The sequence below is a fragment of the Ochotona princeps genome, chromosome 22 (genome assembly GCF_030435755.1).
Source record: "Ochotona princeps isolate mOchPri1 chromosome 22, mOchPri1.hap1, whole genome shotgun sequence".
NCBI lineage: Eukaryota > Metazoa > Chordata > Mammalia > Lagomorpha > Ochotonidae > Ochotona > Ochotona princeps.
The window spans coordinates 13,510,055-13,581,682 of record NC_080853.1 but is presented as its reverse complement, the minus strand read 5'-3'; the positions used below and the strand labels follow the sequence as shown (position 1 = coordinate 13,581,682).

Sequence of the window (71,628 nt, the reverse complement as noted above, 5' to 3'; positions counted from 1 at the left end):
GCAGGGAGTGTAGCCTCCACCTCCACACAGAGGGGCAGCCCCACAGCTCTTCCTTTGACAAGAGAACCAACCACATTATTTGGCTTTAGGAGGGTAACTACACAACTGAAAGCATTTGGAGGTTTTCTGTTTGTTTTCATTTCTTTCTTTAGCTCACAGTGTTTTTTTTTTAATATTTGAACTTTGAGGAAAGTTTTAACTGACATAAAAATTATACCTATGTTTGGGTAGTATGTGGAGTTTCAACACATGTACATGTTGTATCATGTCCCCATAACACAAGTAAATACACCTATCTCTTCCAGACATCTGACATTTCTTTACGGTGAAAATTCTCTTTCTAATTCATATTTTAACTTGATCCCCACACTCATGAAATACAGTAATCTTTATTTTTTTTGAAATGGAGAAAATTAGAGCAAGAATATTGGAGATAATTTTGAGATCAAAAACTTCCCCCCATCAATCCATTCTATCACACTAACCTAGTTAAATCTTTTTTAATCAACAAAATCATCACAGAACATAGACTGAGTTCAAACTTAAAGCTCACCATTTCCTAACTCTGTGACCCCAGGTAAATTATTCAAGTTCCACAATCTCAGTTTCATCATCTATAAAATGGGGAAAAGATAGAAACTCTATGCAGAGTCACAGTGGAGATGAAACAGGCTGATTCATTTTAAGCAATTAGCATGATCCCTGATTCAATCAGTACAAGCTGTGGCTTTTGCTTTGGCCCAGCGCTTTCCCCAAGCAGACACACTTTTTTGAGTGCCCACCTCTACAGGCTCTCTCTCGGTCTCCCTCATTATCAAGTGGGTCCTTAAAAATGTTAGGCTAAGCTTTGAACTTGAAGCAGCAAGTTGAATGTGTCCCTGCTCATTTCCTGAGAGGGCTTTGGGGGAGCTGTCAGGTGTAGGAGATGAGTCATTCATGAGGACAGAAAAAGAAAGAAGCTAAGACAAACTGTGTTAGTCAGGACTCTAAGTTTCAAGCAACAAAAGCCCAACTCAAACATATTTAAGAACAAACAGGCCATATTGGCTCCAACTCCCCATGGGAAATGGGAGTGAATGCCTCAAGCACCTCTGGACCCGGAAGCTCAAATAGTAGTGTCAAGTGTCTCAACTTTTCTCCCAGTTTTGTCTGCCTCTTGTGTATTTCCTCATTTTGTCCTCTAGCTTATCCCAATGCAGAAAACTCTTGACTGACTTCATTCCCATCCAGCAAAGCCAGAGCAAAGAGGGAAGATCCATTTGTCATAACTGCAGAAGGAACTTGTGTGGGCTTGGACCATGTGGCCAGCGATGGTGGGATTCTGTCTTTGGCAACTCCACCAGAATTAGAAGAGGACAGGGAGAGAATCCCAAGGGAAGAGGCAAAAGGATGAAAAACAGAAAAATAGAGGCCACTTCACAAGGGTTAGTAAAGACAGGGTCAACTACTGGGTCTTCATCCACAATTTCCATCTCAAGGTGCATGTTGCAATTATGGGATATGGGCTTCTGAGACGTCTCAGACCATGGGAGTCTCCCACTCAGCCTTCACAGCAAGCTGCCACCTGCTTCTTCCCTTGGGGCAGCCTGGCTCAGGGGCTGGTCTTTGGCTGGGCCACCGAGTCAGGCACTGGGCGTTCTGGAGTTGGACAGATTGCTGAGTCAAAGGGCCTCAGGCCAAGGCTCAGGCTGCTCAGGCCTGCTCCTCCCATGGGCGGTGCTGAAAGGTCTCCAGGCAGTGCGTGGAAGCTGTGCGTGTCCACTAATTGGAGATGAGGATGATGAAACATTCAGAGGAAATTCAGGTGCCAAATGCCTCTCCTAGAGGTGCATTAAAGTCTCTAGTGATTGCACAACCCAGAAGCAGGCATCTCTGGGGAGTTTCCCAGCAGAGGCCTCACTGGATCAACTTCCCTGACCCAGTCAGGGACAGTCCCTCTCCCCAGACAGGGCTGCCTTTGCCCCTTCTACTTGCAGACTCTAGGGCAGCTGGCTTCACTGTCTTGAGCCTCCAAGTGCCTATTAATAAAATAAAAACTTAATTTTGGGGGGATTAAAAAAATTATGGCCATAAGTCTATATGGGTTTTTTAACTTTAAGTCAATTTTAGTAAGGCTTGTTTTTCTGAAGAATGTCCCCTTCAAAAATGTTTTTAGTATTTGGGTATAAAAATATTTATATTCTTTTCTTATGTATAATGTCTGACTGCTGTTATGGAGAATCTGATTTTGGTTTCTTGTTCATCTCTAACATATTTTATGTTTATATTATTAACTTTGGCTCTCATTTTGTTACTCCCTTCCCGTGTTACTAAACCTTTTAAAGGTTAAATTTGTTATTCTTTTCCTATCTTCTTAAGCTCATTATAAACATTTAAGGCTATAAATATCACCCCAAGTACCGTTTGGGGTTTTATATTCTGTAAGTTTTGATATTCAGAATTTTCATTACTATTCAGGTATAAAGCCCTCTTGTAAAATACACTTGATGATCTTCTCATTTGAACCATGAGTGATCTAGAAGTAGGTTTGTAAATTTCAACACTGTATATTTCTTAAAGCTGTTTTGTCCATCTTTATGTTCCCATTGTTGTGTAACAGAAAACTTGACTCATAGTAAGCAATCAAAGATTCTTGGAAGATAAAGTCGAAAGAGAGAAAAGACAGGAGAGAAAGACACTAGGGAGGTCACTAGGGAGACGCTAATTTGGTTTGAGCCAAAATTTAACAAGAAAAGTTCTGCTTCCAGGAAAAACGTGAAGATGGTCAGAGGGTGAGGGGAGGGCTAGCCCATGTCCCCAGTCCCAATCCCAGACGTCTCAGAAAACTCTAGCTGAAGCAGACTGGCAATCAGAAGCTGCAGACAGCTCCCTGGGCACTCCCTTGGAGTAACTCAGAGTGGAGGAATAACCTGAAGGATTGGGGCAGAGTTGGAGAAGATGACTACAACTCAGGTGGACAAATCCCTGCTGTCTTCAGAAGGCGCTTCCTTCCATCTATGCCTGTTTCCATCAGCTTGCTCATACTCTAAGAAGCCTCATCAGATAGGCAACCAAACACACTCCCTTCAGCTTCCATTTCCCAGCAATAGAATGATAGCAGTGGCCAACAATTAACCAGTCTGGCCACACTCAACATGCCTCACCTTATGCCATCTTCTTCCCATGTGATCCTCGGTGCTCCCAACAAACCTTAACTCAGAACTGGCCGACCTGCTGCTTGGTCTCAGGTCCATTCTGCACCCTTCCCCTGATCTATCTAGAGTCTATACTCCCCAAAGCCTCTTGTCCTCTAGTCTCAACCAGTTGTCCCTTGGACAAACCTTTGTTCAATAGTTTCAACCAATGGGAAGCACTAAAGGAATATTGGAGAGGGTACGTCAGGTAGTTCTCCCCTTTCCCTCCTGATTTCCATGGTATCCCTGGCAATGATTAAATCTTTTCCGTGGGGCCTTTCTCCTGCTCTGGAGAAGCCACTGTGATTTGGCTTCTGGGAACTGTACGAACTTCTGGGATCTGGCAACAATTCCCGCTCCCATTGTTTCTCCATCCCTAAGGGTTAGTGCAGCACCTTGCTCTTTTTAAGTCTGATTCCCTTTCGGTCTTTCTTCATTTGTACAACTAATTGCCTGTATTAAATTTCCTCCACTTGAGAGACCTGGAGAAATTCCTGTTTCATGATTAGAAATTGACAAATATAAACTCATTGTATAGAGGGACCCTGAAACAGAGCATAGCAAAGTTAAAGGGTGCAGAAACAGCAATGCAGAACACACCCCCACAGAGCCCTAGTTCTAACTCTAATACTTTTTTCAAAGATTTATTTTATTTGTATTGGAAAGGCAAATGTACAGAGAGGAGGAAAGAGAAAAGAAGATCTTTCATCTGCTGATTCACTCCCAAAGTCACCACAATGGCCAGAGCTGAGCCGATCCAAAGCCAGGAGCCAGGAGATTTTTCTGGGTCTCCCATGCAGGTACAGGGTCCCAAGGCTTTGGCCCATCCTCAACTATTTTCTCAGTCCACAAGCATGCAGCTGAGTGGGAAGCAGGGCCATTGGGATATCAACCAGCTCTCATATGGGATCCTGGTGTGTGCAAGGCGAGGGCTTTAGCCACTAGGCTACCGTGCCAGGCCCACTTGGTACCTGTGAGACCTTCTGCGTCACAATTTCCCCACTGGTAACTGTATATGGTGGCAATCCCTATGGTATAGAACTGTTGCAAAGATTAAATCAGCCAGTATTGTTAATTATCTCAACTAAGCAGAAAGCCTGACACAGGGTCATGTATCTAAGAGTTAGCAGAGCTGAGATGTGAATGTCCCCTTCATTCATCTGAGGGACTTAAGTTGCTCCTGAGTTGGGATTTCCATTTCCAACTTTACACACTGAATGCTCTCCTCAAGAAATGTTCTCTCAGAATTCCCTTTCTCCCCGACTTTTCCCTGCTTCTCCAGAGCAAACTGATCTAGTCACTGGTCTCAAAGTGTGCTTCCCAGACCAGCAGCATCAGCCTCACGTAGGAAACTTTTAGAAATACTCATTTGAGGCTCAGTTCTAGATTACTAAATCAGAATCTAAAAGTGGGTCACCTCTGTGTTAGCAAACCCTACCTGTAATTCTGACGCACTTACAAGGTTGAGAACCACTTCCCTGTGGCATTCACAGCCCACAAGATCATGTGCACCGGTTTGCCCTTCACAAACAATTGCAGCATTTGCAACTGGGTGCCAGCTTCTTTGTAGAAAGTATTTCCTCAGTTCGTGAGAACTCAAAGAAATTTCCAGATAGGCAATGTATGTTAGCAAGTATGTTAGCAATCTACTAGTCAATTTCTCCTTTGGATCACTCTTTTTCTCTCTTTCAGGATGTATTGAGTTCACAGTCACAGTCAGCCAGCAAAAGCATGTCCTTGCCTAACATGCAGAAAAAGGACAGGCAAATTTTCCCTGAATAGCCTGGATGTTGGATGGGATTCTTCCTCAGGTGCAAATAAATTTGTTGCAATTGGTAAGTTCTGTCTACAGAAGACCAATCAATCACCTGGAGGTATAAGCACAGGTATGACACTCATGCACGGAGAAAGTCTGGAGGATGCAAGAAGAGGGAAAAAAACAGCTTAAATCCTGGTCCCCCTTCATCCACACAGTGTGTGCCTCAAATCCATGGGAACAAAAATGCCCACCTAGAGAATATTGGGTCCTAACTGTATTTGTTGCCTCCTCAAGGAATGTATGTCAGTCTTATATCAATGCTGTCAGGGCTACAAATCATCCACTTCCTGCAACTGCCTCCTCCTCCAGCTTCCCTAGCTATAGGATTTGATGAGCTGTGTGACAAAAGTCACACTCATCTTATAAGTGTGGGACTGGGAGGGGATGAGAGGCTGATGCAGTATTCCAGTTCAGCTCTGGTTTGTGCTTGCACTCCAATTTGTGTCTCTTTCCTTGCTAACAAATCAGTGTCCCAGGACTGCTTTACCAGCTCCCACAGTTCATACAATCAAACCCACCCAGCAAAGCCCAGAACTGATGTCACTCTGATTGAAATTTGGCTGAGACACAGTACCCACCGTCTTCCCTCCCCTTCCATTTTGCCCTCTTTAGGACTGGCCAGAGTTTCCTAGTGAGTTAATGACCCTATTTTTTTTTTTACAAGGAATCAATAGGAGAAGGAAAAATACTTCATTGGACAGATTCTAAACTTAATCCAAAGCCCAGGAAAAACTCCCTCTGTGATGCCCTGCTTATGTGGAAAGACGCATATTGACAGGAACAAAGGGACAGGTTCCCACAGAAGAGGGAGAGAAAAATAAAAAGACAAAATGGTACAAAGAAACAAGACATAGAAATTAAAGAGGTGAGGATGGGAGAGGTAGGAGAGAGAGAGAGATGTCCATGAGATTCCTACTTAACATTTCTCCTCCTGATCCCCCATTCTTTAGGGGCAGCTAGAGTAGGATGCCAAACAGCAATGAGAAGGGAGGTGAGTTGGGCACTGGCCCTGGCAAGCTGGCCACTGGCCACACTGGACACACCACCAAGATGACTGGTAGCCTGAGTCGGCTCCTTTCTCTGCAGCCCCACCTGTCGCACCTCCCAGTTGATGTTGCAGTGATAATTACAGAAAGCCTGCCGAACTGGGGATTTATGAGTCTAGAGAGAGCCTGAGTCTGGAGAAAGAGGCAGGAATGAGGGCTAGGTGGGCACTGGAAGTTTACTTCATCTGGGAGAGGCCACCAAAGCCGTGTCAAGGACAGCTGAGGCCACAAAGATAAAGGGAAGCTTGTCAGGGCTTCATGACCAGGCCACAAACCAAACTCCTCTTTTATTCACACAGCCTCTCTGTTCTTCTCTCAACCCCTTCATCTCTCTACAAATATTTTACTCATCTGCTATGTCTTCCATTCCTCTGCCAACTGCTTTCCCAATCTGCCAATACCTGCTCCTGTCTGCTATCTCCTCCATTTATCCACCGTTTTATATTTACCCTCTTCCACTCACTCATCAAACCCATCATGTGAAGTTCCATGAACCATCCCACTCCTCATCCATTCAGATTTTCTGCTCAGCTCCCAATCCTCCTTCCATTCACCTACCTTCCAGAATAGGCCAAATTTTTCACCCTACCAATGTTGTGAACCTCCATGAAACCTTCAGTCACCACCATTTCCTCTATTCACCTGCCAACCCCTCCATCCATGGACGAGTTTCTGATTGGGTCACCATGTGTTCTTCTGGTGGTCTCTGTCCATGTACCACTTTCCACTTATCTTCCAGACTCTTCTGCCCATCCACCAATCCCTCCAGCTACCTGCCAACATCTCCATATGCTAGTTAGTCTCTCCCATTTTCTCCAATTTATCTCCCACCAGCCCTCTCTCCTTTTCTAAATCCATCTATCCACCCACTAAAATCTCCAACAACTCTGTATAGTCTCCCTCCCTTCAATCCCTAAACTCACAGAACAACCTTCCATTCAATGGACCATGCATCCCCCCTTAATGGCAATTCCATGTCTAATTCATCACTACCTCCTCCAAGCCACCATCTCATCCTGCCATTCAGCAACATTTCCAATGAAGTATCAACCTCTTCCTACACTGCTAATCCCTCCCACCATCTTGGCATCTACCAAGTCCTCAACACTGCAACTACCTCTTAACGTAGCCATTGATTTCACAAGAGCCCCAGCCCAGCCCTCAGGGGAGTTCAGTAAAAAAGGAGATGGATTTGCATAACTGGAACTTGGAGTATAATCTTAGTTTGGAACACATTGATAAAGCAAGCTCAGTCTAGGGCTCGCCAGCCCTAGTCACAGCTTTGGGAGGGTTCTCCAGTCCATTAAGGAAGCTGGATAGAGTAGAAAGGGAAGTAGGGGAAAGGTCTTCTCACCTCTGTTAAGGACGCTAGTAAAGTAAATTACAACCAGCTCTGCATGCTCCCAGCTAACTAACTGGACAGTCCAGAGGAGGTCTCACCCCGTTGGTTTCTGCCCTGGCCTGTCGTGCTTGCCCTAATGGGCATAATCTCCTCCTCTACCTGAACCCTGAATTGTGAACTGACTCCAAAGACCCTGAATAGGCAAAACCATGCCGGACCAAGGCCTGGGAAGATTTCTCAGGCTGGGCTTATATGAGGCTCCAACACTAGAATGACCAATTCAGTTCTATATTTTCCCATTCCCTTAAGCACCAACAAATCTCCTGACTACTTTTGGGAAGCTTAGATCTAGGCCAGACACAATGCAGGTAACAGAGAGAAATTAGAAGCCCAGATACAGGTTGTAACATTAACTCTCTTGTTGTATTTCCTATTTGGGTCGTTTAACATCTCTGAACTGCAGTGTCCTTATGTCCTAGCACTGAATGGCACTGTGATTCTAACATATGCACACATTAGGGTATGGCCTAACCCTCAGGAGGGTCCCATAAAGAGATGGCTACTCTTATTTGGGCTGGCATTGGTGGATAACGCATGGTCAAGGTAGACTAGGGAAAACAGGACATACATACATCCCTAGTCCAAGCTGCCCAGGCTACAAAGCTAAGAATACTCACCTCCAAAGCTCTTCATATCAACACTTCTACTGAAAGATCTCTGTTGTCAGGGAATTGTAAATGCCTGGGAAATTTTGCAATAGGATAAAATCAGCTAGAGCAAGAAACTATTTGTTCTGCAAATCTCCTCCCTCCCTTTCACACACATGGGCCCCTGGTCACAAATGCAAGCTGACGAGTGGATGCAGGAGTTTCTGTGACTTGAGTTTCCCGAGTGGCGTTCAGCAAGTGATCTAATTGCTTTTGATATCTAGAAAGGCTAATTAAGGTAATAATACTTGGCACTTGTATAATAATAATAAAAATAATGACCCTTTATATGTAAGGAGCGTCTTTCATCCAAGGATCACAAAGCCTTTACAAACATTAATTAATCCTCACAACTCACCTGCCAGGTGGGTGTAATTAGCCCCATTTTATGGCTGGATGAATTGAGGCACAGATGGAGGAAGGGATGCTGTGTAGATCACACACTGCCTCTACTGCCAAGATGGTTCTGAGATACCAGAAGCCAACTCAGATCCCTGCTTGGATCCTTCTTGTGTCTGCCTCTGGATCATCTCAGGGAACTTGCCAAAGAGTCATACTCACCCTTTACCAGCAAGAGAACAAATCAGAAGTTGGCCCAGACTTGGCTGTGTGCCCTACAGCCTCTCCCCTCCCTTCACTGGGTCTTCATTTTCTTCCCCATAAGCCAAGAGGAGTGGACTCTGTGATGTCTCCCATGCCAGCACCCAGCCCCACAGCTTGTCATCCTGTTTCTAGCTTCAGTGGCAAGTTTGGGGGTCACAAAACCAACAACAAAGATCCAGGCTCAGCTAATATCCCTCGGCAGTTGGGTTATCAGATCTACCAATAAAAATGCAACTCACCGAGTTAGAAATGAATGTTGGAAAAATGACCAATCATTTTTAAGGCTAGGTATGTCCCAGGCAGTCCTAGGAACATGTTTGTACTGAAACACAATTTATTTGACTGAAATTCAAATTTAACCAGCTGTCCTGCACTTGATTGGGAAACCCTGCTTACTAGTGATTCTGGCACACAATGGATGTAGTCACAGCCCCGAACTCATGCAGTCCTCAGCCCAGCCCTGAGAGACAGGCGCTGTGCTTCCCGTTTTAGAATGAAGCCTTCAATCTAGAGAAGGCAGTGCCAGCATAGGACCCCACATGCTTCAATGGCTTGGGCCTCCCCAAAGCCTCTGCTGATTCCTCCGTGACTTCCCAGAGAACAAAGGCCAAGCTCCTCAATAGCATCATTGTGGGCCCCGCAAATCTGACCCCAAAACCTCCGAGAATCCCATCACAGGCACACGGAGGTTCAGTGTCAATTGCAGCGCCCAGCGCCCAATCATCCTTCCTCAGGCTTCCAGGCCCCTACCCTCAGTAGTCCCCCCACTAGAAAGCTATTTCTCCATCCTGTGCTAGAAAAGGCTGCACCTCTACAGCACTCAGTCCAATTTCGCCTCTTCATGGAAGCCTTATCCAACCAAGCACTCTCTCTGCTGGTTAGCATCTGGGCCACCACAGCCCCCAGCGTGTGTGCATTTGCACATGTGGTAAGGTGTGGTTTGGTGTGGTGAGGTGTGGTGTGGTGTGATGTTAGGTGTGTAAGTGTCGTGTTTGTGTGGTATATATTTAGTGTAGTGTGTATGTGTTGTGGTATGTGTATAGTGTGATATGTGTGTGTTTGCAGGTGTGCTGTGGCATGGTATGGTGTGTGTGATATGTGTAATATGTGTGGTGTAGTGTGCTATGTGTGTTGTGTGTGATGCATATGTGGTATGTGTGTGTGGTATGTCTTTGCAATGCATATATTTGATGTGTGTATGTGGTATGGTATATGTTTATGGTGTGTATGTCTAATGTGAGTGTGGTATGATGTATATGCATGTATATATCATGTATGTGATGTCTGTACAGTGTGTATGATATATATATATATGTAGTGCTTGTGTGATATGTGTGGTGTGTGTATGTGTGTGATATGTGTTTGGTTTGTGTGATGTCTGTGTAGTGTGAGTGTAGTGTGGTGCATGTGATGTGCGTGTGGTTTATGTGATGTCATATGACGTGTGTGGTGTGGTATCTGTGCAGTGTGGAGTATATTTGGGAGAGTATGTGTGTGGGGGGGTGTGTTTGTGTTCTCTGGCTTTGTCCTTTATCACCAGCATACCTAGTGCTGGTTATTGGCCCCAAGTCTGGAAATGATTTATTCCCTCTTCCTGGAATTCCAACAAAATCATCCTCCAAAGCTTACCTAGTCATTCATTCATTCCCCTAACAAGTACTAAGTACCTGCTATGTGCTAAGCTTATCATGTCTGCCCTTAGGGAGCTAGCAACCTAGCACAGGGATCAGCAGGTGGTTTTCCATAAAGACAGACAGTAAATTTTTAGGCCTTGGAAACCACTGGGTCTATCTCACAACTATTTAACTCTGTCCTTGTAGCATGTCATTGAAAATATATAAACAAATGGGCCTGACTGTTCCAATAAAGCTTTATTTACAAAAAATAGGCAACAGGCCCCATGTGGACCATAGGCCATTATTTGTCAATTTCTGGATTAGTGTTAGAAGTAGACGTTAAATAAGTATCACACAAATGTCAAATAACTACAAATCACAAACATTCCTAAATGCTAGGAAGGGAAGATTATACTCAAACTGCTATTCCCCCAAGGGGCCTTCCATCAGCAGCCCCTTTCTCCGGACCCCTTTGAGTTCATCCAAAGCAGCGACCAGCTTTCTCACCAGAGCCCGCAAGCCTCACTGGGAATGCCGCACCTGATCCTGCCTGAGGCGGCCCCAGCCCAGTGAAACCAGCTGGACTGCCAAGGCCTAGGCCCCTTCGCTGGTAGAGGACAGGCCCCATTTGCCCCTCATCCATGATGAAAATCCTGTTGTCTTTGCTTCCCCTAGCCCCTTTGGTGAATAAGGCAGGCTGTGCTGGAGTGGGAGTCTGTTTTGATGGAGCGTGCCTGTCCTCACAAATCTATGGGAGAATCACTTTTTCCTGTTTTGGCATGGAGGAAGCACAAAACCCTCTAGTGACCCCAGGACCATATGATGAGCTAGCTCTCTCCAGGACCATGGGCTTGATCCCCACTTTCAGTAACTATCCTGCTGAGTGCTATGATCAATTGTAAGGGTAATTCATGCTTCATTCCCATCTATGCACACACATACATTATATACTAGATGTATGCATACACACAATACACATGGGGGTACATATGCATAAAACCTCATGCTATGCACATGTATGTGTACATGCATGAATGAATGTACCCACATTACAGATGTATACAATTACCCTATGGATCCAGGTTCTACCACATGCTGTGAAAATCACATCTTTGGCATTTCTGGACTACCAGTTCTGTCTGTGTTCCTCCTGCCAGGCTCAGGTCTGAGGAGGGACACAGGAAGTCCCAATCTCCATGTCTGCCAAATTTCAGTCACCTCTGACCCTAGCAAGACAGAAACTGCTGCAGTTTCCTGCAAGCCAGCCAAGCCCCGCATGCCACAGGGGTGTGTGGTGTGCAGAGATAAACAAGGCTTGGTGTTCAGCCATTCTACAGTCAAGGCAGCTTCCTTGGCCTCCCCTGGCAGAGGGACCGGGTGTGGGGGGCGTGGGGTGGGGAAGCGGGTGGTGTCAACACCTGGCACACCAGGGACCTCCAGCGAAGGGCCTTGAGGCTGGGTTCGAGGTCGAATGTCCTCTTATCTAAAGGATGCTGACAACTTTGCTGCCGTTCTTTCCTCTGCCTCCAGCACTTTCAACGCTTCTAGCAGCCTCGAAAGATCCACTGCCCCACCCTCAGCAGCAGCCAATGCCCACCACTGCTTTAAACCTTGCTGAGCCATCTGGTTTTTGAAGAGGACTGTGAAATTTTTTGCGCATTTTTTTGACTTTGGTTTGGGATTTTTTTTTTAATCTTGGTTTGTAGCTCTCTTCCCTTTTTTTTTTTCATCCAATAGGTTCTTTTTTATTATTATTATTTTATTGTATTGTATTGTTGTTGACAATCTTTACATAGTCAATTGTGGTTAAAAAAAAAGGTTCAGGGGGTATAGGGAAGTGGGTAATACTATTATGTCCATATTGTTTCCATCATGTATCTGAGGTAAAGGGGGATATTGAGGGAGAAGCCCCACCCGGTTTTCCGCCCATCCCAAGTCCCGGATGTGGGGCATGCTCTGAGACATTTGCTCAAGTGGTTTTAATAGTTCTCCAGTTATGAATCGCTGCCAGTTTCATTCGATGAGGTAGTCCACTGATTGATATGGTCCATCATAAAGTCACCGTTTGCCCCATATTTCGCTGCCAACATATAGCTGAGATGAATGATTGGCCTGTTCTGTCTTCTGTCTTTTCTTGGTTAGAGTTCTGAGTCCAGCAGTTCGATTGGGGAGATCTCCAAAGAAACCTTGAGGTATTCCCAGACCAGATTCTTGTATGTTCTAGCAAGCACAGGGCCCGGCACAGTCCATCACCCCGATCAGCTGGTGGTTGCAATTGCTGGGTTGGTTCTGTTTTCAGTCCCGACTTCCACTGGAACCAATGGGTGTTGCAGTCCAGTCTGGTTCTGCCCAGCACATACTCGGCCCTTACATCAACCAGTGGGAGCTGCAGCCTAGTCGGGGTGACCCACAATAACCCCCACCAGGCCCACCACCTACCCTGGTTTGCCAGTATGTGTAGCAGTAGACCAGTCTGTCCCCCATCCCATTTGGCTCTTGTACTTGTCAATGGGTATTAAAGCTTAGTTCCACCTAACCAACTCAACCATCCAGCCCTCACGGATGTTGCTGAGTGCCTCTCTGTCTAGCCACCTCAGCCCCTGTCCTAGTTTTCATGCCCTCCCATGGGAGTAGTGACCCGGGAAGGGGGAACCCACTTTTTCCCTCCCAGGTCTCTCTCAGTCCCGGTTTATACACTCTCTAGGTGGTTCTGTGATTTGACTTGACAGAATTAGTCCCCAGTGCCAGCTTCTACCAGCTGATGCTGTGGCCAAGCCCAAACATCCCTCACCCGCTCTAATTTATGCTTGCACCCACAGAAATAATCAGCCCAGCCTGGCTTTTCCCTGATCTAGTCCACATGCAGCGCACAGGTGTTGCAGCCTTGCTTAGTCTGGTCTGTCCCCATCCCAGCACACGCTCTCCAGTGGGAATAGCTGTCCAGCGAGGGGACCAGCCCCTTATTCCCCCTGCCAGCTCTGTCCCTCCCTTCCTGGATCTCACATGTGCTGGTTGGGTGCTGCAGTCAAATCCAGTACAGGCAACCTCACCCTGGCATTCCATAATGTGTACTGGTTTTGTCGCAACCAAACCCGGCTCAACCCACACTCTGTTCTGGTGTTCGGATTTGCCAGTGGATGACATGAACTGATTCAGCCTGGTCTGCCCCTGACCCATGCCGAATGTGTGCCAGTGGGAAACTTTCCATGGCCTATTCTGGGCTGTTTCCTATCATGCTTCTTGCGCTTACCTGCAGGGACTGTGTCCTGCCAGAGGAGTTGCCCAGGCTCCTCCATCAGAACCCCTCCCAATGCCAGATTTTGCGCATACCAGGGGGTCCATGAGCCAGACCTACTCAGTCCACCTCCTGTCCTAGCAGGAACAGTGGCTTTTCTTGACTGGCCTTCAACCCAAACTGGCTCTTGCTGTTGGATGTTTCCGCCCAGCCATGCCTTGTCCATACCCACATATAGCTCACACATGGCTCAGTAGGGGGTTGAGACCCAGCCTAGTCAGTCCCACATCTACCCTGGTTCTCCATGACACCAGATGGTGTTGGGGTCTGAACTGGCCTGGTGCATCCAATCCCAGCCCACACTAGTGCCTTGGGTGACTGCAACTGTTTCCTATATAGAACGCAGCCCCCATTCCAGCACACGCACCCCTTGGTGGGAACCTCAACCCTGTTAGGGTGTCCAACTAGGGGAATTTGTATTTCCACAGGGTTGGGCCCACACAACCCCATAGAGTCTACCCCTAGACCAAGTTCTCTCGTGTGCTGGATACAGTCTTGACCCTGCCAAATGTGACCACTCCACCACTCCACCAAACAGTTGGGTAATGGTACCCATCACTGTCAAAGAGGCCCCCATCCATAGTATTGGTGTGGACTGGTGTGTGACGATCAGTGATGTTCTAGGCAAACAGGCCATTTCTGTATTCCGAATTGGGTTGGTGTATCTGACTAACCGTAATTGTCTCCTGGGTACTTCCCTCCAAACCACCAGGTCTCAGTCCCCACGCATGCCTAAACCTTCCATGACCCTGTCACTGGGAATCACCCAAGATTCACTACTCACCTACACTAAAATTGGACTTAGTCATGGGTGTCCCCAGGCAGCAAACATATCTTAAAAAACCCCAGAGCAGGCCGCCAGGCGGCCAGCAGGCAAAGCCTGGCACCACATGGTGCACTGGCCACCCTGGGTGAGGCCGAGGACTCGTTCACTGCCTTGCAGCAGTGTCTTTGGCGTGCGCCCCCAGCATTGGGTCCGACCCAGCAGGGGCACCCCCCCACAGCCGCCACACTGTGAGGAGCGGCACTTGCCCCCAAACCCAAGGCCCGAACCCCTCCCAAACTCACCTAGCCACAAGATATTAGCAGCTGGGCGGAGCTAGGAATTTTAACCCAGTTCCCAAGTTCCCTCATGGCACACTTACCCTGAGGAAAGAGCTCTCTTGGGTCCTGGGTGAGGCCGAGGACTCGTTCACTGCCTTGGCTCTCTTCCCTTTTTAATGGACAATTTTTTTACGGCAGGGTTGTATCACTGCTTGAGGGGACGGCAAAGCACTTTTTGCCAAGCGCTAGAGAAGGAAGGTGACTATAATGAGAGCAAACTATGGGAATACGTCACAGACAGTTTCAAAGAAACTCTGCGAGGCCTTAAGCTTAGTGTCAGTGCCTTGTGACCAGAGTAGATCTCTGATTTCTTTAATCATCCTTACTTTAGTGAGTTTTTGTCCTATGATAAATTTTACTTATGCCTCTGCAAAAATTTTTAAACTTGCCTCCGGATTTCTGGGGTCCCTCAGATTGTCCCTCGTGCCCTAGCACAGGGAGAGGGTCTGGGGATGAAATCAGTTATGCCCCTGCAAAATTCCTAAATTCTAAACTTACCTTCGTAGGTCCAGGGGGTCCCTCAGATTGTCCTTCGTGCTCTGCCCCACATTGGGTGCCAATTGTTCCGGCCAGCAGAGCCAGTAACGTGGACACGGCGAGGATCTGGGGATAAGGCACCGACAGGAGACCAGTGTTCATGGAAGTCTCTCCGAAGTCTCCCTTTATTGCCCTTTCACCTCTCCTTATATACTCTTTCCCCCACACCCTCATTAGCAGAATATTGGGTACAGATGAGTCCAATTAGACCAGGTGCTTTTAGCCCCAAGCCCATTCCCTGTAATGCTCAGCCTAACGAGTGCTAATCAACTCCTTAGCCCACAACAATCTGGTCCCACACCCTACTGCCTTCCTGGCTGGGGAGTCAATGGCACTAACAGAAGTGACAGGAACAGGAATTGTAAAAGGCAGAACCCCAACTTCCAGCCTCTCCATTGGGCTGGTGGGCAAAACCGGACCCCCTGTGGGTGTTCTCACACTGAGCAACTCATTCATTTAAAACACTGATGTCGAGCCTGGTGCCAGGGATTCAGTATGAATGGACAAGAGTCACCGCCTCCACTGTAGGCAGAAAACCCAAGGGAACCACATGCATGAGATTCTGTCGCTTAGAAAGTTCCACACAGGAAATGTCATGAGACTTGGTCTAGACAGCCAAAGAGAAACAAGTGTGGAAGAACAAACTGCACACAACCAACAGCAACAGCTGAGCAACAAAAATGTTTGTTGGCTGAATGAGTGAACAGGGATCTTCTGGAGATCTTTGGGAAGGAAAGTGACACAGGATTCGTTATAAATGACATCTCCCATGGGTTGCTGAGGACCCCAGGCCTCCAGCTCCTTTGGCCTGGACAGACGGATCTTCTCTCACCCTCCATTGCTGCACGGACCTCCATTCCCAGTGTCCACCACACACACGCACATGGACATAAGTGGATTTCAGAAGCAACTGCTGAGGTTGCAGTATACGCTCGCACACATCTCAGCCAATACGAATCATGTGCGGTCCGTGTCTGCACATCTGACAATGATGACTGCGTTGTTAGTGTACTTTCCCATAGGCCAGGCAGCTGAACACACTTCTAAGTTACGTGCAATTATTAACTCAGTTAATTTAACCCCCTTAGGAAGGAACTGTTAGAACCCCTACTTTCACAGATAAGACATGAAGATGTGAGCCATTTACTCAAAGTCACATAATTAGTAAGTGGCAGAGCTGGGATGCACACCAGGCCATCTGATTCCAAAGCCCATGCCCTTAATCACCACACACAGCGGGTCCAGCCTCCTTCCTACCACCTGCTTCCACCCTTAACCCACTCACCCTCTACCCCAGCCATGCCAAGCCTACAAACACAAGGCTCCTTGCCACACGGATCTCTCTGGCACACACCCCACCCTCCCTGTGCAGCACATATCTCCCTATGGGGTCTGTTTTATTGCATGTTTACCAAACATTTGTTAAGCACAGGTTATGGCCTGAGGTTTTGTGCTAAGCATTTTACGTGCATTCTCTCACTCAGCACACACAGCAACCTTATCAAGGTTCTGTCGTCATTAGCCTTGTTTCACAGATGAGTAAACTGAGGCACAGAGCAGTTAGGTCACTCACTCCAGGTCACAAAGAGGCAGCGCTTGGAACAGACTCAGCTCTGAATCCCTTAGACTGCGTTCTGCTGAGTTTGGGCTTCTACGACTGAAAGGAGAGCCTCAGAAAGAGGAAAAGGAGAAGATTGGGAGGAAGAGGAGCAGCATGAAAACAAAACTTGGAGTCGACTGGCAATAATGAATCTGGAATGTGGGTGAGGTGGGTGGTGGGGATGTAGGTCAGCCTTAGCCAACTCTTTGCCTCCATTTTATTATGCACATTTTGGAATCATGGAAAAATTCAAGGCACTGTGCCATGAGCTCCCACAAGCCCATCACCTAGACCTGAGGATTAGCACTCCATCACCCTTGCATTACCACCCATCTTGTAATCTTCCCAGCCCCTCAGACACTTAAAATGATGCACATCTTAGAGGTTTTGCAAATCTGAAGGGGTCAAAGGTGAGTTATCTTGGGAAAACCAATGCAGGTGTCCCAGAGAGCCTGTGACACTCCTGCACACACACATACACAAACACACACACAGGGAGCAAGGGACAAAGGAGGAAGTCCCAGGGTTTGGAAGAGGGCCAGGAGCTCCCTCAGTTGGTCAGTGGGCCAGTTCCTTCCCATCTTCCATCCCACAGCAGGAGACAGGCCCATCAGCTCTGTCCAGGCCACCAGGAGCCCTTGGGGCTGAGGCCAGGCTGGGGGTGGGGCACTTCCCTAATTGGCCTGCTTGTCCTTCACCCAGCGGAGGAAGCAGCTGCTAGTTTCAGCCTCTGATGACGGGAAACGCATGGAGGGCTCCTTGGGCAGTAATTACTACTTTGAGAAGGAAGGGGTGGTGGAATAAAAGCTGAGGAGAAACAGTTCCAACTCAAATCATGTGCTCATGGGGGATGGGAGACCGTTTCAAGGAAAAGACATTTTGAAAAGCCTTCAATCAATCTGACAAGCAATTATCTGCTTAGCTGCTGGTACAAATCCCTGTGAGGACCAGAGCCCCTCCCAGGAAAGCAGGGACCTGGGATTGACACTCAGAGGGCCAACCCCCTGGGAGCCAGAAGGGTGAAACCTAGAGATTGGGATGTGGCCCAAGTAGCCTCCACTCTGAGGATGTCCTGGGGAGAAGGGGCTGCCTGCCCCTCTCCTCCACTTTCACACTCACATGCTTGCACACACAACACACACACTCCACCCAGTGTGAACCCATGCATTGCTCCATGGGTTGGAGAACAGGCCTGCTTCAGAATCCCTGCTTCCCCAGGTAACCCGAGCAACCTCACGCATCATCATCCATTCAACAAATATTTTTCCTGAAAAGAAAATGCATCAAAGTACCAATGATCAAAGAGAGAGACACCCATGAACCTTCTGAACACAGGAGCGGAAGGAAGCGTGAGTGCTTGCTTTGTGGCCTCGAAGCCCCCAGCACTGAGGCTTGGAATGAGACTTGCTAGGAACAGCAGGAGGGAAGAACGCAGATCTGAGCCTGGCCAGGCAGGCCCTGGACCCCAGCAGCTCCAGGAAGCCAGGCTGGGGACTCTTGGGTCTTCTGGCTGCCCCTACACCCCTCCCCTGGTCTGCAACTAGCTCTTCCTTAGAGAATTCTGGAACTGTGATGCAGTTCTGTACCAGCCCCGCAGTCCTGAACAGTACCCAAGGATAAGCCTGCAGAAGCACAGAGAGAGGGGCCTGAGCAGCTGATCCCCTGGATCACGGGCCTATACAAGAGTCTGCTTGGTGATCCTGTGTGTGTGTCTCTCCCACAACCCTCACCAGCACATTCCCACATTACACACTGGCACAGGTTGGGCTGAAAATTACAGATGCTCCAGCGTCCCATGGGGGCGCCTGCCTATGTACCAGCAGACTCTTGAGTTCCTCCTCGCACACACCCGCATGCAGCACACAGAAGTCAGCCCTCACACTCATGCGTGCCCACCTACCGCAAACCTGGAGTCCCGGCATGCAAGCAACACACTTATTTATTCTCCTCCTGCCCTCTCTACCACACTTGTTCTCCCATACATCGCGTCACACACATCACACTACACACACATATGGCACACCACACATAGACCACACATGCTACATACATAATACATGCTACACATATACCACACACAAACACACATAGGAAGGGAAAACATGGGAAGAAAGAATCCTCGGGCCTGGCAAAGGGCCAAAAAAGGAAATAAATGACCACTGAAGGGACCTGCCCCAGACAAGTGGTTGTAAAAAGCCTTCCGTGGACAGGACCAAATAGAAAACTCCAGGAGACTGAGTGAGGCTGGAGATGCAAAAGGCCACAGCACAGCAGCAGGGGCTGTGAGCAGCTGGGCATGAGCATGTAGCTGAGCCCCGGTGCCTCAGGGGACGTGCAGTGGGCAGCCTGGTGCAGTTAGGATAGCCCCACAAGCTCCTCCCCAAGGAAACACCAGCAACATGCAGGGTCTGAGCATGCACGCAGATACGGGCACTTGGCCTAGTGACGAAGACACACAATCCTACAGTGAAGTGCTTGGGAGCAGGCTCAGCTCCACACTCACTCCAGGTTCCTTTCCTATAGATCCTGGAGGTGGCAGTGATGGCTGAAGTAACTGGGTCCTGACGCCAGTGTGTGAGACCCAGCCTGAGATTCCGGCTTTCAGTTTCAGTCTCTCTTGGGGAGTGAAGCACAAGATGGGAGATTCTCTCTCCTCCTCCTCTTCCTCTCTCCCTCCCTTTCAAATTAAAAAATAAAACCAGGACATCTGTGTGTGGGATAGTAGGTAAAGCCACCACCAGCAACACCAGTATCCCACATGGGTGCCAATTTGAATCCCGGCTGCTCCACTTACGAGCCAGCTAGCTGTCAATGCACCTGAGAATATGGTAGAGAACGGCACGAGTTGTTGGGCGCCTGCGCCCTCATGGGAGACCCAAAAAAAGCTCTGGGTTTCTGGCCTTGGTCTGGCACAGCCTCTGCTGTTGTAGCGTTCGGGATAGTAAACCAGCAGATGGAAGATCTCACCCTGGTTCTCCTTCCCTCTTTGTCACTCTGCCTTTCCAACAAATGAATCAAAGTTCACATGCACGCAGGCTCTCTGCTGTTGGGGCTGTATGAGGCAGACTTGGGTGAAGTGACTTGCTAGGGTCATAGCTGTTAAAGCAGAAGGGCCAGGACTTCAATCAAGTCTTTCTAGTTCTAAGATCTACATATTTAACCTCTTAGATGTCAGCAAGTAAATGAAAATGCTCTGCATGAGCAAAATGCTCGGTCAATTCGAGTTCTTCTCACTCCTCCTAGCGTCTCTTAGCATCTGAAAAAGGCCACATGAGCAAAGCTGAGTGCTCTGATGGGGAAACAGAGAAGAAGTAACAAAAAATCAGTACCCTGCATTTTGTGTTTGGACCCTGAGTGCAAACAAACTACCACACCCCCTGTCCAGCCAGCTGGGCCCCACATGCAGTGCCTAGGGCACCAGCATTGAGTTCATCCAGCTCTGTCTCCTGCGGCTGGAGTCTGCTGGCCAGCCATTCAGTCTCTGCACAGAATCGAGCAGGGAAGCCAACACTGACCCTGGCAGGCCCGGTCTGACATTGCAGCCCTGGGAGCCAAGATCCTGCTTGCGTCCAGAGTCTGCGGAGTGCACACACTCCGCCCACATGCAAGGGCCCTCGCAGCATCCACCCCGCTCATGGCTGCTGCTCCCCACACCCTGAGACACACACAGGGCACGCTATCTCCCAAGGCCATCAGCAGGCAGAGGAGAGGAATGTGTGTGTAGATGGAGCAAAATGATCCTATTGCCTAGCGCAGGAGGGAGGTGGCTGTTTGCTCTCCCAGGACATTGCATTTTGCCCTGTATTTGGCAAGACATATCTGATGCACGGGCGGCCGAGCACGTTGCTCACCATATCCCCGCTTGGCCACACCTTGTGTTTTATGACCAGAACAACTCGAGCCCAAGATCGGCCCCAAGTTAAACCCAACCCCCACATCCTGATTATACTGCACAAGAACAGAAACTCTCCCAATTGCAACACAGCCGGACCTAACATGAGCCATCCATCTGCCCCGCCATTCATAGGGCCATGTCACCAGCATTTACAGACACCTGTCTGTGCCTGCCCCTGTCCTGGGCACTGGACTTACAAGGGCAAATAAGAGGAGGTCCCTTTTCTTCAGGACTCAAGGTCCAGAGGTAGAGGCTGGAAAGGAGATGCTAAAAGAAGAGGGGACATGGGAGAGTAGGAACTTGGACAAGACACACAACTATGGCCAGAGTCCAACCCTGACTCCTCCCAACAGCATGGCCTTGGGCAGTTACCTGTCCGCAGCAGCCTCAGTCTCTCCCTCCCAGCACCAGCCTCTCTCTGCTGGTTCTAGAGGCAAGCACTTGGCACAGTGGACCTAGCACACTGAGACTCTGAGTATCAGCTGCTGTCACTATCACCTTCTGGAAAATGGGTGTACCAACACCCAGCCTATCCACCTTTACCACAAGGTGGTAGCACAGAAGTGATATGGTAACGCCATTTTGCAAGTGGTAGAGGGTTCGTAGTATCAACCCACTTACTCAGCAAGCGTGCCTTGAAAGTCTGCCAGGGCCGGTGTTCAATCAAGGGAGGAAGAAATGAGGGAAATGTAGCCACAGAATTCAGCCTTGGGGAAGCAGGACCAACCTATAAAGAGACCAGTTACAAGCCTGGGTGATAGGAAGGACTATAAAAGCTGTCACAGAGAACAGAGTAGGTCATGAACACTGACCAGAGGGGTCAGGGAAGGCTTCTTAGAGGAAGAAGAGCTGGCACTGGTGCGGCAAGAATGAAGACACAGAGAGGCGTCCCCTTTATAGTCTGAGCAAGGGGCCAGCACTGTGTTGTAGTGAGTTAAGCCTCCAGCTGTGATGCCAACATTCCATATGGACACCAGTTCAAATCTGGTCTCTTCATCTCCAATCCAGCTCCAAGCAAATGTGTCTGGGAAAGCAACAAAAGATGATCCAAATACATGGGCCCTTGTCACCCATGGGGGAGACACAGCGGAAATCCCTAGCTCCTGGCTTTGGCTCAGCTTAGTCCTGGCCATTGTGGCCATATAGGGAGAGACCCAGCAGATGGAAGATCTCTGTCTCCCTCTGTCTAATTTCTCTTATGTTGTAACTCTGCTTTTCAAATAAATAAATATTTTCAAAATAAATTTTAAAATATAGCCTGAGCAAGGAGCTCGGAGTCTAGTAAGAGAAGCTCCTTGCCTTAGGGGACATGAAAGGGGTGGACACAGGCATGTTTTGCCTGTTCCTGTCACGTGCACACATAAGTGTTTTCATGGCTGTGAAGATGGAAATCCGAGAAGCCCAGAGGTGGCTGGAGTCAAGATCAGCCTGAGAACAGGAGGAGAGGTCATGCAAGGGCAGAGGCTGTGTGAGAACAAGCAAGGAGACGGGGCTGTGCCAGGACAGCCTGCTGGGGCCAGGAACAGAGAACACGGGTGCTGCTGCCTGGTTTCCTGGCTGCCCCTCAACCCACAATGACACCTTCCACAGGCTCGGCTGGGGAGCCACAACTGGACGCTCATAGCACTCCCTTGTCAGACACTCCAGGAATGCTCATCTGGGGCTGGGTTCTGGACTGGGTCAGAGATGGGTAATCACCACGTGACCCCTTTCACCTGCAGTAGCTCCCATGCACCCCTGCCTGCCAGCTCTTGTCCCTACCCTTTTCTAAATAGGTCCTATTCACTCAATGTAGCCTCCAAACTTAGCCCACTCACTCCCAACCACATCCCCTCCCCAGCCCAGCAAGTCACTGCTCAACACTGCAGTCACCTGGGTCCCAGCTGTCACTAGCACTTCATGGAAGTCATAGGGGGAACCACTGGCTGACATGCAGCCCGGGAAGCCACATGCACAGCCTCATTCATCAGGATCCAGCTTGAGCACCTATGGTCTGCTGTGATCCTCTGTGATTCTTTATTTCAACTTTGAGGCAGCCCAAGGTTTTTGTTTGTTTGGTTGGTTGGTTGGTTTGGTTTTTTTTCTAATCATTACAATCTGGAAGAGGACAGAATCCACTTGCCTTTCACAAGCATGCAGGGAAGGCGTTCTTCTACTTTGGAGCAGGAATCCCCCACCATTATATATATATCAAACAATCAGTTCACACAATACATACAGCGTATGAGTTTACAAGTCATCAAAGCAAATGTGAGTTTAAAACAAAAAGATGCAACAATTTATTTAGTGGCAAACAAAACAACACTAATACCTAATGCTGGTAGAGTTACCCAGAAATCACTAAATGGGCAAACTATGCTGGAGGCAAAGTAAATTAGAACAGCCTTTATGGAAAGTAAATTGGAAAATATGTATCACAAACCACAAAAATGTTCCTGCCCAGAGACCCACTGATTCTGCTTCTGGGAATGTATGCAAAGGAAATGAGACGAAGACCAAGAAACACTTGGTGGAAAAAGAAGAGTGTTCGTGGATGCATTATTTTAAGCAAGGGAAACCTGAAAGGAAAATTCAACAATACCTGGCTTCAATTTGATGAAAGAACAAGTTGCCATTAACATGATCATTGGCAAGGTTGGTCCAGCAGGCAAAGGCACTTTAGACTGCATTCACCTTTCAAGTTTATTGTACACAGCAGTTTGTACAAACCATGCATTAACATAAAAGTCACTGTACTTGCAATGCCAGGCGGGCAGTCTTATGGGGAAGGTCTTTTCTCTAGTTTTCTGAACTTTCAGCTGGGTTATAGATAGGTTTTACAGCTTCTTTTAACTGGAGCTAACAAATGATCAGGCTTCACAAAAGGACTACAAACAGCACTTAATTAGACAGCACAGCTTTCACAAACCCTCAGCCTGTCTGGGCCACATTTCCGTCTTCCTTAAGATCATCTCCCCCATAAACGTAGTGTGGGAAATAGACAGACCTGGGAAGGATTTTTTTTAAGCCTTTAAATCAAGTGCTGTAAGGAGGAGTGGGCTTGTCAAAATACTACCTAATGGTTGTTGAACACTTAATACCTATCCATTAAGTCCGTTCCTCCTGATAACCCCATAGAGTGGATATTAGCATGCCTGTTTTCCGGATGGAAAAACTGAGGCTCCAATAAGATAGAAACTTGTCCAAGAACAACACAGGTGGTAAGGAGTGGAGCCAGGTTTCAAGTCACATCTCTCCAACCCCACAGTCTGTGATCTGTTGTTATTGTGTTTCTCAACCCAGGGGAGTCGTTTTCCTCAAATGGGTACATCTGAAGCTGTGCTTGTGGGGCATCCCAGGTAGATGGTCAGCCGCCTGGGAGGCCCTTCTGCCTTGGAAGGCAACAGGCAGGACTCGGGGCTGATGGCCTTTGAAGGAAGACTGGCACAGCCCAAGAAAGCATCCTCTGTCCCCAGAAGGTACCTCAATGACCACAAAAACAGCCTCCAGAGAAGAAACAAGGGCTGGGGGAGCCCTGGATTGGCTCCCAGTGATGTCACAGCCCAGCCCAGAATGCCTGTAAAAAGGCCTCCTCCAGGTAACTTTATGGGGGCCTCGATGTCTGTGTGCTCCCTCACTGTAGTCAGGCCAACATGATGGCTCCTGTCGGCCGACACCCTGCCCACCCCCCACCCGTCCCAGCCTCCCTGCCCTGGGCCTCTTCAGGCCTGTAATTACCCACAGTGCCCAACTTTACAGGCTCCAGAGAGAGGGGACTGGCGGCAAGAGGAAGTTCCTTGAAAGGGACCTCAGGCAATCCCATGGGGCCTGCACCCTTCAACCTCCCTCCAAACAGGCCCCACAGGCTCACACTCCCAAAGCCAACCATGCTCCCTGGAGAGGCTTAGAATAAAAACTCACTGCTCCCTGCAATCCAGGGTCTGCCACACCTCTCAGAACACCCCAACCCACTCCACCCCACCAGCCAGACACAATGCCCCCTCCCTGCCCTGACAGCTCACACATGTGCTATACCCTCACTGGCCTCTGAGCCTCCTCAAATCCTAGTCTCCTGGCTGTAACGCTTGTCCATCCTCCTCCCTCTGTTCTTCTTTAGCTGGCTGACTATCCACTTCCTTCCCTGAGGTCTCAACCCAGACCTCACTGGGGGATGAGACCCCTCTCCTGACCCACAGAGGCCTACAGGTTTTCCCTGCACAACAGTCATTTGGGTCTCTCTACAAGCAGATTCTACAATGAAGAATCAAGGGCAGGGAGTTAATTTAGGAGGGTGTCCCAGGAGCCAGAATCAGGAAAGGCAGCAGACAGCAGTCCATCAGCACAGGTCAGGCTCCATCCCACCCCCTACTGTGGACAGCTGCAGCTCAGACTGCAGGGAGCTATGGTGTTGAGTCATTTGAGCCTGGGGAAGGAGCTGGGGTCTGGGTCTACCATGTCCAGCAGTTGCTAGCTCAAGGCTACACCTGAAGGCTACCCATATCTGAGCCTGCCCCGGACAGAGGTACAGCAGGCTTGGGCAGCAAGATAAAGTTCCCCAGGTGGTTGGGACGCACTGCAAGGTGAAGTTCCAGGGCATACAATCAGGACACTGAAGTCTACCATGAGCCAGGGCCCACTAACCTGCCCTAGGTTCTCTCCTGCCTGCTGGTGCCTCCACCATCCCACCAGCTTCCTGTTGCTTATAGTGCTTTCCAGGGCCTAGCACAGTCCCTCGCACAGGGGCGCATTGGTGAATCAAAAATACATCCTTTCACTGGAGGAAAATCCCCAAACCCATCAGCTGAGGCTCAGCATCATGTCAGATGTCCTATCTCCCAGATGTTGAACCCAACGATCCAAGAGGCAGAGCAAAGAGAAAGCAGGAGCACATGCCATTCTTTGAAGTGCGGGCCTGAGGCTCCCAGGATCACACGTGTCCCCTGAGAGGACCACAGACAAGGACAGCAGGAAGCAGAGCCAAAGGCCTGGATTCAACTCCTGGCTACTCCTGGTCTTGGGCAGGTTGCTCCACCTCTCTCTGTGCTTTAGTTGTCTCAGCCACCCTAAGCTTGTAAGGTATACACAGTTATTACCATTATTATAAAGTTCAAATGAAGCAAGTTAAGACGCCTGGTCACCATTAAAATAATTCTTACCTCCTTAGCACACAAAGAGCTGCCTGGATCCAAAAGTGATTTTATAGAGAAGCCAGGTAAGCCCTTGGCCTAGACCATGAGAGTTGCATGGATCAGGCTCCTGCTCAACACCAGGCACCATACCAAGGAGAGTAGACAGATCTGCCAGCCCTCCTGCTGCAGGCCTGCCTTCCATAACACTGAAACCCATGGCAGCTTCAACATCCTCAGTGATAGAAAGCTCAGTGCATCACAGCAGACCCCACAGATTTCCAGGCCACTCTAAATGGCTGGTACCACCTCACAGCAACCCCTCTGAGATACCAGGGAATGACCTTTGCCCCATCAGCTTTCTCCTCTGTCAGAGAATGCTTTTCACTGCCAACACACCTCCCTCCTTACTGACTCCACCATAAACATGGTTCGGAGGTCTTCTGTCTTATTCTCTCTCCTAGATGGACTCCAAAGAGTCGGAATTAAATGAGAGCCACTACCATCACCACCTCCGCCCCCAGGAAGTGACCTAACCAGCACAAAACACAGTGTGTCTTCCTCCCCTGCCTGGGACACTTTGCTTCTGTCTACAGTCTGGGGCTGCATTAGCATTTTGGCAGCTCTGGGCACACCAGGTGACCCTAGGTAAGCCACTTGGCTTCTTTGGGTCTCCCTGGCTGCCTGTGAAGTAAGCCTTATAAAGCCTCAAAGAAGATCAAATGGAATGATATATAAAAAGCACCTAACACAGTATTGGATACCTATTAGGTAGTATTAAGAGCCAGCCCGATCCACTGAATTTTTTCCATCTTCATTCCTTCTGAGCAAAAGCAGCAACTGAATCTGTGATAAACACTAAGATCAAACCAAAGGAGAGCCACTGGGAATATCCCCAAGACCTCCATCAAGAGTGAATGCAACCACCATCACACTCTACAGCAATGCTCTGCACCTAGCTCCTTCCTGCCACCCTCCCACAGTCCCAGATGTGGATGCTGACAGATGTGTTGACAGCTCTGTCAAACTGTTCTTCTCTGTCTCCAGACTCATGCTGAGCAACGGGTCCAAGAATCTAAGCTGAAATTTCCCATCCATGGTTGCCCAAACACCAGGAAGATTGCTTGTTTGGTAGGACTCTGTTCTTAACTCTCCACTTAGCAGAGCCGTAACAATCACAAAACTTAGTCGTCATTGAACACACACCTTGTATTGGAATCTCCTCTAGAAGCTCACAGGGTCCTCCCAACAGCATCAAGTAAGGGAAGTGAAAATCACAGGATTGTATGTCTTACCCAAGATGCCATGGACACTCAGCAATAAAGTCAGAACTTGAACCCAGGTTTCTAAAGCATCACACCTCTTTCCTCCTCTCCCTGGAAAATGTTGAAGTGTTTTTCCAACACTAAAAGATGAGCAAGAAACATACTTGCTCATCCAGTTCATATCTGCTCACTGGCCTGCCTGACCCCAGACAGCTGCCATATCAGAAACCATTTACAACAGTTTTAAAGCATAGTTGTTCATGCTCCCTTGAGATAGCAACTGATGCTCCTTCCCCTATAACCAGATGGACTTTGACCAAGAAAATGCAGAAGTGATGCCATGTGATTTCCTAGGCTATAGCTAGCATGCCATGTGCCTTCTGCTTCATTTAGTGGAACAGTTGCGCTTAAAATCCTGAGTTGCCATAAAAAAATTCAACTGTCCTACACCCTTTACCTCGAGACCACACAGCATCAGAAGCACATGCCGCCCAGCCTAGTGCCGGCACCAAGTGTGGGAGTTCAGAAGCATTTTGGAAGTGGATCCTATTCCTCTGTATCCCTTCCTAACTCACACCAAGAGGGATGTGGCTTGACACAGCAAACTGGGTGTGGTTTGTTCTGCAGCACTGAGTAGATCATCAGGTCCCGTCTGATGACAACTCGTTTCTCAAGTCTCTGAACTTGGTGGTGGACTTGCATGCTGCACCATGGGAACCATGTGACGGCTCCTATGTGGCCCAGGTTGCTAACGAAGAGGACAGACTTGCTAGACACCTAGACTCGAGCATCCTGAGGATTTTGACAGCCCTTCCCTTCATTCCTCTGAGATCAATGCATTGCTTCATGGTGCCTGGCTCAGTGCCAGGACAGGACACAGTGACAAGCAAAGCAGACTCAGGGCCTTCCCTCAGGGGCTCGCAGCCCAGGAGGTGAGACAGACATTGAAAAAGTGCTTTTCAGTGACACACAGAGATACATAGCCTTAGGGGAATCTCACTGCAACTGGTGAAAGAACAGGACAGACCTGTGAAGGTGACCAGTGAGGCAGTGTCCGATCAACATGGGAGAGGCAGGGACAGAGGACTGAGGATCTGGATGACAAACCCCAGGTGGGAGAGCACATGGGGCTTTCAGGAGCATAGCCGGTGGTTGGCATAACCAGCAGGTGCAAACGTCCTGAGGCTGAGTGTGAGGACAGGCTAGGCAGGCTACAGCGGCTGAACGGCAGCAGGACCCAGCCTGACCACAGGACCACTAACCACTCTGTTCACGTCTCCCTCCTGTTCCTTCACCACCTTCCTTGACCATTCATTTGGTTTCTTTTTCCTCTGATCACTGCCGTGACACAAGCCTTCCCATCCCTCCTCATAAAACACGAGTCTTTCTCAGTCATGCTCTTACAGTAACCCCAAAACATTAGGCTGAAGTACGGGGAACAGTTGATCTCAGCAAACAGCAACTGCAATGGTCCAGGCTTAAGCATCACCCCTTGCAGAAAGTCTTCCATAATATCCCAATCCACAAAGCAAGTCTTATTTCCTGAGGTTTGCTATTTCAAAATCTTTTTCCAAATATGAAACTATATCATCGCCTCCACTAAAATCTGGGTCTATTACACAGCGCACTCCACCCTGTACTCCAGCTGCACCTCTAGAATCCTTGGCATCCCACCTCCTGGCCTGAGACTGGCTTCCTGGGGTCCTCACCCCTCTCACCTCCTCAGACTTTTTCACATAACCCAGAAGATCCCCGAGGAGGATGGCAGATTATGGAGATGACGACTCAGAATGCAAGAGGTTTGAGGGGAGGTGCACCAGAACTATATGTGTAGGAACTAAGCCTGTCCTTTGACCCCAAGCCCAAGACTTTCATAGAAAAACAAAGAAGCAAAAAAGGCTTCAGGGAACCATGGCTGACCTCGTGTGAGGCAGATCGAAGTCAAGACCTGAGTGGTGAAGCGATTGGTCAAAGAAAAAGTGAGGTATGAGGAAGAAGCAAAATAGCAAGAAGAAAAGATTGAAAAAAGTGAAAGCTGAAGTTGGTGACAATTATGCCATTAAAAATCAGGCTGAGATCCTGCAGGAGCCACGTGTGATGACCCCTGACTGCCAGCGCAGGCTGGAGGCCACCTACACTGACCTGCAGCAGATGCTGGAAAGTGAAAAAGACTCAGAAGAAGCTGAAGAGTATAAAGAAGCATGCGTGGTCCTGGACTCGGTGAAGCTGGAAGCCTCGCACTGGCCTGGACAGGGTGCTCTCTCCATTAAGTCCTGGGGTCCATGCAATAATTCATTACTTCTGACCACTGCTCTATGCCCAAGTAGTCTGAGAATATGACTCTTTTTTCGCAGTCACGTATATTTTTCTTTGCCTAATTTAATGCATCAAATAAATGAATTCACCTAAAAAAAAAGGCTTCAAGCCTTGCTTCTCCAACCAACTGGTCAGATCCCGATACAGTCAACAAAACTGAGGCTATCAGCCCACAAGGGACGTGCACCAGCTTTTGCCTTAAGGTTGAAGTTAAGGTTAGAGCCCCAAACATCCACGTGCTCCGTCTGCCCCACCACTGCTGCAGAACAGAGTCCACAGTGCCCAGCTGGCCCTGTCTAGGCCCGAGGCCAAACTCTGCTCACATGCAGTGCTGTTTGCTCAATGGAGGGCCTATGGCTGTCTGATCCCATGTGGAGCACTGGGGCGTGAGTGGCCAGACAAAGACACAGGATTGGGGGTGGGTGGGGGTGGTTCTTTCATCTGCCCTGCGTCACTGGCTCCAGGGATTCTGAGAACTCGAGTGAAAGTGTGCCACCTCTGGGACCTCAGCCATCTCGGGTCACAGACTGGGCACATTGTGCCCTGGGACAACCCTGCACCCTCCCAGACCTGAGAATCCTGGGCTTCTGGCACTCTTGATTGCCCCTGGCTCTGGCCTACTGCCCCAGGGAAGAATAGCTCTGCACTTTGGAAGATCCTAGTGGTCTGGTCACATCTGACCATTGCAGGTGGGCGATAGGGATATGTGAGCATGCACAACGTGCGTGTGTGTGTGTGTGTGTGTGTGTGTGTGTGTGCATGCATGCGCACCAGAAACAGACACAAAGAGTAACTCAGGTATCTTCTATACCAGCTGACATTCTCTGTCACTTCTTCTGTGTCCAAGACAAGAGAGGTCCTAGGGAGGAGCTCTGAGCCTACAGAGGGAGCTGAGACCCAGGCAAAACCTCCTGAGCATCTACCATGCTGCATGCCGCTTACTTCGTGTGCCTCATAACGTCCCTGCCATCAGCCCCCATCCAGGGGAGAAGCACCCTTATCAGAGCTGGGCCACAGAAAGGGCCTCAAGCATGCTTACCTTAAGTTCCATGAGAAGCAGGCACCAACCCAGTGATCGGCACAGAAGTGATAGGGCCCCAATAATCTTTGTTCAGTGAATAATCACATGAATGAATGAATGAATGGACAGAAGCAGGATCAGAGTACAGATCTACCTGCTGCAAAGGTGGAAGTGCCCCCATCTTTGCAGATGTGTAAATAGTGCACAAGAGAAAGCCAATACAAACCAGTGCGGAAGACCAGGCTACAGTGCCAGACACTGCAGCAGGGGCAGGCGTGGCCCAAAGGGCAGAGAATGCTTGGCTGAGGTTTTGATGCTTGAGGAGTTCTCCAGGCTGGTTGATCAATTTTCTAAATATTTAGTACACACCCATTGTACGCCTGGCCCTGTTGTAGGAGTTTAGAAGGACACAAGATTTTCACCCTCAGGGAACTAACATGTAAGAGCACCTGGGGGAGGGCGCATTCCAAGCATGGGAAGAGCCCAGGGAGGAACATCAAGAGCATGGGGGTTCTTTGGGTGTGTGAGCATAGCAGGTTGGGGAGGGGTCACCAGTGAATTAGGAAGCAGACCCTGGAGAAGCAGGCCAGATCCAGAGAGGTGAGAGCCTGAGTCAGGCACCTGGGAAGGATTTCAGGTTTGGATATGACGGGGAAGGGGGAAGAAAGGAGCCGAAGCTCAACTCCATAATCTAGTCTCTTCAACTGTATCAGACATTTACTTTCATGTATTTGCTTATATTTGAGTTTTTTTGCTCCTCTTTTAAGCCATATACACAATCATATAAAATTCAGAGCTCCAGGCACAATTTTTCAGAACAATTTAAGAGGAAAGAAACTACTTTGGCTCGCTATTCTTCTTCTCATATCTTAATATTGGTTTTGGGTATTGAAAAAATATTTATTTCCACATTTAAAACCAGAATCTTTATGTCAGATATCCAGGCTCTAGCACAAGTATTTAAGTCGCTTATAAAATATGTGACACACTTTAATTTCTTTAAATCAATCAATCAATCACTCATGATGCATTTGGCAGGCAAAAGATAGAAAATAGGCTTTTATTTTATTAGGAGGCTGATGTTGTCAAGATTTCAAATGGGAGGTTGCCTGACCCAGGTTTCTGCAGAAGACTGGGGAAAAGTTTAAGTCTACCACTCTAGAGATGGATTTGGATGCAGCTCTGTGGGGGAGGGGGCCAGGGGTCTTAGGGTCCAGAGGGAACCAGCTGGGGCCTAGGGATGTGGTGGCACACAGGCTGCTAGGACTTCCGCAGTAAGCAAGAGACGAGATGAAAGCTGACCTCCACTGGGCCAAAGGGGTCTGCCTGGCCAGGTGTACAAGGAGGTTCCAAGGATGCAGTAACAAGAAGGGAGTGGAAGTGAAGAAAGGAAAGGGGGTTGGGAATGGTGATTAATGCAAACATAGGTGGGAGCAAGGTGAGAACCGGGGTCTGCAGAGACAGTGGAGCAGGCAGAGGCCAGACAAGCAGGATTCCCAGCACATCCTAGTGCACAGCAGCCGCTGGGGAAATATCGAGGAAGAAAGCATTCAGACTGATAGCCTTCGTGCTTCAATAGTCACTTTGTAAGTTGGATCCCGCTTCTGTGTGCAGAAAACAGCTTTGCTAAAGGTTTTTACTCATTCGTCTTCTCACTATGTGGATAGGGAGGCTAAGGCTCTGGGAGGTGAAGCAGGGCTTGAACCCTAACACGTGAGTACTTGGTGTCAGGATTTTGTGAATACAGACTGCTGCTTGCCCTACCCCTGCCTCCACAGAAACATATTTAAAATTCAAATGTATGGTTGTCGATATAAGGACAATACAATCCAGAATGGAGTTGTTCTTTTCTTCTGATTTTAGAAGAACTGAAACATTCCCATGGTACCCTAAGAGAAGCAGGAGGCCCACCACATGTGATGGTGAGGTGGGCCCTGACACTTCCGGAAGGGTGGACATGATCACTGGACCTAGGGAGGAGGCCGGTCCCCTTCGTGCCTAGCACAGGAGCAGCACCTGAGGACCGCCCGTGTGCCCTGGCACAGGCAGTGCCCTTCTTGAGGTATTTCCACCTCTTCAGCAGGATAGACAGGAAAAGACTCAGAGCAGGCCAAGTTTGTGCACACAGAGAAACGGCAGGAAAACACAGCCTCTCCTCCCCAGGCCTGATGAGAGCAGAGGCAGGCAGTACAGGAGCTAAGGCTGCTCTCTGCCCCCACTCCCACGATCCACATCTGCTTCCCGTGAGAAGGGCCCCACAGGCGACCCTCAAAGTGCCTCTTTGCTCTCCCGCCCCCTCACACAGGGGCTTCTGCCAAGCTGGGAGACTCCCCCTCACCTCAGCCTCCCCAGGCCACCCAGAAAACCACTCTTTCTGTTGGTTCACGACCCACCCACCCCCCCCCACACACACTGTTGTTAGTTGTTGTAAGTGAGCCCCTGTTGTTAGTTCTCAGAAAGAAAGCATGGATCACTGTGAAGCTGCACTGAAAGCTAAGCTCAGCTAGCAGGTACAAGGATTGCCCCACTAGGGAGCAATAGGGGGTCAAGAGGCTTGGTCAAGGTGGCACAGAAAGGAGCGGCTGTGTCAGCATTCAATCCCTGCCTATAGGCAGAACCCAGGCTGCAAACACAAAGCGAATCCTGCTGCCTCTCAAGGTCCCTTTAGCCTCCCAGATCGAGTCCCCAAAGCCTCCCTATTGCTCTGGGATGAAGCCCAAACCCTCAATCCTGACTCTTCAGGACTGTCCTAACCTGGCATTTACCAAACCCCATCCTGGCCCTGCACAACCACACACCACAATCGTACTCATACACTCCTAAATGTATACAATATACACTCCCATAGACACATTCTCACACTCACACATACACACAGTCACACACCCTTATACATAAGCTCATACATACACTTGCACACACTCATAGACTCACACATATGTATTCACTCACACACATGCACACACTTGCGCATACACATTCAAGCTCACACATTCATACACTCAGATACCCCCAAATATATATGCTAACTCTATCACACACACACACACACACACACACACACAATATCCCATCTCAAGTCATCTGCGTCCCCTTACACAAGTTGTCTCTGTGCCCATTACGCTGGAAACTGGAGTCACAGGCCCCTCCACAGGCCGAGCCAGGAGTGAGAGAAAGCAAGGCCTCCCATTTTCCCGTGATTCCACTTCTTTCCCTCAGCCCCTGGACCTCCTCACTCCCTCTCCTGCTCCATCTTTTGCAGCAGGAGACCCCTCCTCCACTCCCACCCCCTCCTCCTTTGGATCTGGGACCCTTCCCAGGGAGCCTGGTAATGACAGCCTCCAAACCTGCCAAACAGGTCCAGGGACCAGGCCCAGCCCTGCCTCAGAGGCAAGTAAGGAGGTGGGGCCAACCCCAGCTGTGGGCTTCTTGAAAACACCAATTATCTCCACAGGCTGCTGGCTGGTCCAGCTCGGGCCTCCGGGATAGTGGCGGGGGTCACTGGGCAGGGTGCCCCAGGGGACAGAGGCCCTGCTGTGATCCAGGAGGGCCCCTCCCCTCTCCTGGAAGCTGACAGGTCTGAAGAATTCTGCCAATTCTACCTCCTTGGCTCTAGTTGGATTATGCACAGAAGCAACCTTCTGGTGTAAAGGAGAAAAGTCTCAAGAGATGCAGGAGTGAGAGGGAGAGCCTAGTGTAGTAGCCTGGTGGCTAACTTCCTTGCCTTGAATGTGCCAGGATCCCCTATTGGTGCCCGTTCATATTCCAGCTACTCTACTTCCCTTCCAGCTGCTTACTTGTGGCCTGGAAAGCAGTAGAGGATGGCCCAAAGCCTTAAGGAGGAAGCTCCTGGCTCTTGGCTTCAGATCAGCTCAGCTCTGGGCTGTTGCAGCTGCTTGTAGAGTGAACCAGCGGATGGAAGATCTTTCTCTCTGTTTCTCCTCTCTGCAAATCCGACTGTCCAATAAAAATAAATGGATCTTAGGGGGAAAAAGGAACTGAGAGGGAATAAGCCTTTCTTTTCTAATGGAAAGAAACTTTGCCCACCCACAAAAGTCCATCTTGGAGGCAGGGACTCACAACTCAGATTAACCAACCCAATTTTCCTATGCTCCTTAGTGAGAGCGCATTTATGGAGAGGGTGGGCAGCCTGAGGAGGGAGGCTGTTTGGAAATGCGGAGTGAGTGAGTTTGTAGTCTGAATAGGAGTATCTAACCCATACTAATGGCCAGGGATCCAACACTCATTCCTCTTCTTAACCGTGTGGCCACAGGCCAGTTAGTTAACCCCTCTGTGTCCTAGTTTTCTCTCTGGTAAATGGATCAATGAAGTGACACTTGCCTGCTGGTGGTGTTAGGAGGACCAAACATGTAAACCTAAAGCACTTAGCAGCGTGACTGAGGTGTGTGCTCTCTTCAGTCTTGCTAGCATTCCTGTGACTAGTATTTTCATGACTGTTATGGCTTAGCTCTGTGACTGGCCCTGTGAGTGCACATCCTGATATCATCATATGTGTTATGTGACCAGGCAAGGACCCTACCATAAGCAGGTACACCTGCCAGGATGAGTGGCAGCTCTAAGCTGCGGTCTTACAGTGCCAGGAGGCAGGAGTGACTGCCAAGCCCTGGATGCGGAGGGAGGGGCATTGGCCAAGGGGCACCACGTGCATTTCTTTTTCAGCTTCCATGGTCACACCACCCAGTGACCACTATGATGTCATTTGCCTCTCCCAGATCACTTGCATAATTGGCTCATCTCAAGGTCATTAATGTTAGTCATATCTGCAAAATCCTTTTGTGCCACACTAAGGCGGTTCCTTCACAGGTTCTGGAAATCAGGCCTTGGACATCATGGGAGAACTTCATGCTGTCTCCAGCCCATAGTGAGGAGGCATGGTTCAAATGTGTTGATTCATGCTGGGAAACATCAGTCCTGGCATCAGGGCAAGAAAGATGTCAAAGGTCACAGTCCCCACAGACAAGAACACCCTGGCTCAGGACCCCAGGTCCCACATCTCCTGGGTCCAAAAGAGCAGCCAGGCCTTGCCACTGGCCCACTGGGTGCCTCTCTGAAAAGGACACTCTCTATCCATACCTCCAAACTTCCTCATCAGTACAGGCTCTGAGGACCCACTCAGCAGCAAGTGAGGTTCCCATGACAGAAATGGACATGCAGTGAGGGCTCTGCAGGTGCCCAGCATGCCCACCCCACTATCTGACAGCCTGATTCAAACCACAGAGAACAGCTGTGGGTATGGCAGGGAAGGCTACTGGCACCAGGAACTTTGGGAGAGGTGTGTGTGTATGTGTGTGTGTGTGTGTGTGTGTGTACCCGAGTGCAAGAAGGAGCATAAATGTATGAGCAGATAATAGAATCAGAGTACCAGACAGCACTTCCCAGCATGGAGAGCCCAGCCCCAGGCTGTCTCCTACAGTCCAGAGCTTCTTGTCCAAGTTCCCCTGAGGCCAAAGCCAGCACCCACAGGCCCCTGCGCTGCTGGCAACTGACTGCAGTGGGGCCACCCCAAATAAAATGTTCCTTTGAAGTTTCTGGATGTCCACATCTTCTGTGGAAGTATGTGCTGTGGCTGTCCAACAAAGTACATTCTTGGTAATGGCAAAGCAGCCCTGGAACGCATCCAGCTGCTAACACATAGCTGGCTAGAAACAGCACAAAATCCAGGTTCAAGCCACATCATAGGGTGCGCTGGGTCAAGGCTAGACCCCAGCTCCATTTAAAAAGAGAAAAGTGTCATCCTGCCAACGTTCAGATTGCAAATATTTTCAAGGCACAATGTAGCAAGCAAGTGGCCACAAGGCTCCAGATGGAAATCACGGTTGTGTCAGACCAGATAAGCAGTGTGCACAAGCTCTCAGATCCCACTGCCCCAGGCAGGCCAGGGGCCTTGGCCTCTTCAGCCCTTAAGTGGAGAGTGAAAAAGATGTGTGTGGTGTGTGAGCACCACAGTGTGGGAAATATGTTGGGAGGGAGGGTCTGCATGTGGATAAAATCATGACAGTTGTGATGTAATAGGTAAAGCCAACATCTGTGATGCTGGCATCCCACATAGGCTCCAATTCCAGTCCTACTCTCCACTTCTAATCCTACCCTGTGCTAATTCACCTAATTCATCTGGCAGAAGATGGCCCACATACTTGAGCTCCTGCCACATATGTGGGAGACCCAGATGCAGATCCAGTCTCCCGGCTGTGACCTGGCCCAGCCCTGGCTGTTGCAGCCATTTAGGAATAATGAACCAATGGAAGGAAGATCTCTTTCTCTGTGTCTCACTTCCTCTCTGCAACTCTGCCTTTTAAATAAACAATTTTTTAAATAAATAAAATCATGATGGTTTTGCAGGGGGAAAGAATCTCAGGGCCTCTGACTCCTTGTTTTTCTATTTATATTGCCATTTCCTTAATTTTTTAAAACTAGATTATATAGCTGTCCTAAAAGGCTTAGTACACTTGTAAGCTTAGAAATCATCATTTTTCTAAACATAAAGACAAGGAAGAAAAAACATAGCCAAACGTGTATGTAAAAGTGGCACCCCAGGAACGCAGTCAACAATCATCTGATAGTTTTAATACCATTGAGTAAAACTGACAGCGGCCAGCCCATGGCTGACAGGGACCCCACAGGCCTGATTGACAGTCACTGCTTAAGCCACAGAGAAAGTCAGTAGCATCTTAAACCTAAACACACATGCACACATATACACACAAATACATCAATACACACAGAGCTGCACACACATGCACACACACACACACATACACACAAGCTCCACAAACAACCCTATCCTACCTTTGATGCATGCTTTTCATGCCCAGCAGGCCCTTGTCACGGCACTGACAGATCTGGCTTCCTTCATCCACTCTACCCCTGACCAGCTCGCTACCCTGGGAAGGGTCACTTTTACTTTCTGAACCTTGATTTTCCCACCCACAAAATGAAGCCGAGATCAAAAAGATGATGCATGCACATGCCCAATGTCTGCCCGACAAGTTTATAAAGAGAAGGCCTCAGCCTGTCCCCAGTGCCTGGCCTCAAGCCAGGCAGGAGCCTGTCATCAGAGGCATCCTGTCTGCCCAGAGAGCAGAGTCCACCGGTCTTATCAGGCCAGTCCTGCTCTGCCTCCATGGAGGACTGGCCTCTGGCCTCTGGCCTCTAACCACCTGGATCTGACTAGTCATGGACATGTGCCACGTGAGCCGTTGGCCCCAAGGCCCAGTGGGTTTTCATTGCCTGCCTAGGAGGGAAGTATAATATCCCCATTAAGCAAGTGGGAAAACTATGTCCAAGACACTATGGAATTCCTCTTCCTGCATCTGCTTCTATTTCAATTACGTCATTCAGGTGACTTCTCAGTGAGAGACTGAAAAGGAGTGAGTATAGGGTGAGGCTTGGGGAAACAGAAAGTGGCAGTAGCCAAGCCTGTCATGACCCTGCCATGAGGAAGAAGAGGGGCAGTGCCTGGTTCAGTGCTCTGCCTTTGCTAGCTGATTGCCTCAATAACTTTGCAACAGTAGAATCTTCGTTTCCACTTCACACTGGACCCTGCAAAGGATGTGCAGAGTTGAGAGGGCCCTCAAAGCACAGTCCCGAGCAGATGAAAATATGGGAAGCAGGCATCTCCAAACCCAGGAGAAGTGGGATTAACCATGAGGGAGAGGGAGGAGCTTTGGGGCAACCTTCCTGCCTATGCACAGAATCACCAGTTTAACAAGTACAAGTTGACATGGAGACAAGGGAAAAGAGACATGAAAATTCAGTTCCCTTAATAATAAAATGGACATGGTGACTGGCTGTACAGGACCATTATCCCAAAATCTCATTCTGTTCATTCATTCACTTCACCAATGTATCTCTAGGTCCCATCTGAAGCAGGTAAAGTTGGGAAGACTCAGGAGAAATAAAATGACAGAAAAGAATGGAACACCCAGTGTGCCTGAGATACACATGGTAGCCAAGAGATAGATGTTGAAATAACTGATACATAGACCATCATCTACATGTTCCAGGATGGCCATGGGGAGAAAGACACACGTAGTGCTAAGGGAGCATGTGATGGGGGCCAGGCTGGGCTGGCAGGAAGACAGGAGTTCTCAGCCCCACCGCAGAGCCAGAAGAGGCCCTGGGAGAATGCGGCAGGCAGCTCTGCTGTGGACACAGGCCCAGCAGCGAGCGATTCATCGGCCCTGCTGATTTCAACAGGCACTCTGCCAGCAGCTGCCTGGCTGTGCCCTGGTCCCACAGACAGAGGGAGGAGCTGGCACAAGGCAGGAAAGGGCAAAAAAGCAATAAAAAGTTTAATTAAAGGGAGACAGCTTTTGGAAGGAGGGAAGTCGGCTTGCCTTACTGACCAGCTATTGGATGCCCAGTACATCCCCTGCACCTGTCAGACCAGTGTCCCAAACTGCAGTGGAGGGAATCAAGATGCAGGGAGGCTAACCAACTCCCAAGGTCACACACAATACTTCCTAACTCTCAGAACAGACTCTTGCCTCCAATCATCCCCTCTCTGACCTCAGAGATCTGCCCAGGTCATTGATAATCCACCAGATAAATTTCTCTACAGCCTCAGAACCAGCAACACTTGTGCTACTCCTAAGGAATGAGCTTGCTTTTCCTTGAGAAACACCATGAACCTTAAGGCTGATCCTTTTTCCCTCCTCCCACTGGCCACTAGGAGGCCCAGAGTCTACTACTCTTGACACATGTCAATACCAACTGAATGTCATAATATTACTTCTGGTCCCATCTTACTCATCTACTTTGTTTTCATTTTCTGCATCCTGTCTTGTTTGGGTTTGTGTTTTGGTTTAGTTTTTTACTAACATATTAAGGGTTGTCTCGCTCTATTGCTCCAATTTCATTAAGCCAGCTTAAACGTCTTCAGCGTGCTCTGTGTGTCTGTTCCTTCCTTCCCTCTCAGTCTAGAGCCTCCCTCTGGGTGCTGACACAGAAGAACCAGGTGAGGCTGCCCCAACCTTTCATTCATCCGTACCTCTTACCTTCCACACCCTACCACACTCTGACCAGCATCCCAGAATCCAAATCTCTACTTCCCAGGTGACAGAAAGTGGTTATCCCTGCTTCTCCCAAGCCCTGGACTGGGTTATGGTCTGGGACACAGGGCAGAAATATGACAACAGATTCCACTGCTGCAGGGTAACACCAAAACCCTATACCCCGGCATTCAAGGCCTGTGAGACCTGTGTGTAAACCCCTCTTCCTAATTCTACCTGGCCCTCTAAACCTCACTCTCCAGCCAAAAGAGATATCCTGCTGGCCCCGTTACTGATCTGGAAGCTCTGTCCATGGCCACCTCTGAGCTCTCTCCAAGACTAATTTCTCCCTCTCCTCTAGCACTATCTGTCTTCCTTCATGAGTGGTCCAATATCGCCTCCTCTCCTAAGCCTGCTCCATCCCCTCCACTGCTCCTCTTGGCCCCTGTTCCACACCATCTCCCACCTTCCTGGCCCTGCACCATGAGACTGTACAAGGCCCTAGCCTCCCTCTCAAAACACCCAGCCTGCATGAAGGTAGAGACCCTGGAGCATGAAGCCAAGACCAGCTTCATGTTCAAATTCCACTCAGCTATTTAGAAGGGGAACTTTGGGAACTTCTCCATTTCTGGGAGTACCCCCTCAATCTACTCCATTAGTGGCTTCAGGAGACTCTGCAAGGTTGCAAGGGTGAAAGGGAGGTGCTGAGTAAATATTGAGAAAATGAATGGACTCAGGCCAGACTGTGAGCACCTCTTCAATTCACATGCACTGCACTCTGGGCTACGGAGAATGGAATGGCTAGCATATCTTCCCTGAAGCTCTCAGTCCCTCAGACACCAGGAAGGATACAGTAAGCAAGTGTACATATCCTAGAGAAAGGGACAGGCCTTAACACTCTAGGCTCAGATCCAATTCATCCTAAGCCTTGGCCTAAAGGAATCCATACTTTCACTGCTTTTAGGAGGGGCAGATTAACACCAGTAAATCCCCTATAAGCTTTCCAGCATCTCCCATCCCTGAAGACCAACCCAGGTTAAGGAAAGTGCTGGAGACATGGAGAGCGGGGCCACATGTGCTGCTGTGCACCGCCCCCAGCCATGCAGTGTGCCTAATACTTCATGTGTGTTTTCTTACTCCATTCACATTTCTTATTTGCAGCCTTGCCACACATGATCATGCACATGTTACAAAAGGAGAAAGTGACTTAGTATCTCCAGCTCACAGAGGCAAGGGATCCAGTTGCAGTATCTCCAGATCACAGAGGCAAGGGAGCCAGTTGCAGGCCAAAGGCTTTTCCATCTACAAGAGCTGAAATCCTGCCAATGTGCCAGGGTAGGGGCTCCACCTGCAGCCTCAGTGAGAACCATTGCCTGGGTCCAAAGTAGGTTGACTCCTGTTCTTCTGACCCTTGTCAAGCAAGACATGCAGAAGGCCCTGGATGCTGGCCCAGCCAAGCTCTTGAATCCTCCCTGGCATGGCAGGGAGCCAGATGTGGTTACCATAAGGCAGACTGTGAGGTGGAGAGCCAGCTCCTGTACACCATCCAAAGAGCCTTGGGAGGGACAGGCTACCGCTGACGGCACTTTGAGAACAGAGACCAAGGCAAGAGACAGGTGGACAAGACTTGAACTCAAGGCCATGAGCTGCCCTGGAAGACACCTGAAGATTTCATCAGGATCTCCTCTAGGATCTGATCACAGACAAAGTGCCTCAGAGGTTCCCTCCCCAGCAAGTGTCTCTCTAGAGGTAAGTGGACACCAGCAACGTTGATCACAGCGACAGCCATAGTAGTAAAGGTGTATGTGATGGTGGTGACCACAATGGCAAGAATAATGGCACCTAACACACAGCACCCACCTGAAACTCTGGGAAGCACTTTGTGAAACCTAGGGAAGCAGATACAAGCCTTATCCCCATTTTACACATGAAGAAATTCAGACACGAACACCTGAGATCACACAGATAGAACATCCTGGAGCTGGCATTCGGGTGTATGCATCTGCACAATGCAAAGAAAACCATCATTGCTGTTCACTGAGCCTCCAGAACCATGCTGAGTCTTTTGCATTAGCTCAGTTACTTTTCACAAGAACTGTTCATACCTGAAGTTGTGAACAGTTCTGCACGGAGGACATTCGGCTTGAAATGCTGAGAGGGGAAGTCAACTGCCCAAGGTGACCATCTGGCCCAGTCCCCCATCCTAACCATACAGCACACCTTTTTTTGTGGCTGTGTACATACATGCACACATGCTCTCCATGAGCCCACTTGCACATGCACACATGTACACCAGTATACTCGCCTTTGCTTAGAGTTCCCAAAAACACAGACACAGACCTCAGCTATGTTGTCAGCAAGCCAGGAACACGAGCCCTCCTGTCCAAGGACTGCAGGCAGATGATCCCTGGATGGGAGACAGGTCTGCACTGTGACCACACAAACATTTCTTCCCCCCCAAAATGCAAGCAAGCCCTGTCCCTTGGGGCGCATGTGCATCAGGAAATAGCCCGTGGGGTGAAATGTTTGCATTGGAACCCAACCCACTTCCCAGGAGCTCCTGCTAGGGTCTGCAATCCCACACTGCCTTCCAAGGCTTCCCTGCTGACTTCAATGCAAACCTAAGCCAGAGATCTGGCTGGCTGCAGGAGGGAACCTGTTAGACCTGCTTGATGGGCTCTGCCCTTTGCAGGTCTGAGTCTGCACTTTGGGCTAAGTCTAGGACTTCATTCCTTCCAGCCTGCATCCTGGAACAAACATTTTCCGGAGTCCCTGCTTGTTCCTGTATAGCCTGGCCCTGGACCCTGCAAGGGACCAGGGCCAACTCAGGCCCAATCCTCTCACAGGAACTCGCTGTCTTCTGGGGAGACCACGATAATCCCAACTATGCCCATGGCAACCATGGCAGCCACTGCTCACCTCGCCCCATTTTTCCCAGACACTGCTGACAATTCAACCCCAAAAGACCCTTCCTGAAACTAGAAGTGGGCAAGACGGTCCCTGTTTGACCAAGAGGTAACTGAGGCTCAGAAAAATGAAGCAAGTTGCCCAAATCCCCACAACCAGTTTGGGGAGGGGTTGGGTACAAACCCAGGTCTACCTTACCTGGTTCTACAACCCAAATATCTCTATGCCCCATCCCAGCTGCAATGATGAAGAAGGAGGAATTACTGGAAGACATGATCTAAAGAGTCAAGAGCTTTGAGTGACAGAGAACTCCATGGGGGAACTGCCCAGGTAGAGGTGTTGGGGCCAGAGCCCAGGTTGAGGAATGCAGAGTTGGAGGGGCAGGAGCCAGCAGTGTGGCACAGCAAGTTAAGTCTCTGTTTGATGGTTTGAGTCCCAGCTTCTCTGCTTTTAGCAGCTCCCTGCATATGTACCTGGGAAACTGGCAGAATACAGACCAAGAAGATGTTGATAGAGAGACTTCGGCCGGTAGACAGGGTCCAGGGGCACTTCCCCACTATCTGGAGAATCTAAGAAAAGCCAAGCCCCTGGCTCTTGGGAAGCCTGTTGTTGTAATCCGGTTTTTCTGTGCTGTGATAAATGATCTAGATAGCGAGAATTCTGTATGTCTTGGAAAGTGTGTTTTCTGGTGAGTCTCCATTGGCACGATCATCTAATTAACCAATTAAAGCCATCCCTTTCTTGGACCAAGTATTAGAACAGTCCCCTTTTCAGCCAATAACATTCTTAGATAACCAACCTTCCATCAGCTCTCTCCTTCAGGGACCCCTCCCAGCTTTGCCAGCAGCTTTCTCCTTCTTTCTTTCATTTTTGCTTGAACTGCTCTGCTTTCTTTCAATAAACCACCTCCTCAGTCTATAATATTTCTTGTCTGTGCTGCTCATTCTCTGTGGACACAAGATGCAAACCTGGTGGAGAAAAAGTACTGTAACAACCCCAGATTCCTGCAACATTGCCACCCAAGAAGGAAACCGGATAAAGTTTCCGGCTCCTTGCTTTGGCCTGGCCCCAGTCCCGGCCATTACAACCTTTTGGGGAATGAATCAATAGATGGAAGATCTCTGTCACTGTGTGTCTGTTTCTGTCTCTGTTTCCTCCCCTATCTTTTTGCATCTCCCTCTCTGTCACTCTGCCTTTCAAGTAAATAAAAAATTTAAAAGAATGGTGGGGCAATGTCTGATACTGCAGGGCCCTATAGGCCAAATAAAGAACATGAAACACTGAGCCATGCTTTGGTATAGCAAGCTAAGATATGGCTTGCAGCACTGGCATCCCATGTGGGTACTAATTTGAGTCGCAGTTGCTCTACCTTCAGTCCAGCTCCCTGCTTATCAGCCTGGGAAGGCAGCATGGGATGACCCAGGCTCCTGGACCTTTGCTACCCACATGGGAGAGCTGGATAAAACTCCTGTCTCAAACAAAGACAGAAAGAAGGAATGTGCCCTGAAGACAGTGGAAAGTCATAGACGGTTTCAGAGAAGGAGTAGTTGCCAATTTTCCTGAAGAGTTGTGTCCCATGGAGCACATATGCCCTAGGAGTAGGGAGCACAGGGATCAGAGAGAGGCTGTTCTTTGAATTGCCTCATTAAGTACAATCCCAACTGCAAATTCACTTGCCTCGTCATTCAGCTGATATTCTCAGAAAGCATAATATTTGGAATCTCAGACTCTAGATTCAGACTGCCTGGGTTCCAGTCCTGGAGCTGCCATTTAACAGCTACACATCCTTGGACAAGTTGCTCAACCTCTCTGATTCTGTTTCTTCAATCAGGTATTAATATTCCCCTCTCACACAGAGTTCTTGTGAGGGTCACATAAGCTAATAGTTTAACACATGTAAGTTTCAGGCACCCAGACAGTGTTCATCACATAAAGATCTTGATATTCACAGCCCCGCATCCATCTATCAAAGCTGAGAACCGCTCAGGTCTGACACAGCGTGCTCTTGGTGAGGGATGTCAGGTCCCATAATTATCAATTCCTTTGGTCCCTCCAAACCTTGCTTTTAATAGAGTGCCCTGGAGCACACTGGGCTCACTAGTCTGTAATCTGCCGAATCTATGAAATATCAACAGGTTAATGAGGTGCCTCCATGGTTTTGCGTTTTGCGAGCTGGACTCCTTGGCCTTCTGCTGTGCTATCTCGTCTTACAAAATGCAAAAAGCGAAGTGGGGCCCCTTCACAGAACACAAAGGAGCACTCCTTCCTAGAGACCTCAAGTCAGAGGAATTTTTAGGTGTGTGATACCTCTAATCCAAAAAGATAACTTTCTTTGCTAACAGAAGTATAAACCCCAGCGTCACTCTTGTTGATCTTGAAGGTGACAGAGTCTGGGACAGGTTAGCCAGCAGAGAAACCTGAATCCCCTCCGTAAGGTCATCTGACAGCCAGGACAGACTTTTGCCAGGATCCTCTGCCCTTTGACCTTCCCCAGGTCACCCCATCTGAGCTCAGCATGTTGATCTGCCAAAGTCAAGGCCTAGCAGAACTGAACATTTAAAGCCTTGTTCTCCACTGGGGAAAAGTCAGACCAAAGACTTGCTGATTTTGTAAACAAGGCAGTGATGTGATCAGAGGCAAGGTTTTGAAAGAGGATGCCAATGAACTTGGAGGGGTAAGTGGAGTCTAAGTGATGAGTTCTAAGACTCTAGGAACCAACCAAGAGTGGGGACATCTAAGCAGGGATAGAAAAGCAGCTTTGTCCCCAAGAAATCAGCTCATTTCTCAAGAACTGGAATGACTAAAACTTTGAGAGGTACACTGGCCCAGTGACAGCAGCAGGCACATTGCCTTCTAGCTCTGCTTGGAGCTGAGATTCCCTTGCCTCAGTTTACCCAGCTGTGGAATGGGCCTAGAAACATTCCTACTCGGTCCTTTGCAGTGAGAGGACAAGAACCAAAAATCTTCTGGAGGCTGCTTACAGATGTGAGCTGCTGTCCCAGCAGCAACCAATCACAGTGTTGTTCTGGCACAGCTGGTGAACTTCTCACCATCCCAGTTCCGCTGCTATAGCGCCTCTTTCTGTATCAATGAAAGCAGAGTGGAAGCTGGAGGAAGGTTGATTTTGACTTGAAGATACTGAATGCTGTATTCTCTGGGTGTATACAAAGTATGTTTTGCATGCTGCCTGTGCTCCAAACCTTAACAATTGCTTACAACAAGAGAGCTGTTGATTTGTGGGATGTTTCCTTTTTTAAGAAAAATCATCATAAATGTTGGATTTAGAGACATTTTTTTAAATAACTTGTCAAAGAGACAAAAGTATTTAAGAGGCTTTCTTCTCTGTGCAGAAAGCAACAGGGAAGAGGAACAGTTTGGTTTTGGGGGGTTGCATGAAGTGAGGAGGATAAAGCAGAGCTCAGAAAGCAGGTGGGAGGCTCATGAGCTCTGGGCCCTGAGGCCCAGCACGGGACCGAGCTCTGATCGCCCCTCACAGTGCTCTCCCATCTGTCTCTGCTACCAGATGTCTGCCTCTTCCTTCTCCCCCAACAGACACCACAATGTGACCCAAACACTGCTAGTAGGATATATAAGTTTGAGAATGGCATATAGCAATACGCTTTTTAAAATTTTACTACTATGTACTTTTTAAAGAGTGCCAAAAACAGAGAAAAAGACAGATTATAGACAGAGAACAGACAGGTGGCAGCTAGATTAAAAAGCAAGGTGAAAGCACATGATAGATGATGGACAGAAAAATAGGTAGACAGATATTGGGTTATAGAGGATTGATAGATGATAGATAGATAGATAACTCTGAATAGCCAGAGATTGAAATAAACCAATAGACACAAGGAGCCAAGATCTCAAACCTATGCTTTCACAGACACTGTCCCTTTCCTCTTTAGGTCCATTTTGCTCAACAACATATTCATTAACATATTCATTCAACCAACACTGAGGTTTCTGAAGTCCTGCTCAGTCCCCGGTTGAGGAGCATCAGAGAACAAAACAGGCATCAGCCACTGACTTCACAGAGCTCCTGTGCTCGCTGCAGATGTAGAATGTACACAATACATGAACGAGCAATTCAGTAATCTGAGTGATCTAAGTGACGCCCTAAGGGGTGGGATTAGGAAAGGAAAGAAAGGAGAAGAAATCATGGAGAAGCACAAGGCAGATCTGGTGTGTTGGAGAAAAGGAGGCACGCTGCCAGCCTGAATGGGCTGTCAGGATAAGACCCACAAGGAGGTGAAGTCTGAGCAGGGACTGGAAGCAGGTGAGCGTGTTCACAGCAGGCTCATCTGGAGGAAGAAGAATTCGGGCAGGTGGAGCCGTTCCAGCAACAGCACTCTTATGTCCCCAGCATGCTGGCTGCGATAGAGTGAGGGAGGTAAGAAAATTGAGAGAGAGAAAACCAAAGAGACAGCAGTCCTGGTCACTTACTTGAAAATTAATTAAGGGAAATGTGCTTAACTGAGCGGTTGACACTGGTGAAGGCACCCGTGTCCCATGCCAGAGTGGTTGAGTTCAGTTCTCCACTCTAGTTCTTGAATCCTGCTTCTGGCTTAGTGCACACCCTGAAGGTGGCACTGGTAACCAAGTAGCTAGATTCTTGACACTGCGTGACATCCTGGATTGAGTTTCCAACTCCAGTGGCCCTATCCAGCTCTGATTGTCACAGGCATTTGAAGAGAAAGAGTGCTCCACAAGGGCTTCCTGGAGGAAGTGATGTCCGTGCAGAAATTCAACATCTGAGTAGACATCATTCTACTGAAGCCAGATGGGGAATGACACTCTAGATCAAGCTAGACACATAGGACTTTCCACGATGATGGAGATTTTCAAATTCTATGCTGCTCAAAACAGTAACTACTAGGCCCCTGAGTTTAGCTTACATGGCTGAGTATGTGAATCAAATTTCATTTCTCTTAACTAATTTTTTTCTTAAAAGTTTTGAGAGAGGAAAGAATCTCATCTTCCTAACTGTGCATTCCCCAAATGCTTTAGACTCACAGGTACCATCTCAAACAGCCAGGTTCCTTTCCTCTGCAGCACAGATCATTTTGAAATTGTATGGTCATTAAGTAGTGCAGCTCACTGGAGTGTGTCCCCCATTAAGCAGCAAGCTCCATGCAAGCTGAGACGGTTTCTGATGGTGTGCACTGTGACATCCTGCCTGACACAGAGCATGGCACATGGAAATCACACACAAAACCCTTTTCAACGATGGCAGGACAGTTTCAGATGGCAGGACTGGAAGCAGAGTCTTCACCCAACACTGGGTTATGCCAGACATGAATGTTCACAATTCAGTTGGACTCCTAGGCCCCACAACTCTGGTGTGCCATAGCACCAAGCCTCGACTCAGTCCAGGAAGCCCACCTCATTCTCCTCCCTGGCTCTGCGCCAAGGCCCCTGTGCGCTTTGAGTTCAGGATGATTCCTCTTCTCTGGAGAAGCCACACCCTCTCCCCGGTGGCCCTTGGGGTGTATGGGGAGAGGGTGCCCTACACTCTCCCAAAGTGGCACTGAAATGGTCTATGGCTGCCCAGAGAAGAGTCCTCTGGATGCAGAGCCACCTTGGCACACTCGTGGGATGCTAGCTAGGCATGCAGAATGCCGTGTGCTTCAGCACATATATGAACATCTTCATGAAGCATGTCCTAGGACTGTGCGAGCCCAGATCTGACAGGTAACACACAGCAGCTGTGTGATTTACAGCGGCTTGTGGGAAGCGGTTTCCTCCCTATTTTGAGAGCTTGAGTGCTTGCTATAAATATTTATGGGAGTCTGGGACCTCCATTAACCCCACCAGTGCCACACTTCACTAGTCACATGGTGCCTGTGTGAGAAAGAATGTGAAAACCGGGGTGTAATTATCCTGACATGTACATGTTGAGCTATACATAGACCCACATACCTATGAGAGTACTACACATTTATGTTATCAATTGAGTTTCAGTATGAATATAAATCCATAAGCTGTGTACATAATATTGCATGCATACTGTGTAAACATAACGTGCAAGTGAATGAATATTCACACACACAGACAAGGATGCCTGCATATGGGAATGAGTGGAATGTCTGTTTTCACATGACCATGAGAATGTGTTGATAATACATGAGCATATATGGATTCTATGCTGAACACATGTAGATATGCTCATCTGCCTCTGTGTGTAAGAATGAGTGAGAGCATATGTGTTCATACGTGTGTCTTATCTAAGAACGTAAGCATATCTGTGCACAGGTCCAAAGCATCCAAATCATCCCAGAAACACTTTCACTAAACTGTGGAGATTCTGTGCAGCTCACTCACCCAGAGGCGGCTATCTGGATAAACGCTGGCTCTAACAGTTGTTGGAAAGTTCAACTGAGAACACACGAAGGGATAGAGGTCTGTTCTTCCATTACAAACATCACCACTGTCCCACCACTGCACATGCACATACAGACACAGTCCTCCTCCGTCAGAGACTAAAATGAACAACAAGCTGGATTTCCCCCTATTTGTCCTGCTGTACCTTCAAGCCCTCATCGCCCATTTCCTTACCTAGAACCTTGTGGCTGGAGAGCCTCCAGTATATCCCCTAGAAAGTGACTTTGCAAAGGAAACAAAATAGGCAGCTGTCCTCAAAGGAACAGATCCTACCCCACCATGCTGCTCCTGCCCCCTTCAGACACAAGGACGTGGAGTCTGGAGGCAAAAATTACAAATTTACAAAGTTCAGCATCAGAGGCAGGGATTCCTCCCATGGGTGAAGGATAAGCACCATGGGCCTTGCTAATCCACCCCTGTCAGTGTTACACCTGTGGCCACACTTTTGCGTGGGCTTCCAGGCTGAGCGGGCAGACAAGTACTGCACTTCCCAGTGCAGGGCTCAACCATGGCCTCTCCCGAGAAGGGCTCTGGGACCTGTAACGCAGGTGGAGTCCATGGTAGTAAACCTGATCAGGATGAAGAAACCAGGACACAGAAAAGAGGAAGAGTGAAACCTCAGCATGTGATCTGATGGAATCCCTGGCGGGATGCTTGCCCCTGGCCTCCTGTTCTAGAGCACTCAGCCCAACACCCCTGCTTGTTGACTGGGAGATGTCCAAACCCCGCTAAGAAGCATGGAGCTGTTAAACAAAGAGCACTGTGGAAGCAGGGGCCTTGTGGTCTTCATTTCGTCCCTTGTGCTAAAATCAGCTTCTTCCAGAAAGTGCCAGGCCTCCTCCCAAGGTCTCTATGGCATTCCCTTTGGCCCTAAGACATCACCATTTTTGATGTAGATAAACAAGAATGTGTCATGATCCTGATCAGCTTCTGTTTTGGTGGATGTTCATTAACATCAGATGCCAAGGATACAGAGGGGAAACTGAACCCAAGTTTTGCTTTTCCACATTGGAGCAACGTACATATCTAACCACTTCCAAGGGAGAGCAATTAGCTCTGACTTTCTTTACTCAATGCCTTTTAAAAAGATACTCAGAGAAAGAGAAGAGAAGACTAAGATGGGTTAGACCTGGAAAATCTATGGGGGACATGGTAAAGGGGTTTGGACAAAGAGGGGACTTCACAAAGTGCATGGACAATAGATTTCACAAAATAAGTTTATTGGATGGGGTGTAGTGATTAAAACCATAGCCTGAACACTCAGATCCCATTTGTTTTGACTGTATTTCCAACTCCAGCTTCCTGCTAATACACAGGCTGGAAGTGCTTGGGTCCCTGTGGCCCATGGCGGCAGCTGGCGAGTGGAATTCCTGGCTCCTGGCTTTGCCTGGCTCAGTTCTGGTTGTTGCAGGCATCTGGACAGTGATCCGGTGGAAGGAAAATTCTTTATCTCTCTAGACTCTCTGCCTTTCAAATGAAATGAAAATAAACAGATGAATTTTTTGCTCATGATTTTGGTACTTGCAAAACAGAAGCATTATTTTTTTAAGCTTTATATTTTAGTGCCAAGAAAATGCTAAATCCATACAGCAGTTTCTCTAATACTCATTTTTGTGATCTTTTTGAAGACTCCGTCGTTTGTATCATGCATTTCGACGTTTTTCTTCATGGAAATACACTGATCTCTTAATCCCATTCTCCATGAACTTTCCGAAGTTCCCTGGTCCAGCGAGGGGGAAGCCCGGGAGGGCTTGGAAGCGCGAGCTCCCAGCTAAAGGAGCCTCTCTGCTCTCCTTGAGGCGTACATCTGCTTCCTGGATAGGACCGCAGAAAGAAGGCAATCGCAGCCGCAGCTGCTGCTACTGCGAGGCTTCCGCGCCAGCACAGCCCCAGTCTGGGAAGTCCCCACGGCGGGTGGTGCTTTCTGCCGCCCAGGGACCCCGGGTCGCTACACTCTCCCTTCACTGCCGCTGGACCCTCTGCCCAGGGTACCGTGGCTGGGGACACGTATGCAGCAGCTTTTCCAAACAGACCAATTCAAAACTATACCACTTACAGAATACAAAAGTCCTTCCAGGACTTTTATTTTGGTGGCGGAGTGGCGGGGGGGGGGCGTAAAGCACATCCCATCCCCGCCCCCTCCCCTTGCATAATAAATCTAAACACAACTTGGTCTCTGGGACGCGCCCCCACCCCCACCCGCCGCCCCGGCCCTCACACGGACAGTAGGCTGTCGGGGAAGGGTTGCGCAAGTCCAGCTGGTTCTGAGTTTTCCTTCCCAACACTAAGCTGAAGTACTTGGAATGGGGGTTTTTGCTTCTGAAAGCCGGCAAGCAAGTCTTTTAGAAACTCCCGGCTACCGCTCTTCTGGGCCAGAGAAAGAGCGAGCCTGGGGAGTGGGGACAGAGGGTGAGGGGCGGCAGATTCCCCTGCTGTGGCTGGAGCCCCGACTCAGGTCACAGAACGGGCCTGAGTGACCCAACTGGCGCGCCGAAGGGTTCTCAGCAGCAGCCTCCAGGAGGGCAGTTAGGAGCAGCACCCTGGGCAGGCGCGAGCGGGGAAGGGGGAGTTGGGGAGCTAGGTAGGAGCCGAGGGTCGTCTAACAGTCCTGGATAGCGTGGAGGTGTTGTTCTGCCGCAAGAATGCCCAGGGACAGGGACCGAGGGAAACCAGAATGGGACTGTTCCAGCTTCCTTTTTGCCCAGTGCTTCCTTTCCAGAGTTCTACGGCTCCGTTCGCCGCCGCTCACTGTCCACCACCATCCACCAGCTGGACTCCGTTCCCTGACAGTCCCCAGCCACCTTCGTGGCGGCAGAAGGACGTTTAAAAAGGGAAGCAGAGCTGCAGGGGTGAGCGCCACAAGCCCCTGGCCCCGGCAGCAGAGCCCACAGGACGGCTGGAGTCGCCCAGACCCTAACCTCTCCACTCCTCGCACCAGGCCTGGGAGGGGGCTCTCCAGGAGCCCTACCCTTCCCACCTTCCCCCAGGCATGCCGGGATACAAGGCAGAAGAAACCGTAAAACGGAAGGAAAACGTTTCTGAAATGAAAGAGGTTACCAAGAAAGGACTAAAGGAATGGGAAATGTCGAAGAAAGGAGAGGTGGAGGGAGAAATCGCAAGAGGGGCTGGGAGAGAGCAAGGGGCAGGAGAGATGGGTAAGAAACGAAAAAAAAAGACAGAAAAAGCAAAGAAAGAAAGTAAAAAGGGAAAGGAGAGAAAGCAAAAAAGACAGGAAGAATAGGAAAAATAAAGAAGAGAAAAGGGAAAGAAAAAAACGATAAGAGAAAGCTAGACCACCTTCAGCAGTCCAGTGCTCCAGAGCACCCAGGCTCCTGGGAAGCCGCGCTGAGCGCATTCCCGAACCTGCCTCTCCTGCAGCAGCGGAACCAGCTCCGGCACACCCCAGATATTGGGGGTCTCAAGAAGGAAGCTTCACGTGGGATCGGCCGCCCCAGACTGAGACGTGGGCAACCGAGCCACATGCCTAGGGCCGGTCTGCGCCCCCTGCGTGCGTCCCGCTGTCTGTGCGTGTCAGTCTCCGGGTGCGTCTCCGGGTGCAGGCTCCAGCCTGTCTACGTGGGAACCGTGCTGGCGCAGAAGACTCCTGGCGCTGAAAGCATTTTCCCCTTGGGGACGTGGACGAGTCCTTGGAGCCCGCGAGTAGCGGGAGAGATGAACACCGAGAAGCAGAGAGTGGGACCAGCCGGAGGGTCCGGGTGTCTCGTTCACTTTTCCTGCGCTGTAGGCGCTGCGTCGGCGTCGGCGTCGGAGGCTCTGAACTGCAGACTGCAGGCAGGGATGTGGCCGGAGCTTGCCCGCTGTGTGCGCCCACTTGGGAGGCTCCTGTGAGGAGCTTCGGGCTCTAGCCCTTGCGCTCACCCTTGCGTCCAGAGCGGGGTTAGTACCCGACGGGAAGGTTGGTGCCGGGACTGCGAGGACATCAGTGAGAATGTATCTGTGAGTCGGTGTCACTAGGGCTGTATCCTGGGATTGGCATTCCTCTGCAAGATGCAGTTGGTCTCTAGGAACCGTCCTGAGCCACCTTGTCACTCCACAGCCAGGACAGGGCTGGCCATGATTGGTTTGAGTGTCTTGTGCACTAAGAGAGGAAGATGAGCCCCTGAGGTGGCAACCCTCGGAGTGAAGGCTTCACTCTCCAGGTGGAGAGTGGCAGTCCACCTTGGAGGATTCCAGTAGGAGCCAGCCCATGCTGGGGGTGAGGGCCCATGGCCGGAACTAGTCTGCTTGGGTCAGCATCACAGGCAGGATTTCTTCCAGCATCCCACTTGCCCAAGGACTCTTTCACCTCGAAGGGACTATGTTGGTTCATGTGGCTCTGTACTCTGCAACTGCCTGCCAATCACATCCCACTTGCTCCTTCATCAGCACACACAGGCATGGACAAAGTTACCCTCAGCTGGGCTCAGCCGCCTCCTCCTTCGGCTCTCAGCCAAAGCCAGTCCCTGCCAGCCCCACCGTTCAGTCAATGAAGTGAATGGGAGCTTGGGAACAAAATTCTAACTACAATCCCAAATTTCTCCCCCACTGAACAACATCAAAGCTCTATGGAAGTGCCAATTCCTGCTACTGTTCTGCAGTCTCCTTACTCTGCAGGCCCCTCCTCTTCTTCCCTGTCCCAAATCCCATGAATACCCCAGCCTGTAGGGCCCCAGGTTCCCATTCCAACCCCCACGCCACTGGCTTCTGGCTCTGGAGCTGAGCTGCCTCTTAGGAACTCTGAACCAGGGAACCACAAGGATGTAAACCTGAGCCTGCAGGATTGCAGGCAACGAGGAGATGGGAAGCTCCTCGAAGCCGGGGTCTGGGGTCCTGGGTTCCTGCCTCAGCTCCCAGAGGCGTGCAAGCCAACCCCCTAGCTTTAGATGGGATTCCAAAGAGGCACTTCCAAGAGTACGGAAAAGGAAAGGCTCTAGGGCTACCTCCCAGTCAGGGACAGTCCCGGGCTGCAGGGCTGCAGTCAAAACAGCTTCACTGAACAATGACCTAGACCTTTCTTGGATTTGAGGAGCTTCTGAAATCCAGCCCCGACTATGCAAGGCCCCTTTCTCTGGCTGAGAGCTCCGAGCCTGAGACACCAGTGCACATCCAAGGTAGGGTGAGGGAGGCATTTTTGCCAAGTGGGTTAAGCCACTGCCTGCAACACCTGCACCCATATGGGCACCACTTCAAGTCCCAGCTGCTTCACTTCGATCAGAGATCAGTACCCTGCTGGTGTGCCTGGAAAAGCAGTTGAAAACAGCTCAAATGCTTGGGTCCTGCCACCCAGATGAAGCTCCTGGCTCCTGGCTTCAGCCTGGCCCAGCCCTAGCCATTGTGGCCATTTGGGAAGTGAATCAACAGATGGAAAGAAGACCTCTCAATACTTCTCTTTGTCTCTGTCTCTATAAGAGTCTTCTAAGAGTCTGCACCGGGGCTTCCTGCCTGGGGAACACTGCATCCATGAGCTGGTGCTGGACTACCCCTGCTCGCACCAGCCTTGGAGGAAGGATGATGGACCTCCATTCAGAGACAATGTCTTGGCTGCCCCCAGAGACATGCTCCTGGACTGGTGAAAGTCAAAGGACCTGAACCCAGGCTGAAGGGCAACGACCCAGCTGGGACTGAGCACCACAAGGACCCTGCTTCTCCCTCAAGGCGGCAGTTCCAGGAGCCACGCCTGAAAATTCCCACAGTGGTGTCAACCTCATGGTACAGCCTTTCAGCTCACCAAGAGACGCTCGATCGGGACCTACACCTAGGGTGGAAGCAGAGAGCACATTTGAGGCACCCGTACACGAGCACATGCACACTCACACCCCAAGGAAAGATCTGTCTGCACTAGGTTGGCTTTTCCATTGGCCAGGGACGTGAGAGTTTTCCAAGTTGGCATAGTTCTTGAAGAAACAGCTCGGGCGAACGCAAAGTGTTCTAAATAAACACCATTTCCATGGTTTTAATAAGCAAAATAGGAAAACATTTTAATAACCAAAAAACAGAAACCAGTCTGAAGAAAACTACAATAGACTAGGTTTTAATATTTTTCATATCATAAGCAGGGTTTGAAACTGATCCCTTATTTTACATGAAATAAAAACAATTTCTGTTGCGGTAAATTTGATTTCAACACAGTTGAATCTGTAAAAACCAAAGCTCATTTCTGATGCAGGACAAATATCCACAATATTTAAAACTGCAAGCACCATGCGGGTCATACAATCTTGTTATTACTGTTAATTTATCAACTAATACAAACTCAAAAATGCATCTGGCCGGCAGCGCCAGCAATTTCAAATGGGAACTTAAAAATACACTTTCATTTTGGTAGTTGTTTTTTTTTTTTTTTGTCAGTGCAATTTAAATCTTTTTACTGACCTGCAGGAGGAAAAAAAAAAGGAATAATAAAGAAAAACACCCAGATCTTCTCTATAGCTACTATACAACCGAAGGGGGGAGGGGCACCACCAGTAATTCTCCCTGCTACCACAAAGGCAGGAAAAAACACAGAAGGAGTTGGTCTGAAGATCGCACTTGAAAGCTGCAAACTTACTTGCAATGTTTGGGTTTCTGGTACTTTTGGGCGGTTGGCTCATCACAAGCTTTGGGTATCATTGGCCCATGTGGAGGGAGCTGCTCTGTGAATAGTGCAGGCCTGGAGGTTACCATAGGGACTTTGGGGATGATTCTGCTTATCATAAAGACAGGTGGAGAAGACCCATGGTCCAGTCCTTTCCTTTCTTATCAGGGACCTTGTCCACTTGACCTTCAGACAGGTGAGGAGTGAGCGGTGCGGAAGCCGCCCTGAAGTGCGCAGCTGCCTTGGCACTCTGGAGCTCAGACCTCGCTTCTCTTTCTCTCAACACCAAAAACATTGAAAACGGAAGCAGAAAGAGGAAAAGGAGCAAAAGGGTGCCAGGGGAGGGAAGACAACATGCAACTTCCAAGGGTGCCCCAACACAAAGCTGTGATGCAAAACGCCAGAAACTTTCTTCTCGCTCTTTTTTTTTTCTTACAGATAATAAAACGCTATTATCATAAACCCAAACAAAGACACCCAGCTTGCTGCCACCGTTCTCCGCACGCCCCATTTGGTGGGCTGGATATTTACAAGCAGGCAGCCCCGACTGGAACCCAACTCACAGCCCCAGAGTTTCCCAACTGCCATCCCTTCTCACCCCAAAAAACAAGCGGGTCATGATCCATGATCAACAACATGCTAAAGTTAAACAAGAAAAATGGTACAAAATAGAAATTATTACCATACATGTCCAGCATGCAGGATTAATATTTTAATGCAGATTTTCATATTTTTTTTCCTATAGAATCAAGCAGGCAATAAAACTGATGAGATAGGCGCGCTGAATGTCCTAACCGTGGCCGGCGTCTCAGGGCTGAGAGCTACAGTTCTCTGGACTCGGGACAGACAGGTCCATCCATCCTCCTTGCCTTCGCTCAGTCTCGTCCTGCGCCTGGTCCCTTTCCTCTCCTCCTGGCTCATCTCCAGAGGCAGACTGCGCTCCGGACAGCCAGCCAGGTGGAGGCCCCGGCTTTACGCGCAAAGTTCAGAATGCCTGGAGTCTCTGAGCGGCCTTGATGACTCCTGGGGCAAAAGTCTTGCGGTCCTCCAGACTGGAGGAAAGTTGCTCCGGGATCTCTCACACCCTTGTCTCTCTCTCATTCTCTGGATCTGTTCCAGTCTAGGAGCGGCACTGGCGTGCGCTACTCTCCTCGCCTTCACCAAGGTCCCCTGCCCGCCCGAGCTCCTGCCCTTGGCCCGCGCTCCTGCCCTTGGCCCGCGGCCCGCGCACCCTTCCGCCCTCTCGCACAAGTCAATCAGGTCAAGGCTGGGGCCGTGGCAGGGACAGGGTCCGGGGGAGTCCAGGGCTGGGGACATGGTACTGGGAGTCCGGGCCAGGGCAAGGGAGGTGGGCCGGGAATGGCCACGACTCACAGAAAGAACTCTGGAGAGGAGGGGCTGTCGCTGGTGGAGCCCGCCTCCCTGAAGCCGGAGTTGGCGAGTTTCTCGCACTTGACCTTGTAGGCGTCTCTCTCGCGGGCCAGCCGGGACACCTCCTGCTTAAGCTGCTCCACCTGCTGAATGAGCTGCGTCTTCTCATTCTCCAGGTGGTGTTTCTGCTGGACGCGTTTATACCTGCACGACTGGGCGTAGCCCCGGTTCTTCAGGGTCCGCCGCTTCTGCTTCAGGCGGATCACCTCGTCCTTGGTGAAGCCCCGCAGGTGGCGGTTCAGCTCGCGCACGGACATGGACACGAGCTGGTCGTCGGAGAAGCGGTCCTCCACACTGCCGTTGCCTCCCGCCGCCGTCGCAGCGGTTGCCGCGTGTGGCCCGGGCCCGGGGTGGCTGGTGGGCAGCTGTTGCGCGGGGCTGGCGGCGCTGGACGGCGGTGGCGACGCTTGATGATGGTGGTGGTGGTGCGGGTGCGGGTGCGGACCTAGGTCGTCGTGGGCCACGCCGGCGCCGGGGTACGCATGGTGCGGGTGAGGGTGGTGGTGATGGTGGTGGTGATGCGCGCCGCGGAATCCCTCGAAGCTCTGCAGCGGCTGTGGCACAGGGTGCGAGCCGATGAGCGCCTCCACCGCGTCCTCGGGCGTCAGGTTGAGCGCCTCAGGGTTCATCTGCTGGTAGTTGCTCGCCATCCAGTACAGGTCCTCGAGGTGGGTCTTCTGCTCGGTGGGGCTGAAACTAGGTGACGAGGGCACCGAGCTGCACGGCGTACTGAGCGGCGTGGACGACACCGAGCCGGCGGGCTGCAGGCGCGTGCAGGGCCGGCCAGGACGCTCTGCGCGCCCCAGCGGCTCCTTCTTCACGTCAAACTTGAGCAGGTCGAAGTCATTGACGTACTCCATGGCCAGCGGGCTGGTGGGCAGCTCTGGCCCCATGCTCAGCTCCGCGGCCATCGCCAACGCGAGGCGCAGTTGCCGCTGCCGCCCAGGAAACTTTGGAACCGGCCGGGGCGCGCCGAGCCAAGCGCGGGGGCGAGGAGCCGTGAGTCGGAGAGGCCGGGAGCCGAGGGCGCAGCGGGCTGGGGCCGCTGGCCAAGCCTTTGTCTGGGGACGCGGCGGCGCGCCGGAGAGTCCCGAAGCTGCCTGTGCTGCCCCCAGAGATCGAGGCTGTGGCTGCGCTGGGACCAAGCTGAACCACTCGCTCAGGGTGAAGAGACAAGCGGAGTGCGTGAGTGGGACGGAGGAGACGCGCGGGGCGAGCGCCCGCCTCTCGTTCCCTAGCTCTCTGGCTCTGGGGTCCTCTCGCTTGCAGCCGCTGGCAGCCTGGCTGTGCAGCTGTGCTGAATCCGCCGCCGTCTCCGCCTTTTATCGCCTTCCTGAGTCACCGGGGCGCCGCGGCCCGGGCGGCCCGGCGCGTTGGCCAATGGCTGCATGGCCCCCGCGGCCCGCGCTGGGCGGGGCGCGCCTGACAGCTCCCCCGCCCCCCGCGTCAGCTGACTGACTGCCAGAGCAGCCCTGGAGCTCGCGCGAGGCCTGGCGGAGGGCTGGAGCCGAGTGGGACTACCCGCCCGGCCCAAGCCCCCCTCACCCTCCAGGACCAGGCTCCCCGTACGGTAGTCTTCCGAGCGTGCACCCAAGCTCCTGGCCAGAGCAGCTCTTCCACTCTCTCACGCGATCTCCTCCATAAGTATCCTTTGCCCCTACCCCCACCCCCAGCCCATGTCATCCCCAAGGAGGCTCTCAAAGAGCGCCGGGACGACGCCTCCCGGGCCCTTTGTTCCCCAGCGGCCCCCGCCCAGTGGGCGACGCTCCGTGTCCTCGCAGCTGCTGTGCCGAGCGAATGTGTGACGTGCGCGCCTGGGTTTCAGGAGGTCTGCGAGATTTTGCCTGCTGGGGAACAGGGCTGAGGATCTGAGAGTTGCGTGCAGACCCAACTCTTATAACCTCTTGGGATCTTTCTGAGACTAAGAGGGGACCGTCCATTTTTTGCACGGTGGTCGAGCCCCGACTCCATTGGTCCCGCCGCTCCCCGCGCGCACCCCACCCTCAAATGCTAAGAAGGCAAAGAGGAAAGAATCGGCTCAAAGACCCTGAATCCCTTCCTCCCAGCAGATGCACGCAAGCCTGAGCGATCCAAGATTGGGGCCGAGGCCAGCCCAGGACTGGACTCCTGAAGCTCTCGGTTTCTGGGGGAGCGGAGCCCTGTTTTTGTTTGAACGTTTTGTAGCCATTAAGCACATCACCGCGTCGGCCCGCCACCGACAGCTCATACAGACATAAAGTGCGACCCCAAGTGGCTACTGTGCGCAAAAGCGACGCTAAGCGCCCCTGCCCAATGCCCGAGGCTCGGACGGCCACGACCCGGACGGGTCTTCGAATCAGGCCTATCCCAGCCAGTCCAGAAAACAGATTGTACGTGCACCAGAGCCTAAAATAGGTTCTTCTTCGAGGCACACACAAGTGCTGTGGTCCCGTCTTCGGACTCAGCCACGAATCCTGCCGGGTCGCTTCCACTGAAATTCCTTGCCAGAGCCTTCCGGGGTGCCCGCCGGCTGCTCCCAGCGTGAGCAGATGCTGACCTGGGGAGGACGGTGGCAGAAAGTAGAAACGCGACTGCAAGAGGGCTCAGGACTGTCTGGTAAGAAACCTCACTGGAGCGCAGACTGGGGGACAGGAGCGCAGAGCGCGAGGCGTCCAGACGGGGCTCTCTCGCGATATACACCCTCCTTGTGCCGAGGCCAAGATGACCAGAAACATGGGGTTCTTTCCCAGGTTCTTGCGGGGACACCGAAACCGCCTACGTGGCGAATTCGCTGGACCCGGAGCCCTGACCCGCCTCCCGCGTCGCCTTTTGCTTTTCCGGATGGGGAGCAGAGAAAGCCCAGCGAAGCGTGTGCTGTGTGAGTGTGTCCCGACCGCTGGCTGCACTGGATCAACACAACCCACGCGGGCGCAAAGAGGTCAAGTTGGCCCACAACGATGGGGACGTCGCCAGATATTTTTCCCCCGTTAAAAGATAAAATATTTGCCTCCTGTTAATCTGAACACCCTCTGTTCTCTCGCGCCCTCGGAGACGCTGGGGTTCGCATTGCTTCTGGGAAGCAAAAATTTAATGAAATAAATGCGCTCTAACCAAAACTCCAACAACTCGATAGACTACTGTAATGTGGTAAAAATCCGTCTACAAACCTCTTCGAGAAGCGCGTTGCCCGCTAAGAGGGTTCCGCCGCGAAGTGTGGGTCGGGAGTAGAGAGACGGGCGCGGACAGCTGCACCGCCAGTGCCTGCCTGAGGCTGGAGGCGTAGGCATTCACAGCTGCCCTGTAAGAGTCCCCTGTGGGGTTCGAACATTTTGACCGCGGCTCTGTAGGGGACCATTTCCAAGCCACCTTGACCTTGTCCCCTTGGATCTGTGCAAGCTTTGGCTCAGGCCTTAGGGGTGCGGCTGGACGAACATACTGTTCCCTTTTGGGTATCATTGAGCTGGCAGCCCCTTCTCTGCCGGTCACGGTACCTGGCATGACAGCCCTCTGCGCTCATATAAAAGCTAGCAGGCCGGCTGTGTGCCCCTCTTCTCATCTCCCCCAGGCGTGTCCCTTAAGGTCGGCTGAATCCTCACCCTGAAACCGAGACACACGTTTCTAGAGTGCTGTCCATCCAGGCCCTTGGGCAGTTCCAAAAGTTGCGTTCTGCTAGTCACCTTCAGCTATGGTCCCAGGGGCTCCACAGCCCAAGGCTGGACAGCCTGCCTCCTCTTTGTCCCTGAGCCTCTGCCTCCGTTGTAGTCACTCCCTCCCCGTACACTTTAGACTGAGATATCTCGGTCCATCCTTAAGTTCTCCTCCGACGAAATTTGCTCCTTTGCAGCTCTCCCAGACTAGCTACTCCCTCCTCTTCCCACTTCCCAATTACCCCCTCCAGAAAGAAGTTGGAAAGAGCCACCAGTGGATGGCACAGGCACGCATCCAACCCCACGGGGTAGCTGAATCCCCATCCTCACCCCGCCCGCGTGGAGTCCCAGGCACCATGATTCTTCCCTTCCACTGGCTCGCTGGTCTGTGTGTCTATCGTTGGCCACATAGCAGCATCTGGAGGCTGCTCCCCAGGCTTATGAAGCAGGCAAGATTGGGGACGCTGTCTACCCTTTACTTCAGCACTCCCCAGCACTGCAAGAAAGGTAGAGCTGGTCTTGAAGGAGCCAAGCTGGGGGCAGGAGTGGGGAGGGAGTTGAGAGAAAATCAGGCCTTGCAGAAGGAAAGTGCCCAGTTCTACCGAACAGCAGGCTGCCTCTAGCCCCACCCTACCCCCCCCCCCCTCAAGCTGGGATACCTTCCCTAGTGTGAGAATTCAGGAAGGATTCTTTCACTAAAGATGAAGGAGGTCTGCCAGCGGAACCACACAGGTTTCAGGTGCCCAGCCAGAGGGTGGAGGAGGGGAGGATTTTTCTTAAGGGAAGCAGCCCACTGTCTGCCACGGGGGTGGGGGGAAGGCAACATCAGCCTATGGGATAACTGGGCAAGATCGGGCAGCACGCCCTAGCCCTGGGGAGTGGTGCTTCTGGCATTCATATACAGCCATGTTGTCTCAGAGGTCTGTAGGTGTGTGGCAAGCCAGGAGGAACCTCTGCGCATGCATGCGGGAGATATATGTGTGTGTGTGTGTGTGTGTGTGTGTGTGTGTGTGTGTGTGTGTTGGGAGTCACAGCATGCTGGATGCGTGAGCTGGAAACTCCCTCGCTGTCTGAGAGTGGTGGTGGCAAGACATTTGGGGGCTTCCACCCTGAGGTCTGGGACTTCCAAGAAGAGGCAGAAGGTTGTTCTGCCTTCCTCAAACAGCCTCCCTTCTTCTCCTGCCCCACACAAAGGCCATCAGACTGCAAGCCAGTGCTTTCAAAAGTGTTCTTCTTGGAATTCTAGGTCCTGGTAGCCTTTACTCAATCTAGGATTCAGATGCCCCTGAACAGGGAGCCAGAGTCCCTTGCTGTAGGCTGGGGACCGCTCCCCATCCCCAACACACACACACACACACACACACACACACACACACACACACAGAGCTGAGGTGGAGATGTATTATTACAATGACGTGTGCTTCTTTCTGCTTTATTTTGCTGTACAGCTGGAAAATGTGCATATGTAGCCCACGTGCTCTGTGTTGACCAGCACTCATCAATTAACCACTGGGCAGCACTGCCTTTGTACTGCAGGGTATCTGATGGTAAGAGTCATGCCCACCATGCAGAGGCATGTAAAGCCATTTAGCATTCTCTTTCACATTGAATTCTCACCATCCCCTTGAGATAGCAGTTCTTAGGACTGTTTTACAGAGATGGTAGGCAGAGGGTGGGAAGGTTGCTGAGCTGAAAGAGCTCTCACAGTGGACCAAGAGTGTTAAGCAGATCTGCTCCTGTAGTCCTCCTGCTCATGTACATAGACTTTTCCCCACTTAACACAAAGAATGAAACTCAGAGAAACCAAGTGATTTCTCCCAAGCCCCACAGGCAGGAGTGATGAATTAGAGCTTCCAAGTCCTGAGCTCTGAGTAGGAAATGTGCCCTCTCTGTCTTGAGTGGGTCGCAGGGGTACCAGGTATGCCCACAGTTCCAGTTCCTGGCAGAAGCAGTGACTTCCTGCAGCTCAGTGTTGAGCTTCCAGGAATGTCCCTGTCCTGCAGATACTGGGACATTCCCTGTGCCTCTATTGATCCAGCACGCTTTGGATCCTCCTTCCTTGCTTCTTCCCTGGCTGTGTGAGGCAGGAGAAGGCCAGGCAGGGGTACGAGGCAACAAAGAGACATCAGGGAGAAGGCCTCTGCTCCTGACCTCTTCCTCAGCCTGGCCTCTGGTCCAGGTCCAGCCTCTGGCCCGAGGAGAGCCTCAGTCCCAATTCATCCAGCTCTTAACTATCAAGCCAGGGTTCAGGAGTGGGGTTCAGTGCCAACAGGAGGCACCCTACAGTGAGGGCTCACCCCGACCTTGCCTTCCCATCATGATGCCCACTCGGACCACTATTAAAATCCTGAGACCTCATTTCTGTTGCCAAGGGCTCAGGTGATCACCAGCCCAACCATCCCCATCATATCTCCCCCATCTCAAGATCTCTGCTTCTCTAGCCATACCTCCACCCTTTTCTTTTTCTTAGTGACTCCAGAGGTGTAAGTTCTGCACTCCCTGATCTCCACAGAGCAGTGGATCCAGGTTTTCATATTCTACACTTGCAATCATCCTCACCTGACCCTCCCACCCCCTGGCTTCAATTCCTTTGACACTTGGAAAAGAATCCAACTCCCTTCACACAGCTTTCAAGGACAGCCTTGAATGTGTCCCTGCATTCCCCCAGCTCACAAGGCTCGAGGCTCAGCCTGAGCTATATTCTTTGTACCTGCCATTCCACCCCCCAACACTGAAATGAGCTAATCTTATTTTTGACAGCCTTCAAGGGACATGGATGCACCTGGATGTGTGGTAGAGAGAAGAGCTTACAAGCGAAGACAGAGTCCTATCATTCCAGAACAATGTCATGCACAGTGGCCTGATGGCAGGGCTTGGTCCTCCACACTCTCTTCCTCGTGCTGGACCAGGTAAACTGCTGATTGATTTGGAAAGCCCTTAGGAAACAACCCAGGGAGACACATGATAGTGGTTGTTCAGCTAGTCCCAACATTTTCCAATGGAGAAACTGTGTTATGAATGCAGAATCTTGAGCCACAGTCTGATTTTACAAGTCTGAGGAGAGCTCAGGACTTCCCATTTCAGTAAGTTTCCTCAGTAGTTCAGATGCCAGGGTCCAAGAGAGACACTCTGAGAAAGCAGATGGATCATGACCATGAGCCCCTGGGGGAGGCGTCTAGTTGCTGGGCTGCCTCCGTGTTCCCAGAGCCAGTTCAGTGCCCACACCAGGAGCAACTCAGTTACAGGTGTGGCGTAAATAAGTGAGGAATGAAGTTAACGACTGGGCAAGCATCCCAGTGTGATGCTTCCTGCAGGCCCTGTAGAACTACCATGCTCCCTTAGTTAACAACAAAAGAAATCCTTATTCCTTACTCCCAAGACCAAGGACCCACCAGGACCAGAAACTCCTACCTAGAAGATCCCTAGTGGCCCTCCCACTTCCCTCCTCCCTTACCCCCATGCTCAGCACTGTTTGGGAAGCAAGTCTGTAGAGACAGGGGGAGAGGGTAATTCCCTCCCATGATTCAGGGACCTGCTGCCAGGAGCTGATGGAGAGGAAGAGTACTGCCGCACTATGCTAAGCCTAGGTACAGTTCAGCCAGCAGCTGAACTACTGGTCACTCATTCTCCCTTTCTTCTTTATAAATGAATTATACAAGATGTACAAGGACACTTTCTCATTGCTAAACAAATGTGTAACAATGTAGTCTTGATCTATGTCTAGAGCTCTTTATTCCTTCTCAAAGACTTCTGTATCAATCCATGGAGATCTTCTTCTTTATTTTTAACCAACACATCACATTGCCTTCACTGGACACCCTGACAGGTTTCTTCAAGCCTCATAGTGACGGACGTGGAAGCTATTGCTAATCTTTCACTCTGTGTAACAAGCTTGCAAGTTGGCACCTTTTCATGTGCTCCTTTCAGCTAATGTGCAGATATTTCTCTAGAAAACAAGAGGGAAAATCGCTGGACTGAAGGGTTTGTTTACTTTCCATGTAAATGCTATCATTAGCCTCTAACAAGATGGTCCTTATGACCTTCCCATCGCAGAGATTAAGGGAGAACCTGTCTCCCCACAGTCATGCCAAACAAGGGATTTTCAGGAAAGTTTCACATTTTTGGTGAAATTCTATTCCTAGTGCTGGGAAGTGAGGCTCCGGCCTCTTTCCTCCATGCTAGGAAACTGCGCACCATTCCACTCCAGCTGGGAAGGCATGGTGATGAGCCCCAGGTGTGGTCTTGGGCAGCAGGTGGCAGAAGAAGAGGTAACAGTGACTACGGCTTTGAAGGCTGAGCAGAGGTGTGTTAAACACAGGTGCCAGAAGACCTGGTGGAAGCACCAGTTCAAGCAAAGGCATGCAAGGATGGCACTGCCTTGAGCACTTGGGGCACTATTTCCAAGAGGCGGCAGATAGAGCTAGTGGCTTGTGCTGGAACCAACAACTGAACGGCCTTGAATGCCAAACAGCCAGAGTTCTATAGTGAGGGCTGGAAGATCCCATCCACATGGGCAAGAATCTTTCTCTGGTTCACCAATGGGCACACCGCAGATGCTCAGCAAGCACTTGTACAAATGAAAGGGAGGGTCCCAAAGACACGTAAACGATCTGCTTCATCCTGCTTCATCTCACACAGAGACGAGGCACACTCGTTGCCAGAGATGAAAAGCCAGGTTCCATTATGGACCCTGGAGAGATGGTACAGACAAGCCTAGCCTAGGCATCCTTTCCTGGGTTTTAGCCCTCACCCCAGCCCCGTGCTAGGTCTTTTTCACCTCTGCCCGTTAGAGATTACTTTTGGTTTCTGTGTTGACAACACCAGTTTCTGTGTTTGGAGCGGCTGTTCAGTGCCATTTCCTGATTTAATATCAGAGCCAGCACAGAGCAAGGATGCACAGTTAGCAGTTTTTGCTCCAAGTATTTTTCAAGCTCTCTTTTGATGTAAGAGTTGGGTTTGCAGCTTCCCTGATCTTGGTGAACAGGGAGGGAGAGGCTGGGGGAAGGAGCCTGCAGCCTGAGGTGAGAGGCGAGGAGGAGAGGATTCTGCAAAGATCCCACCAGTGCAGCTGCATGGCTTTCTACGCAGGGCTCAACAAAGACAAGGGGCAGCTGGCAGGAGGCCTCTGAGGCAACGCTACTGCCACTCTCTGTGTGGGTTCCAGGTTGTCCCCTTGTGTTGGTGCGTGCATGTCTCTGAGGACTACTTCCTTCAACAAGCTGCCACGGGACAAAGCAGCAGCAAACGAGGCTGATCCAAAGAGCCCAGTGGCACTTTGGTTTTGTTATGTTATGCCTGGGGCCCTCTGCAGGGCTGGGAACAGACACTGAAGGAAGGGCTCACCTGCTTCCAGTGGAAACGGAGCTTTTCTTACATAGAAGTCCCTGCAGCACTGGAAGCTTTGGGGTTCTTGGGCACACCCCAGAGAGCAGGGGCAGCTGTAGGGAGAGACTGACGTTTCTTCCCCCCAGAGTCCTCAAAGACCTGAGCTCTGCTTCTGTAAACCCATGCCCCCTGCTGCTGCCTCATTCCTATTTCTGTGGTCACCCGCCTGCAGGGTGCTTCCTCTGAAACCTCTCTGGATCTTCTGAGAGGCTGAAGCCCAAACAGGCTCAGGGATGTAAGAAGTTTACTGGGAAACACCCATGAAGGATAAGGGATAGGAGCAGGGAGAGGTGGGAGGGACTTCCGGATGCCTACCCTGTGAAGGCACAGAGCAAGGAGGATTTGCAAGGAAAAGCCTTTGTCTGCAGCCCTCTCTAGAAAAGTGGTACCCAGGCTCCTGGGACATCCCTTGGCCAACAGTTCCTGCTGGGAACCCCACACGTTGTCTGGTAGCAACTGAGATAAGCATAACTCGAACAGGCTGGCAGAGCCCAAGGACTGGCAGTCTGCTGAGCTTCCCGGAGTGACTCCTCCCAGGGGAAACAGCCTATTTCCAGGACTGCCCCACTCTCCCGCCAACCCCTAGTCTAGGCAGACTTGCTCATGGTGTGGAGTTCATGGCAGCAAGTACCTTACAGCACTGTGCAGTGGGAGAGCCGCTACACTTAGCCTGCCTCACCTTGGTCCTCCACCACCACCTTCAGGCTAGCATTATGATCTCCCGTGTTACAGGCCGCCAGCTCAGAAACAGAAAACCACTTCCCTGAGGTTAAAGGACGAAGCCTATTGGACACTAACCACTGCTCTCACCTGCTTTGGTGGGGAAGAGACTGGGAAAGGGTATGCAGGAGACTCGTTTCTCTGCCTGCATCCATGACTCCTGCTAGTAATCCCTGGAATGGACTAACAGTACAGCCCCAGAGAAAGCCCCCTCCGGTCGCGCCTGGCAGCCCCTGTCAACGCCGGACTGTCCTGAAGTCAGTACTCCCCAGCAGCCACACATTTCTGTCTTGTTCTTGGGCTTCACCTTCTCCAGAAAGCTCCCCTGGCTGACTATACTCCCATAATGTCTCGTACACACTATGGCCAAAGCAGCTGCTATTATCTGTGTGCAAGACCAAACTCAAGTCGTCCTAGGACCAAATGGGTCATACCAGGGTCCCCAGCTCCCAGCCCATGAGACTAGCACTGTAAGGATGGCAGTCTGTAAAGAGAGTGCCTAAAAAAAAAGCCAGTCCAGGTGTCAAGGAGATACTCTTAGGGAGATCCCAGGATTCTTGGAAAAAAACATTGTGTTGGCTGTAAAAATGCAGCCTGCACTCCCCATCCTGGCCACCAGGGGCCTCATTAGCCCTCAGGCCACTGTAAAGCCCAGAGTCTCTCTACCAGAGATCAGGACCTCCCACCCTGCCCCAGATCCCTGCGGACGGCCAGGCCCAGGTTTGTACCATTGCTTTCCAGGACTCAGCATCTGCTTGGCTGTTGTGGCCTGGTGGGTAGCCCCAGCCAAAGAAGAGAGTTATTTTTATTTATTTCTTCTTAATCATGAACTTAATTTAGCTGCTAATCAGGTTACCATGGTGACTTGCACTGGATTTATAGCAGTTTTCCTAAAGTGTCTTTTTCTCACTCTTTGGGCAAATGAATAAAATTTGGGTGCCGCACAAGGCACATAAATACTGCATATCCTAGAGAAGGAGCAGATGCATCCACTTGGTATTTGCCTTTTGCTCTGCCTCAGTTGCCCAAGGAAGAGCTGTGACTTGGGGCAGACCCCAGGTTCTGCTTTTTGACCCTCCCTTTGAAACCTTCAGCGGATCCCTACTGCCAGCCAGCTAAGCGCCACGTTGCTTGCAAGGCTTGTCCCTCTAGTTCTAGCTCCCTAATGGCATAGGGAGCTCCAGCTCAGCTGTTCTGTTCCCTGCTCCCCCCGTCACTGTGTCTTTGCTTGTGCTGTGCCTTAGGCCTGGGAAGCCCTGTCTGAAGAGTCCTTAGATGGCTGCAGAGGGTTCTTCTTCTCTGCTGTCCTGCGAGCTCCAGGGGCCTGGCTTGTGGAGAGCTCACCCCCTCTCAGGTGCTATTTGAGGATGTCTATGAGAATCCTGCTGGTCCCACTGCCCCATCTGTCAGGGTTTCAGGGTATAACCAGCCCAGGGCAGCAAGGCTGGCAGGCAGCAGTAGAAATACAGAGCTGGCCCATTCACAGCTTTCTGGATTTCACTGAGTAGGAGGAACCTGGCCTCATGTCCCCCCAGGTGGCTGGGGGATGGAAGGGGGCTCAATGTCCCCCCTCCATGTCTCACCCCAGGGGTTCACTCAGAAGAAGCACTCCTACCTTGAGCCAACCAGAGACTCTCCTGTGGCTCCCAGAAAGGACCGTCTACAGACCGGAGACCACGGATTCCAGGTTTCCCCCGAGGACCTTGGGGCGGACTGCCAATCAGTCCTGGGATCGGCCACAGTCCATTAGCGAATGCCCAGGGTTTGAGGCGCCAACGGAGCCCCTAGGCGTCGGCGCCAGCTCCTGCTCGGGAACCCTAAGCCACCTTCAATTATTGTCTAGTGCTTTGCAATCAGAGCGCAGCACCACAGACGCACGGCTGCGTGGCTGCTTCAATAGTTCAGAACACCCCCAACCCCAACCAGCGCTGGCTCCCTGAGCTTCCCAAGTACCCTCCAGGTTGCAGCGTGGGTTGTAGCCTCAATGAGAGAACAAGAGCTTGCTCTCACAGAACCTCCCTGGTCACAGAGGCACAGGGACCCTCTTCAGCAACCCACGCAGCAGGTGTGCTAATGGGAGCTCACTGCTGAGCCTCGCTTCCCTCGCCTGGGAGACAGGGCTGTTGGCACAGCACCAACAGTCATGCCCCCTTTCACCTGTGGCCCTTCAGATCCCATGCTCAAATCCTAGCCCTGCACGTTGATTTTGCTTCGAAATGGAGAGCAGGAGACACAACAGGTCAGTTCCCAGGATGCCTTTGGAAGTTAGGTGGGGTGGCAGGGGATGGGGTGGCAGGGGATGGGGTGGCAGAGTAGGGAATGAAAAGGGAATGTCCATAAGATGCTAGCATGGCTCTACATGGCTGCAGCAACTTCAGGCAGCGTATCTGTCCATCTGTGCCCTCAGAGAAATTCTGGCTGTAGTGACAGTTGATGAAGGGGTCCTGAGGTGGGAGGTAGAGGAACAGACCTCCATACATGGGTATGGAGAGACCTGGAGTTTTTTTTTTTTTAAGATTTTTTTATTTTATTACAAAGTCAGATATACAGAGAGGAGGAGAGACAGAGAGGAAGATCCTCCGTCCGATGATTCACTCCCCAAGTGAGCCACAACGGGCCGGTGCGCGCCGATCCGAAGCTGGGATCCAGGAACCTCTTCCGGGTCTCCCTCGTGGGTGCAGGGCCCCAAAGCATTGGGCCGTCCTCAACTGCTTTCCCAGGCCACAAGCAGGGAGCTGGATGGGAAGTGGAGCTGCCGGGATTAGAACCAGCGCCCATATGGGATCCCGGGGCTTTCAAGGCGAGGACTTTAGCCGCTAGGCCACGCCGCCGGGCCCCGCAGAGACCTGGAGTTTCAGATACACTCTCCCACGGCTCAAAAACAGTCGGAACTCTAGTCCTAGCTTAATTGCAAACATCCTGTGGGATCTTGGGCAAGTCACCTAACCTCTCTGGGCTTCAGGAGAGTGTTCCTGGAGAGATTTAATCCCACCCTGCCCAGACCCCTCTCCACCATGTGGGCCTCTCACAGACGGGCCCATCTAATCATGGTGGGCAGAAAGATCTGGACTCTGTACTAGGAGTAGAATGCAGACACCCCTCCCCCTGACCTCAGGCCCCTTGGAGTTGCCCTCCCTAATCCCTGCACATATTCTAGGGCAGGGATTAACAGGTGCCAATGGCCTGAAAGGACTCAAGAGGCATCCAGCATGGGGGACAGCAGGGAGCCCCTCCCCCCATTTCATGTGTTTAAAGGTCGGACTGTCTGGCCTCAAATTAGCTGCCTACTAGCTGTGTGTCCTAGGGTAAGTTTTCCAGCCTTTCTGTGTCTCCTTGCACTCACACGCAAAACAGGACTCACAGTAGCCTATATGGTTATCAGGAGGATTGAGTCAAGACCCAGTCAGCACTTCGTGTATGCCCCTGTATGTTACTGCCCGTTGTGTCTTACCCTCAGGATTTGAGCTGCAGTACAGACACAAAGCTGCTCACCTGAGCCCACGACTCTCAGTCAGGGCATCTGGTCCCAGGTCTTGTTACTCTGATGTCTACTCAATGTGATCAATGTTCCTCACTCACTTGGTTTGCAAACCAAGTTCATACAGCAATGGAAACACATCGCAGTAGGGAGCTGATTAAGGGCTGGATGAGCCACGGATCGGTGCTAACATCATTAGAAGAGAGACGACCAGACGTTAGGATGCCATACTACAAGGAGTACATGGCACCATCCTGGCCAAAAATCGAAGGTGATTCTGTTTCTGGGAAGCACAGGGGATGGAGGAACATGTTAAGCACCACCACAAGGAGGCACCCGGTGAATCCAGAACAAGAGACACCTGCAGGATTAATGACCCGGTTTCATGGAGAGAGAAATGGGATTTTAAAAAAGATAAATGGATAGCATTGTGAACAGAGACATAAATGGCATTTCAAGATGAGAGGGGGAAAGCTTAAGAAACTTATTAATCAAATGCAATGTTTGTAGCCTGCTTCAACTCACAAAATGTACAAAGATATTTTTGAGACAATTGGAGATATTCAGATAGTGATATTTTCTCTTCAAGGAACTGGCTTCGAAAATTTTGTGAGAAGTAAAGATGATATTTTGCTTATGCTAACAAACTCTTAAGCCCTTCTTGATCAATACTACCCCCTACAGTATTTGTGTATGAAAGGAGACAAGGTCTTGGATTTGCTTTTTGTTTCAAATACTCCAACAAGGGGAGGAGGTCAATAGCATCTGTAAGTTTGTTGTCATTCTCTCTTCTTTTGAGTGTCTGAAAAGTTTCACAATAAGAAAAGCTTAAAGCAAAAAGCAAGGCAGAGGATGACAGAAGATCAACAGGGAGGAAGAGCTACAATTACAGGTGTGAGAAACAGTGTGCTGACACAATGGAAATGTCTAGGAGGGCTCCTGAGCCCCTTGGCCATCTGGCAGGTGGCATGTCCCTCACCCATTCTCAGATCACCACAAGGAAAGCAAGACTTTGCATGCTACCTTGGAATTCATCCATTCACTCTCTCCACCCCATCCTTCCAACCATCCATCCATTGCTTGTTCAGTCAACTCTCCTGTTTGCTGAAAGCTTAGAACCTGAAAAAGGCACAGAAGATCTCAAGGTAACCATCCTGTTCCCATGATCCTGGATCCTGGGGTGCAGGTTCAATCTGTCATCATACAGAAGTATCCTTACAAACCAAAGTCTGAGTAAGGACGTGGACTGAGGGCCATGGAGGAGTTTGACGTGACAGGACTGGCTTGGGGTCTGGGAGAGTTTCTCTAGAACATTTAAGCTGTATGAGGGGATGACCCTATGTAGAGCCCAGGTTCTATTCTCTTTGTTCCCAAGCCAGGGTATGGGTACAAAGAGAATAATCAGAACAAATGTCCTGGGACAAGAAGGAGCCGGGGTTTTTCCTGAAATATTCAGGTCAGAAGAGCAGCTAGAGCAAAACGAGGGAGTCATGAGGAGACCTCCCAGACTGGGAGACATTAAGGGATGCGAACTACTGGAACCAAGAGAAACTCTCGTGCCATGCACAGGACAGAGGTCTTCGGCTAGTTGGAGAATGTTGCTACACAGGATCAAGACAGGTAAAGGGGAAGCTTGTGTGCAGAGCAGGGCATAAAGAGAAAGTGCTC

The 71,628-nt window shown here is 50.4% G+C and overlaps 1 protein-coding gene and 1 pseudogene across 1 annotated transcript; one reads left to right on the top strand and one right to left on the bottom strand.

Annotated features, from left to right (window-relative positions):
- Window positions 1-29,026: 29,026 nt before the first annotated feature.
- On the top strand, window positions 29,027-29,447 carry LOC101536423 (tubulin-specific chaperone A-like; annotated as a pseudogene).
- A 26,291-nt stretch (window positions 29,448-55,738) lies between these two features.
- Window positions 55,739-58,176, bottom strand: MAFB (MAF bZIP transcription factor B). Its single transcript, XM_004585808.3, has one exon. It carries the CDS (start codon window positions 57,660-57,662, stop codon window positions 56,691-56,693), a length of 972 nt encoding a protein of 323 aa, XP_004585865.1. The 5' UTR covers window positions 57,663-58,176; the 3' UTR covers window positions 55,739-56,690.
- Between the last annotated feature and the right edge of the window lie 13,452 nt (window positions 58,177-71,628).

Excerpts from the sequence above, each read along its gene's own strand:
- MAFB (XM_004585808.3), bottom strand. The coding sequence starts at position 57,662 with ATGGCCGCGGAGCTGAGCATGGGGCCAGAGCTGCCCACCAGCCCGCTG.